The 71,101-nt window shown below is 50.6% G+C and overlaps 2 protein-coding genes across 2 annotated transcripts in view; one reads left to right on the forward strand and one right to left on the reverse strand.

The window, feature by feature from the left end:
• The first annotated feature begins 617 nt into the window (after positions 1-617).
• Positions 618-37,914, forward strand: CNPY1 (canopy FGF signaling regulator 1). The gene is given in 5 exon segments (XM_059932555.1): positions 618-716; positions 31,800-31,937; positions 31,939-32,004; positions 33,777-33,873; positions 37,877-37,914. Coding segments are annotated over 5 exon segments (438 nt in total).
• Positions 37,915-69,203: 31,289 nt separating this feature from the next.
• The window catches only part of EN2 (engrailed homeobox 2), a 6,578-nt gene continuing 4,680 nt past the window's right edge, over positions 69,204-71,101 (reverse strand). Inside the window, exon 2 of the mRNA XM_059932556.1 lies at positions 69,204-71,101. This exon is cut by the window's right edge and continues 321 nt beyond it. The gene's annotated coding sequence lies outside the window, so the exon portion shown is untranslated.

The following is a 71,101-nucleotide window of genomic DNA, read 5'->3' on the forward strand; positions in this document are numbered from 1 at the left end:
CTCGGTCACCGTTGGGGCAAAGACAGCATGTTCAAAACCAGTTTTCTGTTGAGTAAATGAGGCTGACGTTAGAGGCACCACTTCATTTACTTTTTCTTGGTGAGAATTCTCAGCTGGGCATTCCTGCCTGAGAAGAAGGGGCAGAATCAGCTGTGTAGCCCATTAGAGGTAAGTTGCAGAGGCTCCCTGAGGTTTTAAATCCAGCCAAAATGTGTCTTTGGGAGCAGGGCCCAGTTTTGGACAAACCTTTTCCATTTGCAAAGGTTCCTTGGGTGTAATTAATGCGACCCAGTGGGGCTTGAGGTCTCTGATGGTCTCAGAGCATGGGTCTCCTTAATCTTTAAAAAAGCATGTTTTAAATGGAAAAAGTAAAATGTATGTGGTTTATAAAAACACGAGTACAAAAGGGCATGCAAAGAAAACTAGTCTCAGTTTGGCTGTCTTTGAAAACTCTGCACATTCCTGCCTTCGAAGAAGTAGCCAAAGGACAAGAGCCCGTCCCAGCCCCCAGGGACCGTGGGTTTGCTGACTCTCCAGCTGGAGAACAGCTCACAGGAGCCTCACTCCCCTTCCAGAGGTAACACATGCTTTGTGCTTGTTTAGCGTGCAGGGCCCTGATGGACGAGGTAGAGTACGACATCACCAAGGCTCGGCAGAAGAAGACCAAGGTGGGCGCCTTCTGAATAAATCCTGACGGGTCGCAGGAGAGGAGAAAGGTAGCGGAAAAGAAATTATGTGCCAGTGTATAATTGCGGATATGGGCAATTACCAGCCATTTATCCAAACAGCAGTTGGTCTTAATCTTCTAACCTTTCTCTTGTTCAGGGTATCAGCTCTAAATTGCTTCTGAGTCCTGGGGGACCCAAAGTAATCTTTAAGCTTGAAATTGAAGTCTCTCTCCCAGCACCTAAATTTTGTGTCTTGTCAAGTCGGAAGACATTTCTGCACTATTGCTCATCAGGATAAAAATAGCGCTTCCATGGTTCTTGGGCAAGGCCAGCAGGGGACCCAGAACAGCTGCAGGGGCTGCCCAGAGACCTCGAAGGCTGGGCACCCTCCCCCAGGCTCCCCACTCCCGCCTCCGAGATCCACAGAAGTTTCTAGTGTGGGTAAGGATGCAAGACCCATCTCCGGGACAGACTCAGGCACCTGTCTGAGCGGAAAGATGGATGTTCTTCCACCACGGAGACCATGCGGAGAGGGGGCCCAGCCCTCGGCATCTGATGGCAGGGGTCTGAGAAGTCAGGAGGGACGGGGCCACGGCGAACTCAGGCTCCCGTGACCTCTCCCAACCCAGCACTCAGAACAATAAGCCAATTTCATTGTCATCCTAAGTGAACCATAACAGGAAAAGGTGTTCCATAACTTCATCCGACTCACTCGGAGCTGAACAGAAGTTGGTTTTGGATTTCCTGTTGGTTTGGCCGAGGACACGGCACCCTGTTTTAGAGCAAATGACTGAGGTGGGCCGTCTGCTTTTTCCACCTCTTTCTGGAATTGTGTGCCCATCCAAGAGCCTGGGAGTAGGGCGGGACAAGACCCACCAGGGGACTCTGTAGGGTACTGAACGCGTCTTTAAGGGAGGCCTAAGTGTGTGTTGAGCTCTAAGAAGGGCAGGACAATCTTCCCCACAAAAGCCCGTCTCCCATAATTTCACCAGGTAATTCACCAGAATTGCCAGATAATTCTGATAACTCAGGTGCTTTCCCGGGAAGGAATGTGATACCTCGCATCACTGCTCATCCACAGGCCTCGTTCCCTGCGACCAGGTGGCCCCATTGGTCCCAGCGACCTGCAGGGAAGGAGCAGCCCTGGTCCCTGACACCGGCTGCAGAGGATTCTCACGGTCAGGCAGCGCCAGGAAAGGCGTGTGTGCCCGGGGGCATGGCAGCTTCGAAAATAAATGGAGGGTCACTATTGTAAGAGGTTAAAATGTGGGTTACCTGACCCACTGTTGGTGCACCTGGACCAGGAGAGAGGAAGGAGTCTTTCTCTAAAAGGTAAAAGGGCAAAAGAGGGAGACCCTGGAGGGTCAGGGAAGGAGCGGGGGCAAGGGTAGGGACGCGGGGTCCGTGAGGGAGGCCTGGGGAAGCTGGCGGTTCTTTATCGAGGACCTGCCATGACAGCCTTTAAGTGATTCCTAGTCCTGACAGCAACCTGCAAAATAGGTATGTTTTCTGTTGAGAACACGCAGAGCAGGTTAGCGGTGTCCCGGGGCCCCTCGGTGACTGGCATTGCACACATGGGCCCTCCATCCTCCGAGCTCTCCTGCTGTGTCCTTGGGGATCTTTCCCGGGGTCCGTGCTGAGGGGCCCTGAGCCCCCCCTGACATGGACTCACTTTTACCGGAAACAGGCCTGCTCTCCCTTCCCTGTTGTCTTCTGCTTTGAGACAATCGAGTCGAAATCACGTTTTCAGTGTTGCTACAAACACTCCATCTGCTGAGCCATTTGAAAGCCAACGTTCCGCCGCGTTCATCAGTCAGAACAGAGTGACCTCAAAGTCCCGGCGACGGTGAGCAGGGCTGTCCTGGACCACGTCCTGCTCGGAACTGCTGCCTGGCGGTCGTGGGGCGAGCAGCCCCCGGGAGCTTCTCCCCAGCCGTCGGCATTGGAGCCGGACTCTGCTGGCAGACACGTGGAGGGTACGCGGTGCCCGGAGAGGCTGGTCTCTAAGGCCCCGTGTTTCGGAGCCGGGTGGCTTTGGGGTTGAGGGGTGGAGGTCAGGTTTCCTGCCTGCGGTCAACGTGAAGCTAGTGATCACAGCAGTTCTGCTTTACAGAACCCAGCAGTCCTCCCTCCCTCTCCGAAAACTCTCCTCTGCTTCAAAGCCCCGCGGTTGTCTCCTCGGCCAGCGGGCTGCTTGGCCACACTTGAAACGCAGCGGCCTCTCGGCGTGAAGTCGGGGCCTCGCCCGCCGCGGCCTCTCGGCGTGAAGTCGGGGCCTCGCCCGCCGCGGCCTCTCGGCGTGAAGTCGGGGCCTCGCCCGCCGCGGCCTCTCGGCGTGAAGTCGGGGCCTCGCCCGCCGCGGCCTCTCGGCGTGAAGTCGGGGCCTCGCCCGCCGCGGCCTCTCGGCGTGAAGTCGGGGCCTCGCCCGCCGCGGCCTCTCGGCGTGAAGTCGGGGCCTCGCCCGCCGCCGGGAATGCAGGCCGGCTGTTCTTGCCGGGGCGCTGATGTGGAGGCATCTCTGTCCTGCTGCTGGGGGCGTGCAGCCTGTGTGTGCTCAGCTTAGCGTTCAAGAAACACACAAAAAGCACAAAAGAAGCGCCTGGCAGGAGCGGGCCGGCGCCCTGGCTGGGAGAGGTCTCAGATTCAGGGCGCTTCCTGGGTCCCTGACATGCCGGCCGAGGGCGACGCGACCCATCTCCTGCCCCGTCCTGTCTTTTCTTTTCCTTTTTCGTCCTGTTTCTCCAAGGATGGAGGAAACGCTGACCCTTGGGCCGCGTCCTCCAAGCTGAGGGTCCGGGAGAGCCCGGCCCTCCTCAGAGGGAGGCGGGGAGCACCCCGAGGGCCCCCCGAGGGGCAGGGGCCCGAGCTGGCCTTTCAAGTGCAGTGTGGACAGCGAACGCACAGACCGTCTGGCGTCGATGCCGGCTGGTCGCTCGTGCGCGGCCTGGTGCTGGGGCGGCCCTGGGGAGGGCGGCGTGGGGGAGGGCCGTGCACAGCTGCTCTGGGGCGGGTCGCGCTGGGCGAGAGGTGCCAGGTGGCTACTGTGGCACATTCTGCCCCCGGACGACAGCCGGGGAGGGAGCTGGCCCGTGTGACCGCTGCGGACCGCCACTGCCCCGTCGCGCTCTGTCCCCGTGGACGTGGGCGCGGAGGACACAGTGAGGGCGGGGCAGGCGCCCAAGGGGCCACGTGTCCTCCAAACAGCAGGTTCTGCTGCCCCGTTGCTGAAGCAGCCCCGAGGACCTGGGGCCCTCGCACCGCCGCCACCCGCCCAGGAGCGCCCGCCGCGCTCTTGCTGCCTGGCCTGGCGACGTTCTCTGTCCGGCCTTTTCTCCAGCCTCCACTCTGCATTGCTGCCCTGTGGCCTGCACAGAAATCAGCCCGCCCTCTTCTGTCCCAGGACTCCTTCCACGTGCATCCCAGCTGTGAAGTCCCAGCCGCTGGTCCAGAAGCCAGGGTGGCCCGGCCGGGGTGCTCGGGGACCCTGGGAAGCGCTGGCCTCGGGCCGTGCTCAGACGGCGGGAGTCAGGCCCAGGCCACGGTCAGTGAGGCCCCCTGGCCCCTGCCCACCTGCGTGCCCCACTTTGCTCTGGCTCGGCCACGTGGTCGCGTGTCCCCCTGGGTCCTGAGCCAGCCTTGCCTTGAGCCCTATTCCCCTCTTCCCTCCCTCAGCTCCGTACACACATGAGCAGGGCTGCCTGCCCCTGAGGCCACTTGCGGGACCACAGACTCCCAGACGTGGCCCCCGACATGGCCACCTGCGGGATGCTGGCCCTCGGAGGACGGGGTGGGACTTGGGCGGGGTGGGGTCAGGGTTGGGGTCAGGGTTGGGTGAGGGGTGGGGTCGAGGTTGGATGGGGTGGGGTCAGGGTTGGGGTCAGGGTTGGGTGAGGGGTGGGGTCGAGGTTGGATGGGGTGGGGTCAGGGTTAGGTGGGGTCAGGTTTGAGGTCAGGACTGGGGTCAGGGTTGGGGTCAAGGCTGGGGTCAGTGTTGGGTGAGGGGTGGGGTCGAGGTTGGATGGGGTGGGGTCAGGGTTAGGTGGGGTCAGGTTTGAGGTCAGGATCGGGGTCAGGATCGGGGTCAGGGTTGGGGTCGGGGGAGCTGTGGCAGATGCAGCGGCTCCGTTTCTCCCACTGACTCTGGGAGACGTGTTCTCCATCTGACAGGTTTCTCCGGTGAGCAGGAAGCGGGTGGATTGGGGTTGGAGCAGCGCAGGGAAAGGGGTCTGATACTCCTCGGTGGGGGGACCTCTAAAGTGTCCTCTACTTGGCTCTGGAACGTCCCCAGTGGAATGGGGCCCCTGCCACCCCCCGGGGATACACTTTACTGTCTGCCCCTCTTCCGCCAGCACCGCCCCCTCCCCTCCCATGTTTGGAGAACTTCCCAAGGAAATCCCAGCCGAGATAGTCGCTGTAAAGCCCCCCCACGCAAACTGCCCGTCTGGCACCCCTCCTCCCCTGGAGGGACACGGGAACCACCACCAGCTCCCCACCTGGCAGCGGTGGGCAGGGAGACCCTTAGGGAGAAGCGCTGTTTTCTTGGAGTTGTCACCCAGCAAGGCCTACGACAGGTGCTCCACAACCTCAGTGGACGGCAGGGCTTAGGGCCTCAAAGCCAGGCTCGGGCTGCTGACCTGGGTGGGCTAGAGGGAGGGACATGCGGTGCGGGGGTGTGAGAAAGTAAGTCTTGTTTGCTTGAATTGACCCCATCCTCGAGGCATCGTGGAGGTCTGCTATGAACGTCAAGTTCAAATAGAGAAAGTATCGTCAATAATAGTGACGATGAGACCAACATCTCCTTACACTAGACTCTAATGCTGTTTTTGTTAAATTCTTTCAACAACTTTGGGAGGTAAATGAGGCCACTTTAATTAGTTTCGTGTTACAAATACAGAAGATGAGGCTCAGGGAGTTTCAGCAACTCAATTTTGACAAATTGGTATCAACTTAATCTGCTGATAAGTCAATTTAGCTCTTGATAGAGCTGCCCCATCCTGTTGCATACTGGACAACATCAGGTTGCTGTGGTGTCCTGGGGCCGTGCAGTACACAACCTGCACAACTGTACATGGGACCCTGTTTGCTAACAAGATGAGAGAGGTGGGCTATTGTAACAGGACAGCTAAGAGGCAGAGGGGAATTCAGTCCATCAGCAACCTTCAGACTGCAGGCTGCCACCCACTAGTGGGCCATAAATCAGTATAGTGGGGTGAAACTGGCATAGAAAAATATACGTAAAATATCAGAGTGCATCTTATAGAAAAGGAAACTATCATCTCATGACGCTTTATGTAATGAGTTGCAATGTAAAAAGTGGGTCATGTCCAAAAAATTGAAAGCCACCATAGCAGATGGCTGGTCTCAGCATGGGATAGTAGCCTAAAGACACTTCATTTGGGAAGATTATTCATACCCAAACGATGCCACAGTAATGCCTGATTCCCCATGCGGAAACAATCAGAACTTCTCCTCTGAGACCAGGTATTACGGCAGAAATAGCATTGGGTTTGGTGGTCTATACAGTCTGTAGACCAGGGAACCAGGGCGCCACGAGCACCACTGATGTCTTCCCAGCCCAGGGGTGGCCCCAGCGGCCTGGCTACCGGCTCCCGGCTGCTGAAGCTCAGAAGTCGTGCTCTGGCACCTTGACTGCCCTGAGTCAACACACCACATATGCGTTCAGCCCACGCTGAGTATGGTGTGGAGAAGGAATTCGCACCCCGAAGGAAGTAGCTCTCTGACCCAGAGGTCTCAGAAGGAACCACTGTGAGCCCCGCGTGCGGCAACAATGAGGAATGGATTTGGTCTTTGTCCCAGTTCCCGGCACTAGAGCTTTATAACGTGACCACTACTCGTTTCAAAAATGTTGCCGTGGGAAGCTCTCAGTTTCAAAGAACAGACCAACCAGCTAAAAGCAGTTTGGCCATAAGAGCATTTCCTACCCTACACAATAAAAAGTCTGAGTACAGGTGGTTTTGGGGTGGCGGAGGTGAGTTCAGTGGCCCAAGGACACCACGAGTGACCTCATTCCTTTCTGTCTTTCTTTCCTGCCGCTCTTGGCAATAAGAGAGAGCTCGGCCTCATAGGCTGGTTCTCTTCATGGCCCCCAAACGGCTGCCCATCTCCAGGTGTCACATGTAGACAACGTTCAGAGCAGAAGAGGGAAAAGTTTTGCATTCTGTTCTTTTTTAACAAGTGGGGAATTTGTCCAAAAAACCCCCGACATCCCCTCCCCATGAGCCTCCTGCTTGTATCTCACGGTCAGGAGATCACTGGGCAAGGGAATGCACCCACCTTGAGGGTCCCCATCAGTTGAGGCCCAACCCCGGGGCTGAGGGGCACCTGCCTGAGCAGAGGAGGGGCGACATAAGAGGGTCTGTCAGCCTGAGGGTAGGGGGGTGGGTTTGCGGCAGGTGGCCGCCAGGCCGCCCACACTTCAGCCACGTGCTGTGAGCGTGAGGGCCCAGGAGACAGCAGGACCAGTGGCTGGAGACCCCAGTGTGGTGATGGGTCTGAAATGGGGTCGGGGGACTGTCCTGAGTTCTTTCTTGCATTTTCCCGTAAGCAAAAGAAAGAGCTGGTGTGTGCGTGGGTTGCAGGGCTGGAAGCTACACCTAGCAAACAGGAATTGGGGGACCACCCCTATGTTGTTTTATGGACATTGTCAGCCCATGGTTAACACCTTAATAAATATATTACTTGGAGAACAATTGTGAATAAAATTACGTTCACAGGAAACTGTGAGGCAGCGTGTAAAGAAAATCAGAAAGGTGTTTTCCAGTTTGTAAGCCCAAAAAAGAGGTAACTAATCAGTGTATACAGACGACCCTCGTGTGTGAGTATCTCTTCTTGGGGTGAAGGGGCACAGAATACACACCGCGGTGGTGACGGGGTCATCTCTGGCCTTACCTGAGCTGCTTTCCTTTTTGCTCATCTTTCAAATGTTTTTCCATAATGAACAGATTATTACTGGGACATTAAAAAATAGTTTGGGTTATTTTTTTGAGAAATCAAAAGAATTCCATGTCATTTCAGGAGTTCCAGTTCTCAAAAGTAGCCTTGTTCTTAGTGAGATGGAAACCACACACAGATACGTGATACCCTCATACAAAACACTTAGCAGGAAGCGGCGAGACGGCCGCCCCCAGGTTTGTGCAGCCTCCATTCCTGGTTCCTGGTGGTCCTGGTTCTGTTCTGTCCTTTGAGGTTTGGACAGTCTCGGGAAGGTGGGGCTCGTGAAGGGTGGTTGTCACTTTGTCTCTGGTTGACTCTTCTTCCCGTGACCAGAGGGGGCCCAGGACCCAGGGTCTGAGATAACTTGATCTCATGTTTCTCAGTCGTCTACAAGGAAACGAGCAGAATTAGTGTGTTCAGTAATCGACAGCCTGACTGCTTTCCTTCCACTCTCCATTTTCCTTTCCTCTTAAAGAAGAATGAGTGACTTTTCTAGTCCTCAAGACAATATACTTGGGTTCTTTGCACCTTTATCATTAATTTTTTTTTGGTGGCTTTTATTGTGTATCATCTTCTCTTTTACTTCTTTTCTTTCTTTCATTTTTTAAAAAGAGAAATACTCCTGCTCTAGCGTTGATTTATGATGCTGCGTGCATCTTTACCGCTCATGAAGAGAGGAGAGGCCTCGCACGATGAGAGCTGGCCTCCTGCCCACGCTGGGTCCAGTGCGGGTTGGAAGGGGAGGCCACTCCACTTGGTCACTCAGGGACCCAGGCTCCTCGTATCCAGTCCTCAGTGTTCTCTGCATTCCTGGGAGGATGGGGCAGACGGGGCAGAGGGTTCCTCGGGAAGGTTTCATGGGCAGACCTAGAAGTGGGGTGTCTCACTTCTGCCCACATGCAACGGCTGGGACTCTGTCACTCGTGCTCACCTGGTTGCAAGAGAGCTGTGTCCAGGAGGAGAAAGAAATGGGATGGTGGGACTTCCCTTGTGGCGCAGTGGTTAGGAATCCTCCTGCCAATGCAGGGGACGTGGGTTCGAGCCCTGGTCCGGGAAGATCCCACATGCCGCGGAGCAACTAAGCCTGTGTGCCACAACTACTGAGCCTGCGCTCTAGAGCCCGCGAGCCACAACTACTGAAGCCACCGCAATGAGAAGCCCGTGCACTGCAACAAAGAGTAGCCCCTGCTCGCTGCAACTAGAGAAAGCCCGCGTGCAGCAACAAAGACCCAATGCAGCCAAGAATAAATAATTTTTTTTTAATTAAAAAAAAGAAACGGGACGGTGACCATTCAGCAGTTCCTGCCCTGTGGCCGCTGGGGAGAAGCTACAACCCGGGGGCTCTGGGGTGCGCAGTGTGGGCACCTCAAGTTACCAGGCATCTACTGTGCCACCCGAGTGACGTTGCCTCAAACCTATGACTTGGAGCCCCAGCGCAGAGCAGCCCAAAGCCTGTTAATCTCCCGATGTAGCGCAGCCAACAGCCCACCTCGGGCTCGTCGAAGCCTGGCCTTGTTCCACAGACGCTTCGTCCCAGGGGGTCACAGACAGCCGCTCACGTCGCTATTTTGCCACTGCAGGCCTGAGATTAGCGGGGTCCCGCTTTAAATGGAACCCGATCTCAGTGCATCTACCCGGGTAAGGACAGCGGCCGCAGATCCCCGACCCCGAGGGCTCGTGGCCTGCAGATGATTCTTGTACCAGACCGCATCTCAGGGAGGGCTCTGCTGAGTGCGAGAATCCCTGCAGCGATTGTAAACAGGAAGAGATTGAATGCAGGGTTTAGATGCTCCCACAAAGCCACCTGGGAGCTGCTTCCTCTGCTGCCGTCAGGAGGCCGTGGCCAGGCGGCCACGGGGTTCAGGAAGATTCGGGCTCAGCAAGGGCACCTGTGGCCGCTCTGGCCTCGGAGCTGGGACACTCCTGCTGCTTTTGTGCCACAGAAAGGAGACAGTGGCCTCCCCCCGCCCTCCACCGCTGCCTTTTCGAACCACAGACACCCTCGTCCTTCGCGGGACCCGCGATGGGGTGTGGGGAGCTGCTCCAGAACCCCCAGGCCAGCAGAAGCAGCACAAAGGTGGGCTCCCCTCACGCCACCCTCTGGGTCACAGATGAACACAGTGGATCAGCCAGACCTACGTCCCATAAAGAACCCCAGTCGTAAGTGATCCTGGAATTGGGGGTTCACTGGCTGGCCTCTGCAGTCCGCGGCGGCAGGCGGGGCGGGGAGCCGAGCGCCCACCTGCACACCCCCGTCGTCCAGGAGCCTGGGGGCCGCTCGTGACGATGAAGAGGAGACCCTGGGGGCCGCGGCCTGGGCTCTGTGGGTTCAAGCCTTTTACGTCCCTCTGACGGGTCTTCCTTCTTATTCCTGTGGGTGCCGTAACTTTCTCCCCTTTCTTCTTACACCTGGTGTGTTTTTGTCATTTGTAACTGAGTGTGACCTAAAGGTGTTGGCTTCTCCCCACCTCTGAGAAACTGTCCCTCCGAGGTCAGGTGCTCCTGGTCTCCCCTCCCGATGGGCTCAAACTCTGGCAGAGAGAAGGGTCTGCCTGAAAACCTCCCCCGATGCAGGGGCGGAGGGGCCTGAGACCCCCAGGGGGCCACGAAGCCGTAACCACAGGGAAGAAAACACACGTTAGTATCAACTACCATGTCGTGTCCCGGATGCAGGGTCTGTCCCAGAAGCGTCTGCAGGTGCTTGGAGCACAACAGCAGGAACACATGGTGGTGGAAGGTGGTGAGGGAATCGGGACGGGGCTCTGCGCCTGCTTGCAGGCTCGTCTCTGAGCCGCAGGAGTCCTCTCCTGCCCTCCGCGCGGGACCACACGTCCACCGCCTCTCCTGCGTCCACACAGCCCAGACCTCTCCCTCAGGAGCCGGGTCCCCAGCTGCCTTTGCCTCCCTTCCCAGAGAACGTTCCTGACCCAGAGGGTATCAGCCGCCTCGGCCTCTCAACTCCATCCCCCAGGAAGAGGCGACATGCCCCAGCTTCCCCAGCCCGCTGGACACGTGGACAGGGCCGAAGGTTGGACTCCTTAGCCCCATGTGCGAGCGCAAGGGGCTGCCCCGCACTTGCCCACTCAGCGCCCGGCCAGCCTGCCGCTCCCCACCAGAGGGATGGGGCGTCTGGGACCTGCAGGACTGTTGATCTCTTCTTCACCTGAGGCTGGAGTCCCATCTACTTTCCAGACTCCATGCCAGCCCCTTGCTGCTGCTGGAGGGGGGCGAGCTCTCTGAATTGCCCAGGACCTGCCCAGGGCGGCGGTGCCACTGGCCATCGCCCCAGGCTGGAACTGCCCGCAGCCCCCAAATCCTCTTCTTAGCCTGAGCCGCCTCCAGAGAGGCCAGGGTGGAAATGCAAACCCGGAGGACGGGAGCAAGAGTGTGCGTGTGTGTGCGAGCACACGTGTGTGCACACGCGAGCACACGTGGGAGAGTGCGTGTGTGTGCGCATGCCTGTGTGAGCACCGCATGTGGGTGTGGGTGTGAGCATGCTTGTGCACACGGCACAAACCCATTCGCTTGCAGTCGCCCATCACAGAGCAGAGAGTGGAGACTTGGTCAGCCGAGGGTGGTATAGGGAAGGAGGGATCTGCCAGCCTGGGCAGGCCTGGTCGGGACCCACCGAGATGGGGGACTGCTGGTGGCCCCGGGGGCGGGGAGAGGCACATTACCGCGGCCCGGCCATCTGGTGGCCTTCATTCGGTGTGGTCGCTCGGTGCTCTTCCCGGCGAGGCCAGCAGAGGGACCTTTTCCCCAGGGCTTCCTGTCCTGGCTGGCGCCTCAACAAGGGTTAACCAGCCCTCCCCCCAAACCACAGGGATTAAAAATTCACGCTGTCCCCAGGGCATGTGGGGCGGAGGGGTGACGTAAAATTAAAAGGGAAAGAGAAGATTATTTTTAATCCTCTTGGTGGGTGTTGAAACAATGAAGGGAGAGCAAAGCCGCTAAAAGTTGGTCCCATTAGATTGAGGCACCAAGGACAGACTTTGCCACCAGGAGCAGGTAATTACAAACTGCATATTTTCCTCTTCTAAATAAGAAAATCGCTTTAATCCCATAGAGATTGTTTCTCCGGTCAAAGGTGCTCAGATTTTCACTGTGCTTGATGTTGTGGGCGAGTGAAATTCAGACTTGATGTCAACTTCTGCCTCTCGAGGGGTTTCAAGTCAGATGAGGGGAATTGTGGAAAGCGAGCCTCCCGTGCGTCCTAAAGAACATCCTGACACGGTGTGGGTCAGCCGGGTCTTCTCTGGGGTCTCATTCCGGGGACCCTCTCTACCCTATTACCTGGGTGATCTGCAGCCTCTGCCACCCCCCAACTTGGGCACGTACTTAAAAATAAAAGGAACAAACTTTAACTTTGCTTTGAGAATCTTTTTGGAAATGGCACAAACTTTCCTGTTTTCCCTCTCTCTCTGACTAATGGGCATGTTCCAGGATTGAATATAGAGCAGTTCCTTTTTTTAAAATTTTATTGATGTAGAGTTGATTTACAATGTTGTGTTAATTTATGCTATACAGCAAAGTGATTCAGTCATACATACATATACATTTTTTTCATATTCTTTTCCATTACGGTTTGTCACAGGATATTGAATACAGTTCCCTGTGCTCTACAGTAGGACCTTGTTGTCTATCCATCCTATATATAATAGTTCACATCTGCTAATCCCAAACTCCCAATCCATCCCTCCCCCACTCCCCTCCCCCTTGGCAACCACAGTCTGTTTTCTATGTCTGTGGGTCTAGAGCAGTTCCATTTGTTTGCCAACTGAAAACATGTCAAGGTTCTGAACTGCCCAGCTCTGGCTTATTCCTTTCTCCTGCCTTCCCTGCTGTGGACGGGGCGGGAGGCTGAGGAAGAGAGGCAGAGACACCTGCTGTCCCGGGTTTAGCGCGTTTGGGGATGATTGTGGTGGGGCAAAGCCCTTGGAAACGCGGTTCTGCAGTTGTCTGTGCGTGGTTATGCTGATTCCCAAGTCACCACACATGCATTATCTCTGTATGGTTTATTCTTAGCTCCTCTAAGGCATAGGCGATCCCCCAGAGATGTCTCACTATCTTTGATCTGTATGTCAGCAAGAGTGAATGGATAGCCATTGAAGATTTTTTGGTTTTATTGAATGATAAAGGAGAAATTAGTGTATTTTGTTTTCTGACTATAGACTGAGGAGGAGATGGCTGGTAACGTAAAATAAAGCCATGGCATAAAAAGGTGTCCTGGTCCCCAAATGGTCAAAGAATCGTTTAAAAAGACAATGACCCAATGAAAGAAACAGCCCTCAGGGCTGCGCATGGATTGGCAAGCAGAGAAGACGGAACTGTCTTTGTTATAAATCAGCCATTAAAGAAAATCAGGCTGAACTTTCAGAACCAATTTTTTTCCCTCTCTAAATTTCAGTCTCATTTTCGCTTATGGAGTGTCCTACCAGACGCTGATCTAAGTAAACTCCTATTTACGATTTTGAACAGATGTTGACACACATTCTGTTTTACCTGCTCAAGCTGTTATCTGAGATCCAAGCTGACTTGGCTCTCACACTTTCACCAAAAATTTGGGTGATTTGCTGTGAGGGGGACTCGTTCTCCCAGGTCTGTCTGATGCATCCTAGGACACCAGGGGCTCAAGGCTCAGCTCTCCAGGGAACCGAGGAGGCAACGTCCCCCTTTCCCCCACGGACGAGGCATTTCCCTGGATCTCTGTCCCTTTAGCCATCACCCACTCGTGCCCACATTTTGCCTGGATGTCCGATTGCCGTCTGCCCGCTGGATTGTGAGGTGCTGAAAGCAGCCAGAGTTCCTGAAGTCTCAGCCAAGGAGCTCTTAGGAAACAGACAACTCAGGAACGATCCCATGTCCGAACGCAGCTGTGCATCACCAACACACCGCCCCTGACAAGGAAGAGCTCGTATCCCGACCCGCAGAGGGAGAGCAGGAGAAAGGCGGGATAGAGCAGCCTGATGAAATCAGGGTCAGCCAGCCGAAGGCGGACAGCACACCAACATCCGGCCGTGCACTCAGCAAGTCCTCGGTACTGAGGCTTGAGGACCTCTCCTCCTGTCCAAACACGTTTTTAACCTTCTAAATGTTATCTAAACCTCCCAAGTTCAAATGTCACGACTACTCTAATGACCTACACGCAAGTTCACACAATTCTGAGGGAGAGAAAATCTTTAATTTAGCTTAGCGTTAAGCGACAGAGGCCAGTGCCAAATATGGACACTATTCCTTAAATTTCAATTTTAAAAAAAAAAGTGAATGTAGAAGGCAGAGAAGATTGATTGTCAAGAATTTTGGCCTAGTATGACCCAGTTTTTTTTCTTTTTAAGGGTCTATGTACGAGGAGAAGCCTATTCCCAAATAAAGTGTACACGGTCACCCATTTTGCAGCACCCGCTCTCAGAGGCCTGGAGGCCGGCGTGCTCACCTGCGGGGCGAGGCAAGGGGGGTCGGGCTGGACTTGTTCGGCCCAGGATGCTATGATGTGCTGCACAGGGGTCAGCCCCCGACACAGCTGCGAGGACGACCGGGGCGGCCAGACAGCCAGGTGGGCGGCAGAGCCATTTTTCCCACCAGAATGCTTCAGCAGAGGTTTACACCTGGGAAACGGGTTGGGCAGCAGTGGTTCTCCACTGGGGGTGACACTGGGCAACGTCTGGAGTGCTTGGTTTTCACAACCGGGGGGAGGGGGCGCTACTGGCATCTGCGGGTGGAGGCCAGGGGCCCTGTAAGCCCAGGACAGCCTCCATGACAAAGGATTATCTGGTCTTAAATGTCAACAGCACCGAATTCGAGAAGCCCTGTTCTGCGGAAATCAGGAATTTTCTTTCCTTAGAGCCGGAATTCTGGTGTTTGGAGACAGTTGTGGCTATAACTTTATAAAGAACAGCCCCCCCTGGAGTTGCGTTGCCATCCTATGATTGAAACCCTTGGCTGCTGGTGTTGGACCTCGGCTGTGGTCAGATCCAGTTCGGAGAGAGTGACACACCAGCAGGACATAAAGGAGGGAAGGGGCATGAAAAAAACCACATGCAACTCTGGTGAGGCGGTACGCTGGATGGAGTAGCGCTCTACCCGGCCGCCCGCCCCCGGCAGTGCACGTCCACCCAAAGCCTCAGATTGTGACCTTATTTGAAAATAGGACCTTTGCATATGTTTGTAGTTAAGATGAGGCCATCTTGGATAAAGATGGGCCCTGATCCAGTGACTGGAGTCCTTGCAGGGAGGCCAGCAGACACGGAGGTGCTCAGAGGGAGATGCAGGCAGGACACCCAGGGCGGCCAAGGGCACCCGAGGTTGGAGCGAGGCTGGGAGAGCACGGCCTGCCGAGCCAGCCGCAGACTGCAGCCCCCTGGCAGGTTCTCCCTCCTGTGGTCTCCCAGGCTCCACAGCCCAGTGTTCACTGCTGGGGGGCAGTCGTTTCCCTGGCAGGTGCAGAGTCTTTGTCTGTAACCAGGTCTCTAACAAAGGAGAGACCCTTAAAAGACAGAGATGACAGTGCGCGGAGGGAGGGGGCCGCGTGTTGCTCTGCAGGGGCGTGAAGACCACCTGCTCTCCCGCAGGGCTCGGCTCTGGATGGGGAAGCTGCCTCAGCCTACACGGTCTGCCCGGGGGGCTCCGACGCGTGGTTTTCAAGGGCTGGACTTGAGTGTCCCTTCTCTCCGGCTCCAAGTGAACTCCATGATGGGGTCAGCCCCCGAGTCCCCCTGCCGAGCTTCATGTGGGACAGAGAAGGAAAAGTCGGGGGCCCTGCTCGCGATAAGATGAATTGAGAGGACGAACAGAAGTGTTGGAGTGGACAAAGGTTCAACTGAGAGGCTTTAACATTTATATTAAGAGAAGTCTTATTCCCCTGCCCACCGTTTAAGTCAAGTGAAAAAATAATTAGGCTCTTTGGGCTGTTCTCATGCCCTTCCTCCTGAACTTTCTGGAAACATCAGAGAGAAGGAGGCCTCTCCAGCCACTTGAATGGTCTGAGTTTGGTCTGTCTGGAGAGCTCTATGTAAAAATGTGGGATGTAGAGTAGCCTTTAATATTTCAGAGGCTGCCGGGTCCACTAATAAGATCACCTGTTTAGCCAGACAGCTCTGTGGGCGGCTGTCCCGGTGTTTCAGGGAAGGAGCCGAGTTCTTGGGGGAGGGTCAGGCCATGCCGCCCAGAGGTTCGGTTTCCAGGGGGCTTCTGGGGGTCCCTAGACAGCGGGGAGCAGTGGGCTGGGAGCCCCTGATGGGTTTTTGAGCAGTTTTCAGGTGGTACCTAAATCGAACTAGAGGACATGCCTGTCTGGTGACTCTACTTTGGGTTTTCAAATTTTTCTTCATTAAAAAACTTACATTGCAGAAGTAACACGGTAATTTTAACTAGAGATACACAGAAAAAAAAGTTTGTGACAGACCCTTCCCCCCACCCCCCAGTGGCTTCCCACCCGTTCAGATAATCCAGGGTGAGAGCCCTTCCTTCCTAGCGTCCTTCACACCCACTCAGACCTGCACAAACACGCCCATTTGATATGTTTTAGTTTTTGTCTTTTAGTCATTTAAAAATAATAGTGGGACTTCCCTGGTCGTCTAGTGGTTAAGACTCTGTGCTCCCAATGCAGGGAGCCCGGGTTCGATCCCTGGTCAGGCAAGTAAGATCCAACATGCCGTGTGGCACGGCCAAAAAATAAAATAAAATGGTAAAATCATGCTACATATATTCCTCTGAAGACTGTGGAAATGTTCAATGAATTTTTTTTATAATTTTTTTTTTTTTTGGCTGCTCCGTGCAGCATGTGGGATCTTGGTTCCCCAACCAGGGATCGAACCCACATCCCCTGCAGTGGAAACGCAGAGCCTTAACCACTAGACCACCAGGGAAGTCCTCAATGAATTTGAATGTTAGGCTTGAATGCTCTCCTTACACTATAGACTGGATTGTTGCTCTCCCGATTCACATGCTGAAGCCCTAACCCGCTCCCACACCACGTGACCGTGTTGGATGGAGATGGGGTCTTTGAGGAGGCAATTCGGGTTAAATGAGGTCATAGGGTGGGGTCTCAATCTGACGGGACTGGTGTCCTTATAAGAAGAGAAAGAGACGCCAAAGCTCTCTCTCCCTGCCATGTGAGGTCACAGAGGGAAGGTGGCCACGGGCAAACCAGGGAGCGGGTCCTCACCAGACACCAAATCAGCCGGGACCTTGATCTTGGACGTCCAGCCTCCCAAACTGTGGTAAAAATTTTCTACTGGTCAATCCACCAAATTTGTGGTGTTTTGTTATGGTGGCCCAAGCTAAGACGCTCACTTAATGAAAATACGTCATGGACCCCCTCCAGGTCAGTGGATGGAGATCTAGCCTGGACAATGAGACGGTTCTCCTGTAGGTGGACACGCAGGTTGTTTCCGGTTTGTTGCTACTTCAGCAGCATAGGCAACAAGCCTCCTTGATTACACGTCCCCGTGTCTGGTGCGTGTGATTTCTGCAGGACAGACTCTCCAGAGGGCAGGGGTCAAAGAGTAGGTACATCTTCACTGGAATCCATGTCGCCAGGTTACTTTCCCCAAAGGTTGCCACATTTTATGTCCCTACTGGCCATGCATGAGACCTTTCTTGCATTTTTGCACCAGATAACATAATTGTTTAATTTCTGGTAATCTAAGACATGAAAGATGGCATTTCATTTTCGTCTTAATTTCCCTTTCAGTGGCTCCTAGGTTGTTAAGCAGGTTTCCTGTGTTTCGAGTTGCTTATTTGTATCCTTTACCCATTTTCTGTTGGGTTGTTTGTCTTTTACGTTGTTTCCCAAGTCACCATGTAAGGACAGGCAGCTCCATGCTGCCCACGCGTGTTCTTGGTTGGGATTTGTCTGTGGCTTTGCACCCTTTGCCCCACAGACAGTCTCTTTCCATGACGCCTTTGGGTGTCTCATCTTGTTCAAGAATACCTACCACCCGATTTGTCATACTAATAGTTTTCTGAATTTTCTTCCAATAGTTTGTGCTTTTATGTTTCAACATTGAGTCTGTACAGAACGCAGTTTTTGGATATGGTATGAGGTATGATCCAGGTTTCTTTTCTTCCAGCTGAAAGCAAGTCATATATGTTAGCACCGTGGATTGAACGAACCGTACTCCCCTCCCTGTTGCATTAGAAGGACACTTCGTTAGCTTTTCTCAAGGATAAATTTGTCAGAAACTGAAATACAGACGTTCCCTCACACGTTCTGGACATTCAAGTATTTTTGTAGCTCTTTTAGAGCATTTGTTAAATTCTGCATTTTATCCTAGTTATTTGTGTGCTGTCCTACATCTCTACCCTGAAGAACACATTTTATCTTGTATCTCCCCACTCCCTACACCACATAACACAATACTTTGCTCATAATGTGTTCTCAATTTCTGTGAAATAAGAGAATAGATGTTTGCTTGATAGGTGTGTCACTTCTTCTCCTTTGGTTCTGTGAGGTGTCTGGGGACTATTTCCACTATTTTGTGAAGCCCCTGGGAAAATGATAGAATGTCAAGGAAAAAAGAGGATTCATCACCTGTAACCTCCTGGGTATTTAATTAGATGATGTTATAAGTGTCTATGGTATCAGGCTTGTGCTGATCAAGCCCAGGATGACATAAAAGGAGCCTATGATACCAGAGTTGGAGTTTCTAGACTTGGCAGGGCGGCCCTGTGTCCTCAGCCCTGTTCACCCAGAGCAGGCTCGCACACAGCCAGCGCCCGCCCTGGGTCTCTAGCACCTTCCTCCTCGGTTCCCACACACTCTGATGTTACTGGTGCTAGTGGACAGTATACAAGTCACGGACAGAGGCAACGTGGCCTGACTAAGCAAATGTTCTGGCTAAGCAAGAAAACATTGACGTTAGCATTTGGGCATGTAGACAGATTAAGTGCCATGCTATCCTCAGGGAGAGGAAATAAAACAGATGATTCAATACCCCTGAACCGATAAAAATAATAATTATCAGAGGGCATAAAGTGATGGGAGAGAATTAAAGATTACAGTGGCTTAGCACAGAATTAAGGTTAATTAACCAAACCCTGACCATGCATGCGTTTCAATGGATCAATACAAACAAAAGCCACGATAGAATGCACCAGGAGCTGATGGTGCCAGCTAGCGGCCTGCTGGCTGCTCCCTCCCTGAACTGAATCCTCCCAGGGACCCTGAAGAGGATGGAAACGCCCCCTTTCCCACTCAGATCCCGGAGGGAAATGAATCTACTCCCCAGCGTGGGAGTGTGGTTTCCCCAGCTTCTCCGTCTACAGCTCCACCTCCTGCCCCCGGGTGTCTGGGCCACTGGACTCATTTGTTAGTTCTTCATTTCTAAACCCAGACTTGTGCCACAAAGTATCACAAGCCAGGTGCTTGAACAGAGATGGATTGTCTCACAGTTCAGGAGCCAGAAGTCCAAAACCAAGGTGTTGGCAGTTGGTTCTTTCTTGGGGACCCAGGGAAAATGGGTTCCCTGCCTCTCTTAGCTTCTGGTGGGGGCTGGCACTCCTTGGCGTTCCTTGGCGCTCCTTGGCGCTCCTTGGCTTGGAGATGTGACCTCCACAGTCTCTGCATCTGTCAGCACGTGGCCCTCCTCTCTCTGGGTGTCCGTGCCTCTTCTTCCATTCCTATGAGGACATCAGTCACATTGGATTAGAACCCATCCTCACTGAATATGACCTCATCTTATCTACCTACACCTGCAAAGACCCTACTGCGTTCACAGGCACCGGGTGTGTGGACGTGAGCTTATCTTTTAGGGGGACACGATTCGATCCATGCAGGCTTTCGAGTTGGCGACCGCGGGGCCTCCCAGTTCTGTCTTGCTGATTCCATAAGGCTCAGTGGGTTTGTGTTCCCACCTTGCCCTCCTGCTGGGCGTTCTCAGCTGATGGGGGTGCTGGAGGGTGGGTAAGGAGCTCTCTGCAGCCCCTCTTCCTGTTCACTGGCTGCTAAGGCTGAGGGCCGCCCGGTTGGGGCTGGCACGTCCCGCCCCACGTAGCATGCTGGCCGGCAGCGGCCTCTCCCTCCAGATCAACAATAAACATGTTAGGGAGACAAACCCTAACATTGACCTCCACGGCCCTCATGAAATGCAGCCCCCCGCCTGGCCTCCATCTGGGCGTGCAGCTGAGTGCCCTGTATCCTTTGTCTCTGATCTTCGCCTTCGTTTCCGGTACCTGAGACTGCTCTCATCCAGGCTGGTTCAGACCATTTGGCAAGAATAATTTCACGAGCCTGGTATTAGACGCTGCACAAAAGTCTAAATACATAATGCATTTTGTAATTCTGTCACACTCAAAACAAGCTGTCAAAACTGTCTGGCATGACTTATCCTTAATAAATCCCTCGTCCCGTTAATTGCTCCTTAGTCCACAGAATCAGAATTGTTTGAATCCACAAATCGGGAGGAACGGAGGGGTAAAGGGGGTGCATTTAGAGGACTGCACTGTTTCCCCAGCACAGAAGGAGCCAGGCCTGGCGGTGGGCGCCACGCAGCCCTCGGTGAGGGAGCTGGGTTGAACGCACCGCAGCTTGGCATCTGGTGGTTTCGAACGATTCTTTCCTTGGAAACTTTGGAGGGAAAGCAACGCACTGATTGTCTTTGAGCAAGATGACTGAGGTGAGAGACTGAGTTCCGTGACACTGATTGTTCTAGAAACAGTAGCTTTGGGGCGCCTCCTCGGTGCCAGAGGTGACAGGTGTCTGTCCAGGGCTGTGCGTGGCAGTGCACACGCCATGAAGGCAGGGGAAGGGTCACCCCCTCTGGCCCCCCACACTCAGAGAAGGGCTTTGGCATCACATGGACCCGATTAGCTTCCGGCTTAGCATATACACGAGTTCTGTGACCTGGAGCAAGAGACCTGCATCTTGGGGGCTGCATCTGGTGAAGTGGGATGGACAGGACAGGAACGGGGCCCCTGCAGCAGGCCTCGTGGATGGAGAGAAGGGGGCTTCACTGAGAGAGGCCCCGGGCAGCAGGCTTGGAGTACAGACAGGAGGCCACGGAGGCCACAGACATTTGCCGTGTCCACTGTGGGGCTGGCTATGTGGTGCCAGGAAGAGATGCAGGCCTGGGGCATCTGTCCCATCCCAGGCCTCCCTGAAATCACTATGTGAATTTCTCGAGGCCTCAGTTTCCTGGCCTGCAGCATGAGATAACAATTCCCACCCCATCGGGGGGTGGGGTCCTGGACCAAGGCATGTGTGCGAAGCTTCACTATTGTAGTGACTGTGGTGTCACCGCGTACAGGTAGGTAAAGGCAGGGCCTGGGTAGAAGCATCTCTACGCCCCACTGGGGACGATGTGGCTCACTCAGTGTCTGCGCATGCATGTGTGTCTACGTGTGTGCATGCGTGTGTATGTAGACAAATCTGGAAGAACTACTGTTGGGTCCTCCAGGAGAGAGGAGCTACTGGCATCCAGAGAAGGGAAGACACTGGGGAGGCGGGAGCCGTGGAGACGGGACTGCGTCACTCGGCAGGCGGGGCTGAGGGAGGATGGAACAGCTGCCAGGAGCCCACCTGGGCAAAGGAGCTTGGCTCGCCAGAGTGGGGCTGGGCGAGAGTCTTCTGGAAAGACCTAGACAACTTTATTGTGGACACTGAAATTTGAATTTCATATCATTTTCCTGTGTCACAAGATATTCTTCTTTTAATTGTGTCAGCCATTTGTAAATGTAAAAACCAGTCATGGCTCACGACACAAAAAAGATGGTGGCCTGGGGGACCCCGAGGCCAACATGGCCCCTGTGTGATTTCAGGTAGGGGCCCAGACCACAGGTTCTGGGAGGACAGGGACCACCATAATTTTGTTCCCTGCTGTCTCCTCACATCTAACCCAACACCTGGCACCTAGCAGGTGCTCAATAAACATCGGTCAAGTGATTGATTTCACCGCTTAGGTCTGTGACTCGTGCCACACTCTCTTGGCTGTGGGTGTCTCCTTGTGCACCGTTCTCGGGGCTCCCACACCGGGAGGGACCTTGCCCTGCCCATCGGAACAGCCCACTCATTCTCACTTCCCAGCACCGCTCTCGGTGAGTGGAGTTTAGCGGATGCCCATGGCCTCTGCGATCGCGGAGCCCTGAGGCAAAGTCCCTGAAAGCCTCACTCCACCCACAGCCCAGGCTCCCGGGACCTGGCAGAACAATGGGCAGGGATTCTTTCCCTTTGGGAGCATTAGGGAGAGTGTTTCTTACTCCCGATTTAGAAGTGTAACCTTTTTCCAAGATCTGGGTGTTAACGAGCAGAAAGATAGTATCCAAATGCACAGAGAATCAGGAAGGAAGAGATTTCATGTTACCTCTTGGGATTGTTAATTTTTAAATAGTGATAAAGAAAACTCAGCTCAAATGGAACAAAATGATCTCAGGTCCATCTCCTTTTGGAAACATTAGCAGGGGGCAAAGTGGTAACACGTGAAGGAATGAAGAGGGACGGGTGGGCGTTGCCCAGCGCTGAGAGATGCCTCCAGTCTGCGTGATAAACCCAAACTGTTCCTCCTTCCATGATCCGCTCTCTACCTGGAGCAGGTTTCTGAGGAATCTGCAGCACACGGGGCCTCGAGGGAGCCGTTAACCGCTGAGGAACTTCACCGTGACTTGGTTCATAGTTTATTTCCATAGATGTCTCTCTATTAGCCGGATTGGGTTTCATACCCCGACCAGAAGTATCAGCAGATAAAACCAAACACGACTTAGTTACCCCACGTTTAGGAACACGGCCTGAGGAAATAATCCAACAGGAGAAAGGAAAAGCACTTCATCTACAGAAGTGCTCAGAGAGGAGTTATTCATCATGTTTTTAATGTGGGCAACCCCCTGCATGTCCCAAAGCGAAGGAGCTTTGAGACTGGCCGTAGATTCTCAGAGGCGCTGCCACCCGGATGATCACAGGGCCGGGTGCCCCCGGAAAGGCCTGCAACGGGGCCGGGGGCGGTGGGGCTGCACAGGTGTGCACGGTCCCACGTGGACGAAGGCTGGGAGGGGCCAGGGCCTGGGTGTAGGGGTGCTGAGACGGCGGGTAGACCTCCCCCCTCGCGTCTGTGTCCCGTTGCCTGCGTGAAGCAGCATCTCATTGCACGCTTAGCTTGTCGGCGCCTTGACTTGGGAAGAGTCGCGGTCACTAGCGGCCCTGAACACTGAAAATGAAACCAAACAAACAAAAACGTTCTCTTGCATAAGAACAAAGCTGACTTGTTAACAGTCTCTCTGTCTTCCTTGGAGAGAGGTTGGGCGGGGTCTCAATCAGGGCCAAATGTTGTGCCCATTCTTTTGAGGTTTTAAGAGATGCGACAGAACTGGAATCCAAGAATGAGCAGCACAGCAAAGACGCCGACAGCCCTCCCCTCTGGCCTGAGGTGTGGCAGCCCCCCAATACTTCAAGAGTTTACCAGTGACCTGCCCCCTGAGGTGTGGCAGCCCCCCAATACTTCAAGAGTTTACCAGTGACCTGCCCCCTGAGGTGTGGCAGCCCCCCAATACTTCAAGAGTTTACCAGTGACCTGCCCCCTGAGGTGTGGCAGCCCCCCAATACTTCAAGAGTTTACCAGTGACCTGCCCCCTTTGCACCTGAAGCTATGGCATGTCTGGTCACCACCCTAGGACTGACTGGCTCTTTTTTCTTTTCTTTTTTTTTTTTTTTTTTTGGTGTGGAATATTTTTTAAAAGTCTTTACTGAATTTGTTACAATATTGCTTTTGTTTTATGTTTTGGTTTTTTGGCCATGAGGCATGTGGGATCTCAGCTCCCCGACCAGGGATCGAACCCACAGCCACTGCATCGGAAGGCGAAGTCTTAAGCACTGGACCGTCAGGGAAGTCCCAAAACTGGGTGTTCCTGAGACAAAGGGACTTCCCAGCCAGGTGCATGTGCAGGATCTTCAATGTGGTGTTAAAGCCATTTCCAAGCTGCTGGCCTTGGGTGACCTGAGTTTGGTGCATCAGAGAAACCACTATCCCTTCTCTTCTTACCGCTTCTTACTAGAAGGGCTGTGGCCCGCGGGGCCTAGTGCAGAAGGGGTGGGTCCTTACACGGGCACCCAGCCCAGAGAGCTCCTCCTGGCACTAGGACGTCCTAGCAAAGTCACACTTGGGACAGCACCCCTGCCTGGCATGGGTCTGGAGAAGAGAGGGAAGGTCAGAAATGCATGAGAGAAAAACAATGCCATGAGAATGAGCTAAATATTTTTTGGAAAATGTTCAGCCCTGTAACATAACAGCTCTGACTCTCGAGATGGGTGCCTGGGAACGGCTGTGACGTCCCTCACCGTCCGCTCGGCCCCTCTCAGTTTTCTCTGCGTGTCGATGAAAGACCTCTGTCCTGGCACTGCGTCTGCTCACTCGCGATCCGCCGTCTCGCCCAGTTTAGCGCTCAGCATGGTAACAGGAGCGTGAGGTCCTCCCAGAGGTGCTACCTGAGTGCTGTTGGGTCTGAGGACGGAGGCCTCTTTCCAGGTCATCCCACACGTGTTTCTAAGGACAAGCCTTTCACTTGGTCTCTCTACACGAAATGGTCCTCCTCCAGTTTCTGCTCTTTCTGGGCGGAGCACAGAAGCAGAAAGTAGAAAAGTCAGCGCAGGCACCACCCGCTCGCCATTGCCACCCTGACCGCCAGCAGCGAAATTCTAAGCAGCGCTGCTCTGTCCTGGGCACGCAGCTGCCTGAGGGTCTCGGGAACAGGCAGTCCGAGGCAGCAGGTGGTGGTGACCACACTTGGAGTGCCATGGGTCCGGATGCCCACGCTGACAGCTCTCGGATTCTGAGAGGATGGGAAGGGGAGAAAATGACAAGAGGTCCTCAGGCTAACTTTTCAAGGCACTGCCTCGGAGTCACCGGACCATCCTACTAGCCCACCGGTAAGGAGAGTGCAAAAATCAGTCTATGCTCAAGTCGGCATCACTTTTAAGGCATTTACAAACTAAAACAGTCAGCATCCATCAGAGGGAAAGTAATCATAACCCTTTACGTTTACTTGTCGCGTCAAACTCTCGAAAGATTTTCCTACCAGTTGCTTGACCTGATCAGATACATTAGAACAGGTGTTGTTTCCGTCCCAGGTTTACCGGCAAGGACTCTGGGGGAGCAAGGAGGCCAGCGTCTGGTCCAGCCCTCAGCAGCTTGTAGGTGGTGCCAGACCAGGATGGAGGCGCTTGGGGGCCTGTGCCGAGTCCTGACGCCGGCTCAGACGGGATCACAGCACCCGTGCACCGAGGCAGACCAGCATGCGTCTCGTGTTGCTCCGTGTCCCCCCGTCATGGCAGGCTCTCGAGCAGCCCCCAGTCACCTCTTGGGCTTGGGCTGCACTAGCAAGACTTCAGGTGGGGGCTCCATGGTCTGGGACTGTATTAGGAGCTCGGGCGGCTTAAACAGCAGAAACGTGTTGTCTCCCAGCCCTGGAGGCTGGAAGTCCCAGATCCAGGTGAGGGCAGGTCCAGTTCCTCCTGAGGCCTCTCTCCTTGGCGTGTAGACACTGTCTTCTCCCCGTGTCCTCACGTGGCCGTCCCTCTGTGTGTGTCTGTGTCCTGATCTCCTCTTCTTATAAGGACCAGTCAAATGATATCAGGGCCCACCCATACAACCACATTTTACCTTCATCACCTCTTTAAAGGCCCAATTGCTAAATAAGGTCACATCCTGAGGTCCTGGGGGTTAGGGCGTCACCTAGGAATTTGGGGAGTGGCCGCACCGGGTCGCTTGGTGGAGGGCAGCAGCGTGTACCGACTAGAGCAGCTGGCTTCCAGCCCTGGCTCTGCCAGGCGGTGCTCAGGTAAGTCGCTCCTGCCTGAGCCTCAGTCTCCCCACCTGAAAAGTGGGGGGTTTACTGTGGGATCTCCAAGGTTTTCCCAGCCGCTGTGTCTGCGTTGTTGTGTCCTCAGGCGCAGGACCTGGAGGGCGTGGAGAGCAATGACCTTGAAGCATCACCGTCGGTCGGGGAAGGAAGTCCCTGGGGCCTGGGGCTCCTCACCCAGGAAAGGGGGTTAAAAACGCTGGCCCCGTCCTTCTCAAAACCATTGTTTCAGGAGAGAATAAGCTAAGCTATGTCCCCAAACAGATTTTTAACAAATATTCCAGAGAGATTCTGCCATAGCTCACGTGGGCGGGAGCTCCCCTTTTGAACCTGCCCTTGGGATGTAGAGCATCTTTGAATCTAAATGGGTTTAAGTTCTGATGCCCCCATAGTAAGTGTGCCTTCATCCAGTGGCCATCAGGAGACAGTCCTCAGCCTCCCGGACGTGACTGAACTCTCTTATCCCCCAGTGAGAAAGACAGGGGGTGTGCTGTGCTCGGATCTCGTAAAAAGAGGAGGAGGGACGCTCACAAGTGCACACATGGACACACTCACACATGGACACATATGCACATGGACACACACACGGACACACATGCATACACACCTACATGCACACATAGATACACACGGACACACACAGGCACACGTGCATACAGACACACATGCAAACACGGACACACACATACATGCACACACACATTCATTACACACTCATAGAGGTGCACTTAGAATGTTTCTGGGGGAAGGAGAGCTGGGCTTTAGGGTCTGGGGGAGCATCAGCCTTACTTTTTATTCTATTCTTTTGTTCCTTCTGGATTAAAAAAAATCAAGTGAATGTGTGACTTTTTCTATTTAAAAATGTTTTTAAAGAAAGAGGGACTTCCCTGGCAGTGGTTAAAAGACTCTTGGCTTCCACTGCAGGGGGCGTGGGTTCAATCCTGGTCAGGGAACTAAGATCCTGAATGCCCATGGCGTGGCCAAAAAAAAAAAAAGAGAGAGTGCTTTCTTTGCAGCCAGTGGGAACTGGTGTGTGCACGCGTGTTTCCACAACTGTGGAGATGGAACACCCGGAGCTTCTTAACTTATCCCATTCTTTCGTCCTTTTCCTCTGAGACCTCTAAGGTTTTCCAGGGAAATCTCACCATTTGCCCACAAGTACACAGATGATGAAACTGGGAAATGCCACAACAGGTTCCCCAAACGTGACTTTTCGCCTCTTCTATTCTGAGAAAGTGTTTTGCAGAGGTGGTTAGAAAGGGATAACTGTTGTGTTTTCAGTAGCAAGATGGTGAAAGACACGCAGATGGGGGGGACAGAAATTGTCAAATAAGGACACAGATATTGTATTGATGTGATCTTTATATTATCATCAACTAGGATTTATTGACTCTCTTCCAGGCAGTCTTTTTCGAGTATTTCTTTTCATTTTTATTCAGAATCACGGAAGAGTCCCCTTTAAAAAGTCCGAATTAGAGAGGTATGTTTGTCTGACACGGAGGTGGAGTTGAATAAATATTGTTGAGCGAATGAACAAATTCACATCACCTCTGTTACTGTTGCAGTCTTACGGCCTTTGCCCTTTTAAGCACTGTCACTTTCTTCTATTACTTTCTTTTTTAATCTGCAAAATCCTTCCGGGGTAAGCCAGCAGAGGTCAAAGCTCAGAAACAGCATGAAAAGGTCGTTCTAAATCCTCGCTTAGAGTGATTTTTAACAAAGGTTGAAAAATTGTAACATTTTTCACGTGGATAGCTGTATTCAGTTCACCTAAAATGTTTGAAAATTAGTTTTTTTAAAGACTAATAGAATAGTTTTTAAGATGAGAAATCAAATGGCAGTGCCAATTTTGTATTTAATAATGAAAAGAGAGTATGTTTTTTTAACTTTAGGAAAAAGTCAAATTGACTCAGATGACCCCCATTTGGAGTTCACTAATGGTGACCCATCATGCGATTTTTCTATACTTTCAAGTTTTCTATACTTTCAAGTTTTCTGTACTGTTAAGTTGAAAACAGGCTCCAGAATGAGAAAATGTGATTGAAACTTTAATAGTTTTGAATTCTGGGGAAAATTTCCCCCCAAATCACATTGTTCTTATTTTATTATTTCTATTTTTCTCACAACCTGAGAGTATACTTTATGTAGACATAATATCTCCACGAATAAGAATAGGAAACACTTGCAAAATACTTTATTTCAAATAATAAGAATGCCTTTTTTCCAGTATTCAGATTAAAGGGGGCAGAATTTTGATGTTACTTTCATAAATTTACTGTGTCATTTGCGGTCAATTGTGCTGCAATCTTTGTATTTTTGCCCCCAAGGTTTTATTGATTGCACAAATTCACCTGTTTTAACATCGAATTTATGGAAAAACTAATATTAATTCTGTTGTTTGGCTCTCTGAACAAAGGCTACTTAAAACCTCTCTTATTGATGAAGTCCAGATGGGATTCATTTTTTCTGATATACAGAACACTGGAAAATGTATCAACCTTTATTATTCCTCATTGAAATGAGCTTCTTTAGGTTTCTAATTATATTGTTTAATAAAACTAAACAGTCAATGCTATTTGCATATTATATGAAGAAGTGTCACACAACAAACTCATAGCAGTCAATTTACATAAAAGCTAATTATAGATCTCATCAACTTAGAAGAGTTTCTGAATTCTTGCTTTCCCTGCTGTAGCCTAGAGCAAAGAAGGTTTGCATTTTCACTTCTAAATATTGACTTTTAACTAATATCAGAAGTGATTTCAGTATTTTTATGGATGAAAAGTTAGTGATTAAACTAGATGTAATATTTGCTGTAACGCAATTAAAATTTTTACATTAACTAAACCTCTAGAAAGAAAATCTTTGCAACAATGTGAAACTAACTATCAGTCACTAAGCAGGTTAAATACTGGTTTCCTATCTGAGGGACACTCCAAAATTGTCAGACTGTTATGAAAAAGACAGTGTACCACAAGGACAGTTTCCACATCAGACTGTGCACTGTAACATAATTGTGATAGCTATCAAGCAAGAAATTTGCTACAAGATGAACAGAGACACAGTAAGGAACGAACATGGGAGGCACCCTGTAATTGACTGTTACTAAAGTGTTGTCAGAGTGCTCTGGAAGAGATCCCTAACTCCAGTTTTCTCAAGAAACCAAAGCCAAAACTTTCAACTACCTTTTTCCGTTTTCAAGTTGGGATCTGAGTACGTCCTCCCACTCCCATGTCATTGCTCACACAATAAGCACATGGTCAGAAGAGGCCTAAAGGAAAAATAAATAAATAAACACGATATATACTAAGTATGATTTAGAGTTGTAGCTAGATTCCAAAATGGCAAAAGTTAGGATTTACTTTGATGAGGGTGTGCTAAGGTAGCAATGAAATTGTAACAGATCGTTTTTGTATTTATAACGTATACCAAATGAGTCTGTGTGTAAAAGTAATGGCTGATAAGAAAACCGTGCCAGTGAATCGGTTTTCTCCTGATACAATGATGGCGGCCTTTTTCATTCATATTTTAATGAGGTTAGTATCTCTGAGACCCTCCTTCCAGGGTGGAGGAAATGCTCCCCTAAGATTACAATAGGAGTTGCTTTATTGACAAGTACTATTCAGAATCTTCATAGTATAGGAAGAAAGACTTAGTTTTATTCCACTTGTCTCAATACTTATTGCACTCTTATAATCAAAACACTTTGAGGGGAGAAAAAGGCTCAATTATTCCCTGAACAGTCTTTAAGTTTAGTGAATGTAGTTCAGCTAAGTGGAATCATTTTAAACCCGAATCATGCGCATTTTAATAAGTGTATAAATAGCTGCCATGCATAAGCACCTTTTTCTTTAAAATTTTCTCACAAAATCGGATGCTTTGATTGGCACTTTAGGTCAGTTTTTAAAAAATATTTCTGTAAAACGAACACTGCTAGTCTCATGTTGGGTGTTTTCCTTTCTTGCTTTCAGTGAAGATTGTAACGTGGCATTTTCTGAGCTCTCTGCCTGTAACATTTCCTACTCTTTCTACTAAAGAACATTTACTCAAAAGAGCCAGCAATTACATCAAAAAGCCAGTTAGCCTTCAAAGATGTATGAAATCAGCAAGATTCACGTGTTGATCCCTAGGTATAACATATTTGCGTTAAAATAGGCACAATACTACTATATTCAAATATGTAAAATTCCACTTTCAAAATAAGGAAAACAATCCCGTTTGGTGGAAAGTTATCATGTGGCGACTGTTTTTTAAAAAGCGTCAACGCAGGAAATAAATACTACAGCTCTCAAAAGTAAGTTGTGGAAGGTCTCGCATATTGACATCCTGATTTGCTCAAATCTTATACACTCAGGATTTTTGCACGCAGCTCAGAACGTCAGGTCAGTTTAAAAAAAAAAAAAAGTTTCGAGAGTGGTCTCATCTCAACGGGAAATACTGTGGTGTGTAAGGACGGCATCCAGGGTTCCAAAAGCGCCCTCCCAACGCTCAGACCCTCTCCATTCAGTGACAGCCTCGCCCCTCGGTGTTTACACTTTGATTGGGGAAGGAGAGGGTTAGGGAGGGGGAGAGAGAGAATGGATTCTTGATTACAGTTAGATTTTTTTTAATGAAAGAGCCAACTCTTCACTTTGAGGTTAAAATGTTGCTTTGTGGACCTGCAGAAAGTGCTACGAGCCAATTCATATGGACCAGACAAGGAAATATACTAAAGCACACGCAGGGCAGGAAAAAAGCCATAATCATTCTGTTAATGATCTGCTTGGTAAATTGTAATTTAAGAATTTACCTCCGTTTTCTAGCTTTTAAGTCCCAATACATATTTAATCTTTCGTTTCTGAAACCGATTTTCAATTTGTTTGTTAACCTATGTTTTTGGTTTTATTTACAGCTTACGATGCTTAAGTGGCCCCATTAAAGGTGTAAATAAAAACGTAACTTGTGTTTTGACTGTGCGCTTTGAGCTACTTTCTTTAGGGTCTTTTGACCGTAGACATTTAAAAAAATTAAAACACTCAGGTTTTTAACTTGATATTTTAGCGAATAAAGAATGCTGCGGTACACTCCAGTTTAATAAACGACTTAATTGCAGAGTTGACTGCGTGGGCCTTGAAAGCAGTTCGTAATCAATCTCAAGTGGAGTTTTGCGGGCAGAAGGAGGGATATTTTATCACGGCGCACGTGGTGGTGGTAATGGAAAGTTCATTAGTGCCGTTTTTCTTTGGCTCTTTCCTTTTCTACGGAGTTCGTTCCTTGCCGAGCCTGGGGGGAGACGGGAGTGATGCTGGAGTGGTTTTGGCTGGAAGCAGGGTTAAGCGCAGAGGCGCGCCGCACGGCCCGCCCCGAGCCCCGCGGCCAGATGGCAGGGAGGGGCGCGCGGAGCCTTTGTGCGCCCGGAGCGCGCATGTGAATGCCGCGCGGTCGCCGGCACCGGAAGGGTTCACACTGCGTCTGAAAGGGGACAATGGAGGCTGGATATATCAACATCGGCGAAATCGAGTTCATTTGTGATTCAGCCCCTTTCACCATGGTTGTCATGCAAACTTCCTACTTTGATCAGCAGAGGGTGGAGAGGGAGAAAGCCCGCGGAGGCCGGGGCGGCGGCGCGTCCGCGGCGCCCTTGGCGGGTCCCCGCCCCCTTCCGGAAGGAGCCGGGGGGACGCAGTATCCTGCACCTTGACCTGTCTAGACGGCCCCCGAGTTTTTGTCCCGGTTACCAAGGCCGAGGGGTGCTCTTTGACCCCCGCGCGGGGCGGAGGTGGTGGCGAAAGGGTCCTCCGAATCCTCGCTGGATTCCGGAGGGAGAGGGGCGCGCGGAGACGGGCACCAGCTGTTCCAAAGACAGCGCAGCCGCGCCTGCGAGAGGGGCGATTGGGTCAGCCCGGCTTTGCCCTGCCCCGCGGCCACCGCCCCTGCCCCCGGGCCCGAGCGGCCGCCGAGGGGCCAAGGCGCGCAGGGCAGCGGCTGCGGAGCGCGAGGCCCGGCCTTCGCCCAGCTCGGGATGCGCTGGAGGAGAGACCCGAGCGCTCTCTCTGGCTCTGTCTGTCTGTCTGTCTGTCTCTTGCAAGTAGATAGATAATAACAGCCATTACCTGTGCTTAATGCCTTATTCTGCATGTTCCATGACTTTCCAAAATTATCACCTGTAGAAGTATAGTTTCCAGCTTGAATAGAAGTTTTTTCTTCTGTCCGCTTTCGAACAAAGGCACTTTTTAAAAACCAGAATTTAGGCTAACCCCTTAAATTATGTAAATAATAGAACTGTGCACATGTTGTATCAGGACAGGAATGCTGTTTGGGGGATGGGGTGTGCTACCACGTGCATTCTGGGGAAGGTCTTTTAAATCATATCAACGTTAAGACGAGTTTCCTCCCTTTTTTGGCTTTTCTCCACAGGTTCCCTTAGCCCAGTCGGAGGCATTCCTCACGGACCTCTTGGATAAAGTGTGCGAGCGAATGAATGACTACAAGCTCGAAGAAGACCCCGTGACTAAGGAGAAGACTTTCAAGAGATTTGCTCCAAGGAAAGGAGACAAAAATATACAAAGAATTTTTAAAATTCTATTTTTATTCTGATGCTTACAGACATTTGAAATTCGCGGTAAGCTATCTTCTTCGCAGAGGAATTCCGTACTCCATGCACAGGTTTTGGTACCTTTTTTTTTTTCTTTTTTTTTTTTTTTGCTGTTTGTTTGGGTTTTGGTTGAGTTTCAAGACATGCCCATTAAAATGTTATCTATTAGCTTTGTTGTCCTGCTGCTTTCTCAGTGTTAACCGCGCACTTAGTGACTTGCCTTTTGAGACACCTAGGGGCTGTGTTATTTCATCTCCGTGGAGACAGTTAAGTGATATTTTCCAGAAAGTGCGTTACAAATCCCAGTGACTTGGAGGCACAGTTTGCACGTTGCTTTGCTCCTGGGGACGGTTGGGAAGAGGACTCAGTCCGTCCCCGTGCCCGGGCAGGTCTCTTACAAGTTCCCACGTCAGGAATCAGGGACTGTGGTTCCGAGGTTAAAATCCAAATTAAAATGAATGTCGTTTTCAAATATTTATAGCCACATGATGGAGGGAGAGTGACACACGTCACTTTTTTTTTTCCCAAGGCTTCACAGAAAAGAGAGAATTTTTTTTTTCCTGAGTTCATTCAAGTATTTTAGCACAAACTCAGTTAAACAAAGGCTTAGAATGATAGTTGGCCTTATGCCGCATTTCCTCCCATCATAATGTTTATTTCACGTGAATGCTGGCCTCTGGCTCTCTAGAATGTGCCTGGCAAAATATATAGCGAGAGATTTCACTTTACTTAATGCTATTGAGTCAGACCAAGTGATGGGAAAGCCTGTTTGAGAAATATCTTTGGTTCACACGTTGGCCAAAATGTCAGACATGCTGAACCCCTGGTATAAGGGCTGCAGCTGACTTTTGAAGATTTCATTTTAATTAAAAAGTCAAGGCAATAATTCAGGGCTAAAAGTACTGTAGAATGGGAATCGCAGTGAGGAAGTGTATTTGTATCTCACAGGTCTTCCATAAACATGTAATAGTGGAATTTAAATATTTCAAAATGCCATTTAAAAAATTTTAGCTTCTCCCTTAATGAACTCGGGAAATGAGTTACTGGTCTCCAGTGAACACTCTTTACAATCACAGTTCCTAAGCTTGTGCTTCTCCAACGCAGACACACGCTCCAGTCAGAATTTAAGATTTTGGGGTGCGTGGGTACATTTGAGCTCCCTCTTCTCTGGAAAGTCAGATTTGGGGTGAGGGGAAGCAAAGTGAAATTATGGATGGATCTCTTAAGTGGTATGAAGAGAAACTTTCCTGAGTAACTGAAAAGCCCCGTTATCCTGAGTGCAATTGAAGATGCACTTGTGTTTTGATTGCTGAGAAAGCTTAATTATTTTCACACTTCAGACCCTGTTTTAAAACCACAAAATGGATTATTATGTTAAATCTAAAGGAAACTGGTTTAACCATTTCAAGGAGCCGTGTTCTCTAAAGTTTCAAAACAAACAAACAAACAAACAAAAATGAAGACTTTCAGCTCCATAAATAGGAGCTCCATCCCTCCTGTTCCTTTCCATTCCAGTGTGAGGAAGAGGAACAAATACAAAGAACCATTTTCCTGCCTCACCCTCGTCTTTCAACACGACTAATCAGTTAGCCAAGTCTCAGGAAAATGATGCAATTAGCATTCTGGGAAGAGGGTTAATCCAATGCAGTGATGTCTTAAACCAAAAGGGCTAATAAAAATGGACCACCTTGGTAACATGATTTTATATTTTTAGCTAATAAAACTGTGACAAGTCCTTCCTAACAAGATGTCCTGTGAGTGCATATCTATCCACATATGTTGTTATTCTGTTTCTACAGTGTGAAACTAGAATGGAAGAGTACGAAGATGAAATATTCTCACTTATCGCCCAGGAGGCACACTAGCTCACTGACAAGCTGTGCAGTGAAAAATCAGGTACTGTGTCTGATGTAGCATGCGCCCTCTCCCTGGCCCACCCCTCTCTCGAGCCCAGCACTGCAGCATCTTTTTTTTTTTTTCAAACCAAGCCTCGCTGTCTCCCTGCCACTGACGGGGTCTCCACTGAATCAGAAACGACGCCATGTGAGAGAAAGCAAACAAACAAACCTCAGGGCTATGAGGCCTTGCTGGCTGCACTTCTTCTCCTCGACATTTTAAATGAATTTAAAAATGCTTGGTTTCCAATTGGGATTGCAAGAATCCGAAGCGTTTCTCTTTTTAAACTTTTAGAGCTGGGTTCTCCATCCTGGACCAGGGAAGGAGAATCCCTTTATGACTTGTGTACTTACCTCCACCAACAGAAAGTGGGATCTTTCTTTAGGAAGAAATTTCAAACGTTTTTCTGTTTGTTTATTTGGTGCTGGATTTTTTTTCAAGTTCCTTTCCCAGCATACCTACTTCTTAAAAAATTTTTTCTGGTAAAGGGTGGAAAATAATACTTGATTCGTATTCTTAAACACACACATGCATACGTACAATAAGAAGCTAGAAAACACTGCCAGAAGTTTCTTTTCTATATACAGAGTTGAAACACAGGACCACCCTGACCCGACCCTCCATTTGGTTGAACACACACCTTTTAGTCTGTATCACGTTGATCCTTTTAAAATACATTTACAAGAATGTAGTACAAGTCGTACATTCTTTTCAGATATCTTTGAAAAAATGAATGTGATATATGGAGACACTGATTGAAAGCTGGGGGAAATACTTTGATGCAATTATGGAAGCTTGAGATGTTTAGCATTCGGCAATTGTTTATAATAAAGTATAATATACCTGCAGCCATAGGATCAAATTTAGTGCTGAAGTCCTTAAAATAACAGTTACTGTGATTAGAAGGTAAATATTTGTCATCCAAAGTTACTGAACAAGAAAGTAACAAATTTCCATGAACATGATGACGTTGTCTTACTCTGAGTAGATAATGGGGTTGTTCTGTTTAAAATCCAGTTTAGTTGGGAATCTGAAGAAGAGTACGGTGAAATGATGTAGTCAGGATATAGCCAGGAATTCAAGAGCTTTTTCCATTGATTTTGATATGTACTGTTGTAACTTGTGAAATTCATATAAATAAGTGCATAGTCACAATTTCCCAAAGAAATTATTTTGGAAGGTTTTCAAGCTATTCAGAGGTGAATGTGTGCATTAAGATGTAAGCAAAAATGTAACGATGTTGAGAATATATGTTTTCCTATTTTTTTCTCATAAAGGATTTGGGCTTGTCATAATCATCTATGGTAAATGCAAATCATTTGCTGTATGAACACCTGCTCAAATATTACAAAAGTCTTGAGAAAGTTTCACCAACTCTTTATGACAGTAGTTGCCTCAGATAATAAGGTTCTGAGGAAAGACTCTGTTCCCAAGTGCTGCAATTTGGCTTAATTTGGATAATATTAACTATCTCTTTTCATTCCTTCTGCATATTTATAATTAGAAATAAAAATTAATATTATCCTAAAGAAAATACAAGCATAAAGCATAAACTTAGGATATGTGCAATATTACTAGTGTAAAATAAAACATGATCAAATAATTCTTAATAGCATCGATTTTTAAAAAACTGATTAAGTGCTTACACTGTAAACATAAGTATCAGTGCCCCAGAACTATTGAGAACACAAGGTAACCACTCCAAAGAGTAAACCACCACGTGGCTGCTACGTAGTAAAGTGGAGTGAGTTTTTTCAGGTTGTTTCTCTGTGAAACATACTTATGGATGTTCTAAACCACTTATAAATTAAAAACTAGGAATACAGTAATCCTAAAAAGAGCTAAGAATCCCTGCCCTCCTAAACCCCCACTATTATTGAAGTAAGTAAACCTCATGACAAGATAAAGAGTTTCTCAAACTTAAAAATTATTGCCAGGGAAAAACTAAAGTGACACAGCAATGAGAATAATTCCAATTAATGACTGCAGCAACGAAGATGTAATACGTTTTAACATATTGGGATGCTTTCGGAAATTTGTGTAAAAGGTGAGACTCTCGTATTGTAGAAAAAGTCCAGAAGCTTTTAAACATAGTCTAATACAAGTACAGTAGGTTTCCTACGATAGCATGACATTCACCCTCTGTTTTGTAAAGGCGATGCTTTATTTTGTGCTGTTGTACCACAGTTTTGCTATGATCCCTCTGCACGATTTAAACGATGTTTTAAAAATATGACTCTGTGTGTGTGTGTGTGTCTGTGTGTGTGTGTGTTTATTGGAGGCTATGAAAACTACATTAACCAGTAACTCTGTACCTAGCATAGACTATGAGCAGACACTGTACTGAGAGCTCGTAAAATGTCCACATTGCTTTTAGGGAGATTAAGAATCTTTTCAAAGATAGATATTTCTAGGACTAGAGGTTTGAATGGAAGTTTAGTCCCTTTATATGCTTTATATGCACCTTATATGTGTGTGTGTGAATTTTGCTTTTTTCTATTTCATGTAGACCTTTTCACTTTATTTCTAACAATTACATGGGAGCAGATGAGGGCACATTGACAGACTTTAACATTTCAGCTGTAGAGGTATAATTGACCTAGAAAATTGTAAGGTATTTAAAGTGTACATCATGGTGATTTGATATGTGTGTACATTGTGAAAGGATTCCCCCCATCTAGTTAATTAACACATGTATGATTCTTTAAAATATTAATATTCTAAGGCTCACCCCCTACACAAAATAAATGGGGAATAATGGAGGAAACATATCTTATGTTAAACTTAAAATGACTCTGTTTGGCTTTAAAAATAACAATTTCGTGAGATTTTCATAAACATGTGTCATCCTTTCAACGAATGAAAAACGTCTCAGTGAAAGGCTATGGGTCTGCAGATACCACTATAGCTTTATTCGCTGGATAGAAGAAAAGTTATCAAATACACCCTGTTTGGGGGGCATGAGACAGTAATAGTGGTAGCAGGTTATTTCTTACGTATCTCCTTTTCTTTCCCAGGCGTGAAATAAAAGTGAGTTCATTAGATTTTCCTGGTTCAATGTTTTGTGGCACATGACTCAGGCTTTTCCAGATTGTCGTTTTAATGTCTTGAAGTAAAAATGGTATTTTAAAATCTTAATAATATATAAGGTCATGATTAAAAAGATAGCTATACTCCACTCAAGGTAGAACATGTCACTCTAGATTATGGATAAATGGATACTCTGGTCTTTGGAGGTTTTCATTAGGTAGGGTGAGGGTATAAACACAAATACATAAATATGTTTTGTATACATATCACTTCTGCTTTGATATCAAATCTTAACATTTAAAAACATCAGACCAATGAGAATTTGTGACACGATCATTTTGAATGCCACAGATGGAATAAGGTCTCAGATATCCAGAAACGTTTAGCCTACATTTAAAGTAAAAGCATTTTGACCTTTTTGTATAGATTTCCAAGCACTAATGGGGGTGTTAAATTCTAATATTCAAAATAATTACTTTCAAGGCTAATAAATAATACAAAATAATACGAAGGCTGGCCTATTTCCTATTTTAAATAAATTACGTAGCTTAAATAAACCGTAGCCCAGTCTAAAGAGAGCTGGCATTAATTGCTGCCAGTTGGAAATGTACTGTGTATCCAAGCGTCATTGCCTCTCTGCTGCTTGGATTAAATGCCCAGCGCGCTGATTCCCTGTCTCGAGTATTCCTTAAATACTCCCATGACCACGGGCAGGATGATACAACCCCTGGGCTTTGTTTCAGAATACTCCAGGAAAAAATACTGGAGATGGGACAGGAATAGCAGTGGCTGACCGAGCTGCAGGGGGGTAGATTACATTCTTCTTTCTACTCTTGTGTGTATTTGAAAATGTCCATAAGAAAGTTTAAAAAAAAATGTGCTTCCACAAGAATGTGCTTTTGCAGAAAGTAAATTATGACTTATGGGCTGGTGTTAAATGTGATAGTGATGCCATCTAACTTTTTTTTCCCAGGTCTGTGTGAAACTTCTACTAATCACACTGAACTCTAGGAATGACGGTGCTGCGAGTTAGAGGAGAGACAAGTCACAGCCCCCAAGGTCAATGTCTGCATTTCTGTCTTCATGTTTCCTCATGAGAAGAAACGTTACGTCTCTTGTTCGTACTGCATTGTCTCATGTTTGATATTTTATTGAAAATCTCTTGTTTGGCATCATGACGAGCCCCAATTCTTTCTATAGGTGAAGCTGAGGGGTGCATGAAACGAATTACCTTTGTAGATTTTGATATAAACAGGCTTGGCAGGAAAGCATTTAACTCAGTAATAGGAAAAAAGTGAAGACATTTCATAAATGAAATAAGGATTTAATAACGTGTACTGTATATTTCATGCACATATACAAGTATAGTGTTCTGTTTGATAAAAACTTGATTTGATTTCATAAATACTTGATTAGTCATGAAATTAAGAAAACATATTGCTGCAAATTCCAGGTTAATTTTTCTGGGCTGTATGGCTGTCACTGAAAGAAGCGAACTCACTTTATATCAGGAATGAAATTTAAATTTCTAGAAACCTTAAGTTTAAAAACTTTTTAATTTCTAAAATTTAATTAAATGCATAAAAAACAGTGAGTACTTTTACAAGGAACAATAACTATATTGGCCTTTCTGATGCATACATCCTGAATTCAAATGATTTAGAAAGTTGATTTATTATTCATGTATTTATTATCATGTAGTCTTAAAGGATGATACCAGTGGCCATGTTTTCTTTTGCTGCAAACTCTCCTGTCGTTCCTTTGTTTATTAAAGAATTTCACCTAACATTTAGCGTGTAGATTTTACTACTAACCAACCTATCATTCTTTCTATGGATGTTTTTGTAGGTGTGGAGATGGAAGGAGAGGTGGGAACTTATGGAAAATTGCCTTTTGACCACGTTAATAACAGAGTGTAGTAATAATCTCACTCTTGGAGATTTCATTGTCTCTGTTAAGTTTACATTCATTGGAATATAACTTTAATCATTTAAAAGGTCAGGACCTATTTTACACTTGTTTTAAAGAAGAAGTTCTCATTGTTGTCTCTGAGAGTTTACTAGGTAGGATGCTTATACTTTGTTATGTGGATTACTATTTGCTGAGAATAAGCCAAGACCAATGAATCCATTTCACTGAGGAGTGGAGAGTGGAATAGAGCAACGTCCCCAAAACAAAAACTATTTGCCATATGTTACCTGATGACCTAGAAAGCACATTACTTAAGCCACTCAGCTGACTCGTCAGGAGGAAACAATTCTTACATTTAGAAAAATTTGCCAAAATGAAGAGAAAGAGGTTTCCATTCTTCTCCTTTTCCCACCTCAACTCTTATTAAAAGTTAGATTTTTAAAGTGAACTTCATTTATTTGGGAAAACTGAGAAGGTTTGTGAGTTTTTGATACGTCTGTAGCTGGCTAAGTAGTATATATCCTACATATTGTAACCCAGTGAGGCTGCACTGCATACAACTGACAAAAAATGGAAATAGGATTTAAGAATAATTAGCATCATTTTTCAGTAGGGTAGTAAAATTGTGACTTAAAACATAGTCCCTATAACTTTAGTAAACTTAGCTATTTAAGTTTAATTTAGCATTTCAAAAAATGAGTCATAAACATTTTCCTAACTTAGGCTTCCTTGGTAAATGCACTAAACTGTTTCTTCACGGGAACATGTAGAGACACTGGCACAAAGTTCCCTCGAAAACCATAACATTTGTGATTGTAGAAGTGTTGGCTGCGGTCCTTCCATACCCTCAATGGTAAATCTGACAAATTCTCACATCTAGACAGTACTAATGCTAATCGTAGAATTTAAGAGATTTTGGGCTTTTGTTTCCCACCTAAAGGACCGTGGGGAGGTATGCCTTCCCTCCACTGATGGCTGTTTCTCATGGATATTGAGGCTTCTGCTTTGACTGGAGAGAACCAAACATCTTGCCTCTGATGGGGAATATCTTAAGGTTTTGCTAAATAGGGCTTTTCCGTTTTTTCTTACTTCCCAGTAAAAATAATCTTGTCTCTTGCAAGATTTTCAATATCTCACGACTTAGATAATTGTTTTCTTTCCAGATGGAACTTGTTAAACGCATGTACATGTTTGTAGTTACTGATTAACACTACATTTGAGTGAGCCACTGCATTTCTTATGGCTGCGATGACTTAAGTTTCCCTCTGGGTGTGGTGAGGCTGTGCTGCTTTTAAATGAACAATAATGAGAGAGTAGCTGACTGCTGGCTTTGCCGGGCCTCCAAACACATTCCTGCCTTTTAATGACTTTTATTGACCAAAAACAAAGCAAAAGCAAAAAGCCAGGAAAAAAAAAAAAAAAGGAAGAAAAAGAAACAAAACAACACCTAGGGTGTGACAGAAAAGTTTCTTAGAGCCCATGGAAAGCACCTAATTCTGGGTCAGAAGAGAATCTTGGAGAAAAGGTAGGGAGAGATTTATAATGCTTATTAAAATAATGTGGAGAGAAGACGTGTTTCAGGTGGATGATTTCAAATCGTACTTTTATGAGATGGTTTTTTTGGGTCTCCATGGAAGACTTCTGTGAGCCTCTTCTCATAAAGAAAAGACCAAATTGACTGAGATGAACAGCTTATATTTTGTTATGTGGATTATGATTTGCTAAGAATAAGCCAAGACCAATGAATCCATTTCACTGAGGAGTGGAGAGTGGAATAGAGCAAAGTCCCAAATGGGAGAGATCAATACTTGATTTACTAAAGCAAGCCCTAAAAAAAAAAGTCAATAACTGGTTATATTTTTTTATACCTATTTCTCTGCTTGGCTGATATTTATTCATATATGTAATAGCATTATCTAAATAAATATTTTAAACTATATATCAATCTTAAAATTCACATTGTAATGGAATATGAGAAAAAGCCAGTCTTTGATGTGATCGTGTAGCCTGTTTTAAAATCTCATACAAATCTATGAGCTAATCTTAAATCTTGAAACCCATTCAATGGCATATTTCATAGTTTTATACCAAAATGCAATTAACAACGATATTATACTGTTACAATAAAATGTATACCCATTAGATATGTGTGTTTTTATTATGATTTTTAACCTATAATTTAATTTCCCTTTATAAGTTTCTTAAACTCCTCAGGTTATTTGCTTTTAGAGCAAGGAACTAAATAAATAAAAGGTCAAATGCAATGAATGAAATTGAAATACGAAAGTCATTGCCCTTATATTACCTAGGGAAAGAGGCAGGAAATGGCATGGTTCTCTCTGGGAGTCACACTTGCTGCCCCTTGCCCTAAACATGTATTTGCTGAGGAAGCAGGATCCACTCTTTTTGTCCGTTTTCAGGACCTGCCCTGCTCAAAGGAGATGGTGATTAAATTTAATATAATATTGGCTCATTTGTCTGTAGGGCCATCACCTGAAACATCAAGCTTTGCTTCCTAAGGACAGTTTGTGGAAGTGGAGTCTAAAACGTCAGATACAGCTCTGTGCCCTTCCCGATTCTCGGGGGACTCTGGAGATGGATGGGTAGATAGAAACATAGGTACATAGATGCAGCCTACAAACCTACATACATAGATATGAATAAAGTCAGGACACAGACAGGTCCACTAAAGCTTTGACTGCTCCAGGGTGATCCCAGAAAAAAAGTGTCTAGAAATTTCTTTAATTCCTTAAAGGAAAAAATTATTCCTATATTCCCATCTTGATTTTCAAGATTTTCGAGAAAGAAAAAATATACCCTACATCATAACACACATAGAAACACAACAGCAAAATATTTATGAAACATATTCATTAAGAAGTTACTGGAAAACAAAAAATGCTCCGAGGTTACATGGGAAATGTATTAGAATGTTATTCTAATATGGCTTATTATTGTGGAGGCTCAGATTTCAAGGAACTGTGGGTCAAAATTGTATCCCCCCCCACCAAACATAATAGCGCAAAGTAGCCCAATACATAATAGCCCAATACAATGATGTAAGCAATTAAATATGTAGAATAGAGTTGTATTCCATTGAACCACAGTGTCGGACAAAGTTCCTGAACTGCCGACTTGGTTGATCTATGATGCAAGTCAGAGGCATACATGCCTTGCTTTAGAGCAGACAAAGATTCTAGTAACTTCTTTCTCCTTTCGGGACTGTTAATAAACCAACATCTAAGGAATGTAAGTTACATAATGGAACGTTGGAAGCCCAATGTCAGCTAATTAAGTGTGGCTACGACTCGGAAAGATCCTGTAAGTGATAAGTTAAAATATTAATACCAATTTCAAACTTCTTGAATAGAGAGGTTGGCACCTGAAGAGTTAGAATGTATCCTGACATTTTATATTAAAGGTTTGCCTCAAAGCTGCTTTCTGAACAAGTGGGGATTTCTCTGCTGCATGTCCTCTGATATCAGCCCATGAAAGGTGACGATAATCCTGGGGGTGACACCATTGTCCACAGAGAGAAGATTTCAATCAGGTGATCTTCATTGTCTGATAGAAATGATCTTTATGGCTTTGTTGTTCTTCATCAAAGGGCCCCGATTAAGCATCTTCATGCCCTGTGGTTTGTAGAAGAAAGCAGAGAACCAAAAAATAGACTATTTGGTCCCCATTAAAAATGGACCCTATTTAAAGCACCATGGTATTAAAACAGAGCAAAATCTAATACAAATGCAGCTTCAATAAGTGTTATTAAATTATTAGACCTTTAGGTGAAAACATACCCTCGAACTGCCTTTATATGCAATCAAAGCCGCGATTAAATATTAATGCCCTAAGATTAAAGGGTCACTTGAGTGGGTTTTTTTAAGCAATACCCCCAAATGGTGAACAGCAGATGTTGCAAATTAGCTCCATTTTGTACACTTTGTGGGCACTAAAACCTGGACCAGTTTTGAGAGTGAAAACCCCAAGGGTCTGGCGCAGCCGTAGGTAGCTGCCCTGTGTGCCTGCAGGTGTGCTGTGATTCCTTCGCGTCAGCCCTTCTTGCATCCTCTTCCTGGTGCTATGCAAGGTCCTTCCACAGAAAGAGAAGCACCTGGAGCCGCGTTTGTGCTAAAACAAAGCCGAGGACAAGCTGCTGATCGTCCATTCGGATTAAGGGTATGATACATTCAACCTTGAGAAAGGAATACTTTTTTCTTGTTTAGAAATCCTTTTCCTTCTTCTGAGTGTCTGAGGCTCAGATCCAGCAGAGCCTTAGTTTCTGTCGTTGCTGTGACTCATTCCCAGCAGTGGTAGCTCCGTCTCCGGCACTAACCCGGCCCTGATGACCTGCAGCCACCCCAGGACTCAGGCCCAAGCAGGGGGACCAGAGGCCCTGCTCCTCTCTGGTGAGGCTGTCACGTGGCCCTTGGGGAGCCCCAGAGCACTGGCACTGAGGGGGCGCCCCGGGCAGGTGAGGGGAGCGGGGCCCGGGGCGGGGCAGCCCCTTGGTCGTCCGTGGTGTCCTGCATCCCTGCTCTGAGCAGCCCCACGCCCTTGAACCCGACTGTCCTTGTCCTGGGTCCCATGGGAGCAGAGCTCTCCGCTGGCCAGCCTGTTGGGCTCACACAAAGCCTCGTGAACAGAGGGGGGCGCGGGAGCTGACTTTCTCCCATTTGTTTTCATTGATCTGAACCCCGGGAGGCAGCCCAGCTGGCGGCCCTTCTCTTAGTCTGGCAGCAGAAATGGAGCTTCAGAGTCAGATCTGAGTTAGCAATGTACCCAAACCCACCCGCTCCCCGAAGCCCCTCGTCCACCCGCAGACTTGGGGCAGGCGGGCCCGTGACCTGACTCCGCCCCGCGAGCCAGGTGGCCACGTCGGCCGGCACCACTGCCGGACGCCTGGCACCTGCCCTGTGTTGGGCTCATTTCACAGCAACTGTCCCCATCATGACTCCCCCCGGTCAAGCCCCCCAGAGCTGAGACGCCCCTGCTCTCTGCACACCTGGCTGTGCCCAGTGGGCCCCTGCACATGACAAGGCCCCGTGGTGGGTGCTGAGAGGGACACAAGGAAAGGTGGCCATGCCCGTGAGCAGGGCACCCTCCATGCCCCGTGGAACGGGACCCCGCCGTGGGAACGGGGAGGTGAGGAGGGCGACCTCGGCAGGGCCTTTGGCATGAGAGCTGGTGCCTCCTTGGGTGGACCAGGGCCGGTCTCCTGTCTTCCTCCTGCAAGGGTCACCTCTTCCGGGGTGACCAGCCCCTTTGAGATCAGCAGTGGTTGCAGAGACGGAAAGGGCCCTGCTGGAGACAGTGAGGAAATGCTGACACTAGGCCCTGCCGACGACAGCATGTGGATTTGGAGACTGTACGCTCCTGTCAGTGGCCTTTGGTGGGAGTGAGAGAGGAATCTGATAAGGCGAGGAGATCGTGAAGCCTGCCCGGTGCCGGGCGCCGAGGACAGAGGTGTCTTCGCCCCGAGCCCCTCAGGGACACGTCAGTGGAGGAGCCTCTCCGCAGGTGGACGTATCCTCAGCCGAGGGGCAGGGAACGGCCTGATCTCAGTCTGTTCTTGGTTTTGCAGGGGGACTGGCAGGAGGGCTGAGGGGGCCCCATCCGGCCCCCGGGGCCTCCACTGTGCACCCAGGGGCCCCACCATCTGGGCTTTCGTAGAACTGCAATCATCTGGGGGCTTGGGACATGGGCATTACTTGAGAGTCAAGCTACACGCAAGCTCAGATTGGAAAATTATTTCATCTAGTTTTGGTAAATTTCAGTACAGTAGGATGCACTTAATTTTTTAAAGTATTTTTCTTTTTTAAAAATAATATTTATTTATTTGGCTGCATCGGGTCTTAGTTGCAGCACTCGGGATCTTTCGTTGTGGCGCGCGGGCTTAGTGGCCCCGCGACACGTGGGATCTTAGTTTCCCAACCAGGGGTCGAACCTGCATCCCCTGCATTGGAAGGCGGATTCTCAACCACTGGACCTCCGGGGAAGTCCCCAAAGCACGACTTTTTATTGGGTGCTTTAGGTTCTTACAGAGCTGAGGGTGCATGAGAGGGGGTGGACGCTCTGTGATCCCTTTAGAGCTTTTATGTTTGTGTCTGATGGTGCACCTGTGACCAGCCTGTATCCTGGCAGCCTGGCAGGGGGAGCTGAGGGGCCCTGCCCAGCGGACCTTCTTTTATCTACGGGTCACCGCGCGGACCTCCAGCCTTGCTCTGCTGCTTTACCTGCCGGCTCGACCTCTGCGGTCGCGAGCCCCCTGAGTGGACATTGCTGGTCTGTCTCCCCATCCTCCTCGGGAGACCACATCCAGGACCACCTAAGTGCCTGCTGCCCTCTGCTCTCTCTTTCTGGGGCCCACCGGGGCCACGCCGTGGGAACCCTCGGCCCTCTGAACGTTCAGGAGGTGCCATTCAGACCAGAGCAGATGGGGCCAGGACAGGTGGGTGACCGCGGCCACCTCAGTCTGCCCCGACTAAGAAAACTGCAGAGAAGGGCATTTCCGCCTCTTTAGCATACCTTTCCTTCTTTAAAACCAGACAAAACAAAATGAAAACCACAAAACCCCCTACATTCTTTCTTATAAGTAAAAAGAAATACACGTATTTAGAAAACATAGATTTTTTTTAAAAAAGAGAAGAAAACTTTTCTCAACTTCATCACCCAGCTGATTGTTTACCTCATGTATGTATGCCTGTGCACATATGTGTGTGGGTACATGGATGTGAATTAGACGTCTTTCCTCCTGCCCTGTGACTGGCCTTTTCACTCAGCGTGTTGTGAGATCCTTTCCATGTCGTTCCATCTTCTCCTACACCATGAACTCTGGGGGCTGCCAAGTGTTTACCTCCTGTATCACACACGTCACATGTATTTAATCTCCTATGTTAGGTCATTTAGATTACTTTCGATATTTTTATTATGGTGAACAAGGCAGAGGAGAATTCCGGTGGCTGAGTCTTTAGCAAATTCAAGGGAATTCCCTGTGGATGAATCTCCAGAAGCGGGAGTGCTGGCATAAGGGCATGTGAATGGCCCTGGGTCCCCACGCGGCCCTCGTGAGGCCAGTTCCTCACGGTCCAGGGAGGCCTAGGTCCCTATTACCCACGACGCCCTCGGTGTCTAGGACACCGCCCGTCCTCCTGGGGAGATTTGGCATCCAGGAGAGCTCTGCCCTGTTTGGCAAATTCCTTTATCTTCAGTCCAAGGACAACAGAACCTGGACCAACCCACACCCGCCTGGAGCGGTTCCCGGGCTTTGGGCCGGGGGGCTGGTCACCCAGAGTCGGGCTGGGCCACGCCACATCCCTCCCCATCTGCCCTGTGAGTGCTCCATTGCTCTGATAACTGCCATCGACTTTGGGTCAACGACACAGGCGGGCGCTGGTGGCTGATGCAGTGCCCATGTGTGCCAGCACAGTCAGCCCCGGGAGGAGTGGCCCAGGCGCCATCCTGCAGGAACTGGCTGCTCTGAACACGGACAGGTCAGGAAGTCACCCCAGAGCCCTTTAGCCCCCCAGAGCCATTTCACTGAGCTCATCATTGCAATACCAACACTGCTCTCTGAACTTGCCTTTCCCCCTTTTTGCCCTGAAGAGCCGCTGGTCCTTTAGCAAATGTTCAACCCCCTCAATACCCCTCTAAGCAGAGCTTCTTGACCTTTTTTTAAACGCCATGGCAGCCCCCGGAACCCTCCTTAGACAAAGATGTTTAAATGCGTAAAATGAAATACACAAGACCTCGAGGAAACCAATTAGATTAAAATAGTTATAAAATATATTTTAATTGTGATGTGTGCTTCTTTACTGATACGTTAACTAACAAGGTCCAGCAGCAGGTCTAATCACTGATTCTGAAGCAGCAGACACAGAGCAGAAACGATATTATTATCTGCAACAATTGTAACATGATACAAAAATATCGTGGTTTAAATTGGCAACTATGTCACAGGCAATACAATCCTGCTGTAGCATCATTATGTCTATTTCATAATGAAAAGAACTGGTAAATTTCAGTTAGAGAGAGATGAGGAGAGCAAGGATGAATTTTTCCCACCCAAATTCACAGAACCCAGGTGAAGAACTCCTGCCCTAAAGCAAATAGAAATAAGCAGTCTTGTTTAGAGGACAAATGAGGCACAGAGAGGCTAACGGTTTGGTCCGAGGCCACACAGCAAGTTAGAGCCCCACTCTGGTACTCCTGTCAGAGGTGCTGACCAGTTGGTCTGGCTCAGCTTCTCCCCTCCTTAGCCTCCAGTCTTAAAACGAATACTAATCCATGATTTCATCCTGAAATGCTTCCAAAAAGATCAATCGACTACATTTGCTACTATTAGTGAAGCTACAAAACGTTCTCAAAAGCACTTTAGGAAATGGAAAAAGCTTTATGGATAATACAAAACACAAATCCAAACCCCATAAACAGACTTGCTCTACCAGGAGGAATTAGAAGATTCATTTCAACTGAGAAAAACCCCTAAGAATCCAACTACTGGTGCCCTTTTCTGGGGGGAGCGCTGTAAAATTAGTAACAAGGCTGCTTGAAGAAATCCTTCAGACCAACGTTCAGATTTAAAAGAAATATTTACAAATAAGTCCACTGTAAGCTCCACTTACTATGTTTTGGTGGCAAAGGGAGATGTGACCATTGGGTCTTCGGGACCTGCGTTGCCAGAATTCCTTACAAAATTAAGCACTCTGAGGGAAGTATACCCCCCAAATAGACTAATTTCATACTTTTCCAGTAATATATAGCCAAAAGAATGGGACAGCACATGATTATTTCTTCATCTAACTAATAATCTAAATGAAAAGGGGGGCAGTTGGACTCTTTCTCCCTTTTCATAAATTAAAAGTAGATCTTCCCCTGAATTTTCTCTTCCTGTCGCTTTTTCCTACATCCCAGGGCAGGAGGGTTACTGACTGATGGACAGTCATCCCTCCTTTACGCAAGATGCTCTGAGCGTCCCATTGAGCTCTCACTGAGGAAGCTGACACCCACTCCCTCTGCCACTTCCTTGGGGCTGTCTTCCTGTCCCACATCCCCCTGGCATTTGCATCTCTGCTGCATCACCTTTCACCATACTGCCCCCACCCCAAATCTACCACCTCCTCCCCAACTCCTGCTCTGGGTCTACCAGCCTTCATGGACGAAGATGGCTCCTAGCCTGGCTCCAGCTGCCCCAGTCCTCCCAGCATCTGCCCCCCATCCTCCCAGCATCTGCCCCCATCCTCCCAGCATCTGCCCCCCATCCTCCCAGCATCTGCCCCCCCATCCTCCCAGCATCTGTCCCCCCATCCTCCCAGCATCTGCCCCCCATCCTCCCAGCATCTGCCCCCCCATCCTCTCTGCATCTGTCCCCCCATCCTCCCAGCATCTGCCCCCCATCCTCCCAGCATCTGCCCCCCATCCTCTCTGCATCTGTCCCCCCATCCTCCCAGCATCTGCCCCCCATCCTCTCTGCATCTGTCCCCCCATCCTCTCTGCATCTGCCCCCATCCTCCCAGCATCTGCCCCCCATCCTCTCTGCATCTTCCCCCCATCCTCCCAGCATCTGCCCCCATCCTCCCAGCATCTGCCCCCCCATCCTCTCTGCATCTGCCCCCCCATCCTCCCAGCATCTGCCCCCATCCTCCCAGCATCTGCCCCCATCCTCCCAGCATCTGCCCCCCATCCTCCCAGCATCTTCCCCCCATCCTCCCAGCATCTGTCCCCCCATCCTCTCTGCATCTGTCCCCCCATCCTCCCAGCATCTGCCCCCCATCCTCTCTGCATCTGTCCCCCCATCCTCCCAGCATCTGCCCCCCATCCTCTCTGCATCTGTCCCCCCATCCTCCCAGCATCTGCCCCCCATCCTCCTTGCTCTCTGCCCACCTCAACCTTCTCTCACAGCCCGAGTTCTGCCCCTTCTTGCTTCCTGTCCCATGTGTTTTCTCTCCAGTGTTGACCCTTCCCACTCTCAACATTATTCCTGCTCCTTCCAGGTTTCTTGATCCCAGTTTTCAAGTGTGACTGCGTATTTGAAAAGCAGGCTGAAAATATTGTGAAATGATCTCCACAGCAAGTCTAGTGCATCCATCACCTCACTCCGTTACCATGCTTTTTTCTTGTGATGCGGATTTTTAGATTTGCTCTCTAGCAGCTTTCCTGTAGGCAGTACGGTATTGTTAACTGTGGTCATCAAGCTGCACATCACGTCCTTTTGCAACATATACAAATACTGAATCATTACATTGTACACCTGAGACGAGTATAATGTTACATGCCAATTACATCTCAATAAAACTATGTAATAAACAAGAGGCAGGTGAGTGGTGCTGGGGAAAGAGCTTGCAACAGAGGGACCCGGGGAGACCTTGGCCTCAGCGGTCAGCTTCCGTCCTCCCTGGGCACGAAGGGCTTGGCTGGATGGTTGCTCGGGTCCTCTGACGACTGCGATTCTGTGAAATTCCGGATGCCACTGGCCATGATGATGCACGTAGGTATTTGCTCTCGTGGTTGTTTGCGGTCCCCAACCTGCCCTGTCCTGTCTGTTTCAGTCATGTTTCTGTCCCCACATCCCCACGTCGGGCTGCCTGCCCTCCCCCCAGTGCCCACACCCACGCCCTGGGAGCCCCCGAGGCCTCCCCGGCCTTCTCGGCCTGGTCCTCGCTCTCTGGCTCAGATGCTAATCGGCGGCCAGCTCTCCCCTCTCCACGCCTCCTCTCGTCCTATCAGCTCCCTTTGCTCTTCCAGCCTTTGTTGGATTGTCTCCTCTTTTTCCTTTTGTCTGTCGGTTCCCTAAACTGTTTGCACATTAAAAAAAATGTTCTGTCTTCCACGTCAGCCCATTCTCTCCTGCTGTATCGCAGCCCACAGCCATGTTTCCTGCAGCCTGCCATGGATGCCTGAGGCCAACCATGGCAACCGTCGGAAGGGACGGGCAGTGATGCCTCGGGTCAGCCCTTTCCAAGCCTCAGCTTCGCCTCCTTCTTGGAGGAGGGGCTAGAAGCAGCAGCCCAGGACTCCGGGGATAAAGGAAGAAGGTTCTAGATACCCAGCCCCGAGTCCAGGTGTTTAGGCAGCTCCCCCTCGGGGGCTGCTTGGCTCTGGGGCCTGCCGGGTGGAGGGGAGTTTCGGTGGAGAAACAGCTCTTTGCTCTATAGTGCTGCTAAAAATTAGCGGGCAACTGCAAGCAAACGAAAATAACTCCTTAACGCCGTGGAGCAATCCCAGTGCCAGGAAGAGTTTCAGGCTCGGCCCAGGGGCCCCTCTGTCCTTCACGTTAACACTTTCTGACAGGTTTCCTTCCTGGGAAAGCTCAGCCCCCTGAAGTCTGAGTCTTCCTGACTTCCCGCCAGGGCTGCCCTGATGTTCTGTGGCCTCACGGTCCCCACCGAGCCCTGCGGGCAGGGGCAGGACGCATCCTGGTTCTGGGTCCTGATTAGAAATTTGAAAGAGTGGCTCTGGTGAGAGCAGCTGCCCCATCACTCCCTGGGCTGCGCACCCTTTTCTCCCTGGGCTGAGCGCTTCCCACCTGGAAAGACTGCGTGCACAGAGCAGGCAGCCGAGCGTGCAGGCCGGGCGGCCGCTGGGGCGTGGCCCCTTCACCCTTTGCCTTCTGGTGGCTTCTGAGCCATGAAGTCCTGGTCAGTGGTGCTCAGGACAATCCCCGGAGCAGGGGGGGCCGGGCCAGGGGCCGGGACCCTGGGAAGCGGGGTTCCCCAGCCAGCGCTTCCTGTTCTGAAGGATCCCTCCTTCCCGGTTTCCTGGTGGCCGGCCCGGGCTTGTGACAGAAGAGCCGGCTGAGAACAGCCAGCGGCGCTCGCAGCAGAGCGCAGTCCTTGGCTTGTGGCGGTGCCGCCCCCGAGCCTTGGTCACCCCCGCCTGTGCCGGGTGGGAGGCGGGGGAGGGCTGCTGCACGGGGCCCCTCTCCCCGCTGCTGAGGAGGACCGTCTGGGCCCAGGAGGGAGAGATGAAGGCCTGAGCCGGAGGAGCAAAGCTGCCCTGCCCACCACCCAGCGCCGCTCTGCCCGCTGCTCCCCTGCCTCTGAGGCTTGTTCCTTGGGGTTCTACCTCCGATGCCCTAGTGCCCCGTGCTGGCCTCGCCCTTCTCTCCTGGCCTCTTAGAGGCCACGCCCCTCCAATCCGTCCTTCGTCTGCTGCCAGACACGCCTCCAGAGCGCGCCTCTCACCACAGCTCCTGGATGTCGTCCCCACAACTCGGGGACCCCTGCCACCTTCAGCGTCACCTTCTATGGCCGGCCTCTCGGTCCGGTGGGCAGTTCTGGCTTTCCCCGGGCGCGCCTGCCTCCCTCATCCCGGGCACGTGTGCTCCCACTGCCATGTGCGCGAGTTCTCATGCAGCCTCCCTCCCCGGGATCCCCGCGGTGGGGCGCTTGCCAGGAGTGGGACAGAAATCCAGACAGAGGGACAGGGGACGCCGCTCCAGGGAGTGCTGGCCGGGCTGGATGTCCGGGTTCCAGGCAGCGTCCCACGCAGGAACGCGCGCCGTGCGTCTCGTCCTCGGGAACCTGCGCTGGGGACCACAGGAGCCGTGCGTCTCGTCCTCGGGAACCTGCGCTGGGGACCACAGGAGCCGTGCGTCTGTCCAGCGGCCCTTCCCACCCCGCCCAGGGCGCTGAGCATCAGGACAGGGTGGGGACGGAGGCTGCGCTGCTCCTGAGTTTCCTCATTGGGGGAGGGGGGCCCTTAGTCCCTCTCAGGGGAGATGAAAGGCGACCGGAATCACCAAAGTCCTCCGGCGGTGAAAGGCCCAGCAGACAGGAGCATCTCGCTGCTGTTCCGAGTCCGGGCTGGGAATGCAGGGGCCAGTGCCCGGAGCAGCCGGACCCCAAGGCGCAGGGAGCCCAGGCGAAGGGGTTGGAGAGAGGCCAGTGATGGGAAGGCAGGGACCCCCGCCTGGCACAGAGCTCGGGTTGGCTACGTCGTGTGGACGAGGAAGGACTTGAGCTGCGGGCTGAGCCAGGTTGGTGATCCCACCCTCTGGGCACAGACCCCTGGGGGATGCACGGACCGCAAGGGACCTACAAACCCAATACTTCACCGGTTAGCGCTACAGACAAAATACGGAATACAGAGCAGGTGTCTGTAGCACAGCTGAGACCAGCAGCTGTCCCCCAGGATTCCTCCTCCCGCTCGGAGCACCGTCTCCTCCCCCGGGCTGTGGCTGCCCGGTCAGGCCTTGGCCCGGGCTCTCTGCATCGAGCAGTGGCCTCGACACGAACCCCTATGCGGGTGTGTGAGCCTGCCCCCTCCTCGCTGTCCCTCCACCTCCAGCGGCGCCGGGTCTACACTGGCAGGCAACTCGGAGCCTGGACCAGGCAGGTGCGGGGGAGGCCCCAGCGGCAGCACAGCTGTGCTGCCCAGCGTGGTAGCCAAGAGTCCTGGGGGCAGTGAACTTAAGTTAGTTAAAATTAAATAAAATTAAAACTCAGGTCCTCAGTGGCACTGGTCACGTTTCAAATGTCCAACAGCCATGTGGGTGAGTGGCTACCATATTGGATGGCGCGGAAAGCTCTGCTGGGCAGCGCTGGGAAGGAGCCTGGCTTTCCAAATGATCCCTGGGGACAGAGCTGCCCCGTGACCTAGCCCTTGTCCCTGCAGAAGTGTCACCAGCGAAGCATTAACTTCTGTGTTCCATGCAGAATATACTGTATTTGGGGACCTCTTCGTTGTAACACTCTAGCTCTATATAGATATACTTGTGACTGTGTATATATATATATATATATATATATATATATATATATAATGTACGTATTTGTGAGCGGATCCAGATGTACACATATATAAATTATACCTCAAATACATGAGGGCGCTGATGTGATTGATAAAATGTCATTTACGGGGAAGGGGAAGGGTAAGCTGGGACGAAGTGAGAGAGTGGCATGGACATATATGCACTACCAAATGTATAATAGCTAGCTAGTGGGAAGCAGCCTCATAGCACAGGGAGATCAGCTCGGTGCTTTGTGACCACCTAGAGGGGTGGGATAGGGAGGGCGGGAGGGAGACGCAAGAGGGAGGAGATATGCGGATATATGTATACGTATAGCTGATTCACTTTGTTATACAGCAGAAGCTAACGCACCATTGTAAAGCAATTATACTCCAATAAAGATGTTAAAAAAAAGCCCAGTGGAACTGAAAGTTGTTTTTTGTCTCTGTTTTTTCAGAAAGTACTAAAACTATAACTACCATCGGGTTGTCTGAAGTCTTTGGATATTAAAAAGAGGTCCTTTCACCTGCAAAGGCTGGGAATGGCTGACCCAGCCAAGAAGGACGAGTAGGGCTGGGGCGGAGGAAGCGGGGTGTGGGTTCCCGCTAGGGGGCGTGAGGAGCTCTGTGGGCGCAGCTGGGCTCTGGCCACTGGTCCTCAGCCTCAGGCCCAGACCGGCTTTCAGGGCGGATGGGTCCAGGCAGACGAGGCAAACGGGGGCGTCCAGCTGTCTGGCCTGGGCGTGCAGTCAGCCGTCCAAAAACAGAATGAAGAAAGCCCCAGCGAGGGGGAAACCGAGGCAGAGACGGACAACCCCAGTCTCCCACGGCTGGGCGGTGGCAGAGTCGAGATTCAAGCTCAGAGGCTGCCCTTGGCCTCCCCAGAGTACTGGGCACCTAACAGAAGAACCTCCCAGTTACCCCGGGTCCCCTGCTCCTCCTCTGCTCAGGCTGTCAAACTTCAGGCAATCGCGCTCCTGTTCTCTCTGATGTGTGAACACACCCCCTGGGAATTCACAGCGACAGCCAAGAAATTAATTGTGCAGAGGTCACCCAGCACCCTTTGCCGAGTGGCGATAACTGCCGGTCCTCCCCGTGCCTCAGTGATGGGGGCGCACAGAGCAGCACATCCCCTCCTGCAGGCCTGGAACCCCAGCAGCGAGGGTCTTTGGGTCACAGGACCCCGTGTGTGACCGATAGCCTCAGAAGACCCCGCTCCTCGATCCCCTGTTTGGGGCTCCCCGCAACTTCACCCGAGCAGTGAGCGGCCTGGGAAGGCCTCTCGGGGATGTGGGAGGTGAGTCCCTGGTAGGCCTGGGGGCCAACGAATCAAGTCAGAGTTCTGGAGGGTCTCTCAAGTTCTCAGAGTAATTGTGACCTTAGAAGACAGACAACCCCAGTAGGGGCTTGGGCTGTGAGCCAGTGAGGCGGGGAGGGGCCTTCCGTAGAGGCTGGACCAGCCTGCAGGGAAAGCATCAGAGCCAGGGTGGGAGGGGATTTCTGAAGAACACCAGATGTGCTGCTTGAAAGGGACAGCCGGCCACAGGGGACAGTTAAGGAACTGCTGGCTTCCTAAAGCCAAGGAGAGCCCGGTGGGTCACCAGGGGAGGAGCTCTGGTCAGGTGACCCTCACAGGTCAGCTAGCTTCCATCACACCTGTGCCCAAATGCAGGTGGTAGCCATGGTGACCTGGAGCCCAGATGCAAACAGACTTTGCTCTCCTGCGATGAAAATGGGGCCCCAGGGAACCAGCGACAAGGGAAGTGATGCCGTGGGTCACAGCTCAAGAAGGAGCTGGTGGCCGGAGCAAAGGACACAGGAGACCCTGAAAGTCGCTGTGGGGCCAGCGCAGTGCCGAGGCGAGTGGTGCCCCAGTGCACACCTCAGCGTGTCTCGTAGCAGGACGCATCATGCTTTGTGGTGAAAACGGGTGTCCTGACCCCGCATGGGGCTCTCGATGGACACGGTGGGGTGAGTGGAGACCAGAAACCCTGGAGGGATTATCTGGACACTAGCATGTCCCGAGAAGAATAGCCGACAAGTTCTAATTCAGCACTAAGCCAGCAGGTCTGGGCCAGGGTTGGGTGGAGAGAGGGGAGGGGGACAAAGGGACCTGGAAAGGCTAGGACTGTGGCCGTCTACAGACCCTGCCTGGGACCCCCTCCTCTGAAGGGCCCCTCCTGCGTCCACCCCTGGAAGGGGTTGACCCACCCCCAGGTCCGGGGAGGGCCCTGATTGAGCAAGTCAGTCACCGCATCACCTGGTCCTTGGCTCAGGAAAAGCACATGACCCAATTTGAGCCAGTGAGGCATCAAGAAGTGTCCACTGGGAGCCTCTAGGAAGGACCCTCCCTCTCTCCAAGGATGGGACCCAGGGGTGGGAGTTCCTTTTCTTCTGGGTTTGAACCAGGAAGCTTGAGACCCCCATTTGGGCCAGAAGCCAACTTGTATCCATACAGGGAGGAAGTCTTAGGATGAAGCCAACACCTTGGAAGGCAAAGGGAGAGACTGAGGAAACCAGCCCTAGTGACATTGGTGAGCCTTGGTCAAGCCTTACCTGAAACCATCCTACTGCTGGATTTTGGGGCTTGTCTAAGCCAGGTCAACTTGTTTTTTTCTGTTCCTTGTGACTGAAAGCATCCTGACACAGCTGTAAATCCATTCTATGTTAAGCAATGCCGACAACTGGATAAATGAAAAGTCTCATGTTTATAACAATATCTGAGATGCTGTTATGATCAGTGCATTTAAAGGCATTACTTAATTCATCATCATGTTTTCCCCTTGTGGACTTTCTCAGTGAACAGATAGTAAAGGACAGTGGCCATCATGTTGTGTCCCTCACATTTGGATGTTTAAAAAATGCCTCCTGCTGGTGGTGCGAATCAACCAGACCAAGAAAGACAATTTGAATTTGTATAGGAAGGGGGGAAAAAGTGATCCTCTTCTATTTTTCAGGATCATGTCCTGATTTGATTTCTTCTCTCTTTCCCCAGAGTTGGAGGCCCTGTGGGCTCAGCTGGGAGCAGGACAGCTGATCCAACTGCAGGACCTGGGTCCTCTTCCCAGCCCGCGAGAGGGGCACCAGCCCCGCAAGTGCGTCCTGGGTGTTCCCAAGATACGATCCTGCCTCGGATGGCTGGCTGCTGTTATCCGTCCCGACACCGCCAGCCACAGCCCTGCTGGCTGAAGATCATCCAGCCCTGGTTTTGGTCCTAGAAACAGGGAGCTCCCCACACCCTGCTGACAGCGGGGATCTAACCTCAAACGCTCTGAGCAGATGCCCCATCAGCCCCCAAAAAGCCAGTGGGAAAAAACTCTGTCCTCCAGTTTACTCCATCATGGCTTGATTTCAGATCCACACAGCAATTAGCATTTGGCATCAAACACAGTGACAGAAGCTGCCCCCCACGTGCACCCGACTCACCTAACACACACGTGTGCACATGCATGTATACTTGTGAGTGTGCACACTCAGCCACCTGCGTCCACATGTGGGCGTGCACACACAGGCTCTCATGCACACACACAATCACATGGGCTGCACACAAGCGTGCACACTCACAAGGCTCACACACAGGCTGCACACTCACACATGGGCGTGCGCACACATCACATGCGTGTGCATCTCACACACAAGCACACACACTCACAAGAACAGACTGGCGCACATACACATGCAGGTGTGCACAGCTATGCGCGAGCACAGGTGGGCTGTATACATGGGCCAGACGCCCAGCAGAGGTCTGCACGTGAGGAACTGACGCTTCTCCGCTTACCCCTTGGGTTGCTTTCGGCCACCCTCTCCCACCGCCACCCATTTCCCACTGCGGGCAGACGGCTATCAGGTCCTCTCATGAAAACTCCAGTATTTCCTCTACCTCTCTAGGGTATTTTTAAGTTTTCCGAGAGACAGTGTTCTTGTATTGGAGAGAGGCTTGAATTAGGAATCGGAAAACCCGAACTGTCCTGGAAAGCTGTCACGGGTGGGGGTCCTCAGGCAGTGGCGCTGAGCAGGGTGGGCTAGGTCCGGCTCCCAGGTTGACGTGGCACGCGGTCGGGGAGAAGCTGGGCTGCGATGCAGGCACAACGGTGGCCCCAGACGACTCCCTGGGGGCTCTGGAGCCCGGCTGGCCCTTCGGAGGTGCCCACGTTGCAGAGGGGAAGGGACGTGCAGATACTCTAACGCAGGTGCACAACTTTGGGGAATCTTCTGCTCGTGTCTTAGGTAACAAATTAGCAAAGCTCAGTGTGAGGCTGGGACAGATAACAAGGGTCAAATCAAGGTCTCATCGCCCCAAACACAAAAGGGCTTTATAGAGTGGGTTCTCCCCGGGGCTCAGCCTTAGCACATGGGAGTCACTGCCGTGTTCGGCCTCAGTCACATCTTGACAGATGTTCTGAGAGATCACATCTGCTTTAGCCACCCCGCAGGGAACATGCTAAACAGCATGGATGAATTTTGTAGTGGGCAACGGAGATGGTAAGATGCACAGGCGGTTCTGAGTGATAGTGTCAACATCACCGAGGGCCAAGAATTTAAATAGAGATCAGGCATAAGCCTTGCATGGAATTTAAAATAAACACTGGGACAGAGTGATCAACGAATACCCTCCGTAAATCAGTCCCCAAATCTCAGATGTGGGCAAGGAAGGAATTTGAAAGAGGCCATTTTCGTCGGCTGCAGAGCCCTGCAGGACAGAGCCCTGCAGGACGCAGCGGCTCACAGGAGGGAGAGTGCATTCTTCTGCTCCTGGACTCCCGGGTCAGCGGCAGTTCAGCTGCCCAGGGATGGGCTCAGCTGGGCGGCTGTGCTGTGGTCCAGGTCTGCATCACATGGGTTCGTCTGGAGCCCAGGCCACCGGGAGAGCCCAAGCTCTGAAGTAAGCCAGCACTCTGCAAACACTTCATGTCCAAAGCTCATCGTCGAAGCAGCTCAACTCCATGCAAAGCAGATGGGGAGGAAGAGTGAATATTTGCTGAAAAATAGCCCTAACTATCAACAGACCTAGGCAGTGTTTTCTGTTGTTATGACTTTTATTTCTGAGTTTATGTCTTGTTTATGTTGAAATAAACATGAGGTGCTGGCACTCATGTCTTGACACTGCAGAGATTGCCTCTCCTATACCTCCTCTTTCTCTGAGGTCTCCTAGCCTTTTCTACCAGGGCTGCCACTGATGTCTTTGTGCAAATTAGAGAAAGGCTCCCCCTCTGAGCAGTCATAGATTCATGAGTACAAACCTTGATGAATGGGTGGCACCTTCCTGCAATTTAGAAAAATGTACCCCTTCCTCGAGGTGGATGCAGCTCTATGCCAGGAAAGAGAACTTGGCAAACAGAATACAAGCTGGGTTTTAACTCAACCACCTCAGCGGGCTGTCCTTGTGCCGTGAGCAACCTGCTCAACTGTACATGGCAGCCTTTTCTCCACCACTCTTCTAGCTCTGCACTAGCAAATAACATGAAATTACAAATGTAGGTCAATGGATGCTCTCTGAAAAGCAAGAAGGAAAAGACCTTCGCTGCTTTCGGTCTTCAGTAGTGTGTAAACACTTTATATTCTGGGCTGGAGGGGTCACACAAGTCCACTCAAACATATAGTTTTCTCTTACTAAGTTAGTAGAGATGAAAATGTAAATTTATTTGAGTTGGACAAGCATCACCCCGAAAAGAGGGATGGGTGTAAGAATAGTGAACACATGAGCCTTGAATATTTATTATACTGAGGAAATTACAAGAATGGTGCTAATATCAGCATATCCAAATTGTGCTACATCAGAACCTCAGGTGGTAGGGCGTGTGGCATGGCTCATTGGCTTTGAACGTAGATAAGCATCTGTACCAGAGACACATCACAAGTTCCTTAACCTCATTCTTAGCTTTGCCTTCTCAGCCCTCCAGCTAAATGCCCACATGGGCCCTCTTGCCCTTTCAGAATTAAACCATAAGTAGTTATAACAATGGACATGCATCCTGTATCATCCCAGGGGCTGTGTGGGCACAGTGTTTGCACTTCAATCTTCTTCCTCATTCTGGGTCGAGGCTCCTAGAGGGAGAAGCGGGAAAGGATGAGGATGCAGAACAAGAGGTGAAAGTTCAAGGGCAGGGAGACTGTCTCTCTTCTCAGGACCGGGCTTGCACCAGAGTCAGGAGAGGCAGGCCGCCATCACTGGTGTCATGCACAGGGTTCCTGTTAGGTCGCTGGCCTGTGCCACTCTGAAATATTAACTGCATGTCTCACTGTCTTGTCAGCCTAACTCTCGGGTCCAGGCAGATGGGGGCTCACTGCCCCGTGAGGTCACTCTCTAACCCAAGACATCCAGAGCTGCAGAGGTGGGAAAGGAATGGGGGAGCTCACATCTCACCAGCCTTGGACCTGCGGTCCAAGTGGGTCGCTTTGCCCCAAGACCATTGGTCAATGCTACTCTGCTTGGGAATTCCCTGCCAGTCCAGTGGTTAGGACTTTGCACTCTCAGTGCTGAGGTGCTGAGGCCCTGGGTTCGATCCCTGGTTGGGGAATTAAGATCCCACAAGCCTCGCGGTGAAGCAAAAAAAAAAAAGAAGTGCTACTCCGCTGTCCCCGACCTGCCTACCAGGGAGGCTGGGAAATGCGTGAGCGACGCAGAATGTTTCGGGAGCGCCGTGTCACCCCGCAGCCCTCCTACCCAGCGCTTGTCCTGTGCACCGGTGCCAGGTGTCCATCCCCGGAGGTCACTCCTCGGGGGCAGCTGTGCCCCCACCTGCCCGGTGACCCGCTTTAAAATGCAATTACTGCTAGACCGTACATCTCAGGCCTGCCATGGCCAACGCAGTGGCTTTGGGATGTCACCTATGCCCTCCGTGCCTCACTGGTGGCTTCCCAGTAATAGGACTCCGCTCTCGGGACTGCTGTGCCCTAATCGTGGCTGGTGCTCGGGAAAGCTGCCGGCTGCTGCCGTGGGTGGTCGGGCTCAGGGCTCTGCAGGCCTGAAGTGGCCAGAGGATGGAAGCCGGGCAGGCCGGGACCGGGGAGGCCCCCGCACCTGCCTTCACGGCTGATGGGCGGCCAATCCTCCGAGAGAGTGCAGGACGAGAGGCCTCCATCTAACACTTTTCCCCAAGTGTTTCACTCAAACAAGCTTCTGTTCTTCTCCACCTATAACAGAATCTAGAACACACGGCGCTCAGTTTGTCGCAGGACGGCCCTGTGTTCCCCTCTTTCCCGTCTTCTGGGCTGCTCTCTTGCAGTCTCACCAAGCGCACCCACGTTTCCGGTTTGAGAGGCTCAGTCCTGACTCGACTGCTCCGCTGCACGTGAACTAGACTCACTCCCACAGGGTCAGCAAGACAGTAAAAGCATCAGCCGCAACACAGCTCTGCGTTAACAGGGGTGCCAAGCACCCAGAGAGGCTCGGCTCCCGCTGGGCGCCCAGGGGGGACCCCAGCACTGCAGGGCCTCCTGCAGGGACACCAGCGCTGCCTCCATCAGGACCCCAGTGACGACGCATCCAGCATCTCCTCTGTGCCAGGCGTGATTCTGTATCCCTCATGGTGCCAGCTCGTGGGGATCTCCCCAGAGTCTGCAGGGTGGCTTCTCTCCTTCCTTCTCGCCAGGTCTCAGATGAGGAAACCAAGGCCGCGAGGGGAAAGGAATACTTGCAACAGAATAACCGTGCTCTGTGCAGCCCCCATGGGGGACGAAGCGCCTTTCTGCAAATTATTCTACGGGAGGGACAGTGTCTCTCTGGGTCGCGTGGATGCTAAAGTCGAAGGCCGTGTCACGGATGCCACAGACCAGCAGAGGAAGCTGAGGGCAGGTGACTCACGCTGGCCACCAGGGGGGCTCCACGGCTCAGTCTCCCGACCCTTCCGTGGTGGGAATAGCAGAGTCCACTGCGGGGGCTTTACTGGGAGATGGCTTAAGAGAATCCGCATTACATGCGGAGTACTGGCTGTACTGGGCTGAAGAACGTCCCCCCAAAGTCATGTCCATTCATGAACCGGTGAATGTGACCTTATTTGGAAGTAGCATCTTTGCAGATGGGAGTGAAGATGAGGTCATACTGAACTTGGGTGGGCCCTAAATCCAATATAACTGGTGTCCTTATAAAAGGGGGAATTTGGACACAGACATGCATGCATGGAGAAGGCCATGTGAGCACAGAGACAGAGATTGGAGTGACGCGTCTACAAGCCAAAGAACACCAGGGGTTGACGGTCTGAAGCTGGAGGAGGTGATGGACAGATCCCCTCCTGGAGCCCCAGAAGGAAGCAAGCCTGCTGACACCTTGATTCCTGACTTCCAGTCTCCAGAACTGAGACAAAAATCCCTACTGGTTTAAGCCCCCCAGTTTGTAGTGCTTGCTTGGGGCAGCCTAGGAAGCTGGTGCCCTGGCCCTTTGTGGGAACTCAACAAACGCTAGATACTGTCATTACTTAAGACAGAAAGACACAATGGACCAAATATCTGGGAAACCTGACTGCTGGAATAAGAAACCCAAAGGAAGGGCTAGGATGTCTTCTAAGGAAACCACCAGCCAAAGTACACGCACTCAAGGAGCTGAGAGAGACAGGAGGAGGGGTCTCCCAGGAAGGGTCTCCTCGGGACACTCTGGCTACCAGCCACTGTGCTTCTTTCAGTCTCGCTTCCCTGGAATTCTGAAACTCATCATGTACCAGTTGTGGGTTTACAGTAACTGCAATGCATGCAACTTGCTTCCTAACTTCAAGGGGACTTGAGAGAATTGTGGCAGAAATGGACATTCCTAAGTCCTGGAAACCAGAGGCAGTTTTGGGGGCGGAGGCTGCTGCCAGCTGCCCCTCCCCCAGTCGGCCTGCCAGTCGCCTCCCCTGGGGGACAGTGGGCCGGCTGGGATCCAGAAGGGCAGAGGAGGGTCTTCGGAATGCAGGGGTGCAATGCATGCTTTAGTGTGAGTCAGGTTTTACGCCCGAGGCAGAGGGAATTCTAACACACACTAGAGCAGAAAGACAGAAATTGCCTTTTAGATGGCTGCCATCAGCAATATCTGGCCAGCAGGTTCTACAGGGAAGTTTAACCTTCTGTAACCTTACAGTAAGCTCTCCAGCGCCAGCTCTCTCTCTCTCTTTCTCTCTCTCTCTCTCACACACACAAACACACACACAGATATACAGATATACCTGCAATCATCTAAAATTTTTATCATAATGGTTTTATCTGGGGGGGGGTGCCCTACAGGCTGACGCCCTTCCTTCTTCTCTCTGCACCTAACATCTTACACATGCGTACCTACACAACTCACACATTCACATCTAACAGGAACTGAAACTTAGGCAGCCACGAACCTGCAAGCTTCTTGCTAATCAGGGCAATACCGGATGTACAGTTGGAGCTCGGCAAATAATTAATAGTAATGAAAATTGACATTGTAAAAATTAAAGTGAGAGGGCTGATAGAAAGGAATTGGTTTGGTTGTCAAACCTCAGGCCTAAAGGGAAACAGATTGCTTTGGAGAATCTTTTAATTAATTTCAGAGTTTCCCTGTTTCTTTGCCAAATGAGCTGAGTTCCTTTCTTGGCCATCAGGATCTTCTGCAGACAGAGGGAGGGATGGGGAGAGTTGAATGGTGTCAGGGATCATCCCATCCCGGGAGCCTCCGGAATTCCCTGCCCTCCCAGCAAAGAAAGCTCAGGATGGGGGTGATGCAGCCCAAAGAGGGGTTCGTTTTGTAAATTACTTTTACTACCTATGAATAAACCAGGAGGTCTACCTCATTCATAGCTAAAATAAAAATGGACCTCTACAGTCTGACCAAGTTCAGCCACTGAGCTGCAGCATTAACTTGTATTCTAACAAGATTAAAATATATTTGTCCTGGGGATTAGCATACTTAAGTCCCCTTTCCCCTTTTTAGCAGTGGCAGGGCACTTTGATCTGCCTTGCGTGGCAAGAGCACGGCTTGGGCCCAGCTATCCGACTGCCAAGTGTGAAATCGGCCTGATGTCATCCTCATCCTTCATCTTTTACATCTTTCACCAGTTTAATTATATTTCCGCCACAAAGCTCTGATGCCTCATTGCATATTCAAGTTTGACTAGGAAGCATTTAAAAAAAAAAAAAAGGTGTGAATGAAATACCCCTGTAGGGGGAAGGGAGGGGTCTGCAAATCTCATGGTGCAAAGGCAACGAGCCCCAGCCCTCGGGTTGCCCCAGGGACGTTCTCACCTGCATGGAAATGTGCATCCGTCCTGGCCCGCTCTGTGCTGGGCCCAGCGCCCTCATTTGGTGCCAGGCACAAAGGCCATTGTCACGCCCCTGCGTTGCGTTTGGGGCTGTTTGGCTTGTGACTCCGGCGGGTTTGTATTACATCCATCCTCTGCCGCGTTGGTTTTGTTTCCTTGGGGCTTGGAATCCACAAGGCGCACTCCTGCCGCTGCGTAAAAGCCGCCTTCCTCACGGCGGCGAGTGAGCTGATGTGTCACCCATGAATCGCCCACTTTGAGGCAGTGTGCAACCGCCAAAAAAAAACTGTAGGGCGCACTCAATGCCCAAAGGGGACGTGTCTGGCTGACCTTTGATCACCTCAGAGGAATCAGACAGTCTAACTCTCCATCCAGACGCGGTACTCTGGCCCTCCAGCCCTTCGCAAATTCCCCAGAACTGCTGGGAAAGCCAGGCTGCAGGCAGAATAGGCCTTGGTATCCCAGTGGGGCACCTCCTAATACCTCAACCCCAGGGCCACCAGAGCCTCCCGGGTGGCTTGGAAGGGGAGGGCGGGGGAGGGGATCCGTGGCCGGACCGAGGTCCTGCGGGCGCCCCTCCGAGGACGCTGGTGTTTGGGAGAGGAAACGAACCACCTGCAGGCGTGCCTGGGTTTTGACCTTCACCCCAGCCCACCCGGCTCTATTCACACCCTGCTAGAGTGTCTCAGAGAGCCGGCACTCTCCAAGGGTCGCCCGTCAGGGACGTTGGGTGTTACTTCCACATACAAGCCGGACAGAATAGAAATGCAGATCGGCTTTCTGAGCCTTTGAGAGCAGGTCAGCGCTGGGAAATGCTCTCCTCTCGGACAGCCCCCTTTGTCTGAGATTTCCCCGGGTCTCCCCCTTTCTCCGTGGGGTATTCACGTTCTCGATGTGGGGAAAACAAAGCGGCAACTCTACGTTTTTTAAAAGGTCCAGATTTAGGACCATTTTTATTTTAAATCATCAGACTTGTTAAAATGGGAGGTTAACAACACATTGCTTCTTCAGTTGAATGATATAATTATAAAATTATCTCCACATAATTACCTCAGGATTACGTTTCATTCTAGTTAGCATGTAATCAAAGCCTGTTATGCTTTTAGCTATAGGAACAGCAATTAATTTCAAAGCGGTACTTAGACCCTTCAGTATTTAGACAAAATAGCTCATCATGTCACGAGGAGGCCGGCTGGCTTTCGGAGGAAGAGCCGTGTGGGTGGGGTGGGTGTGATGCCGCCGGGGCCGCGGGCGGGACACGCTGCAGGTCGCAGCCTCGAGCCCAGCCCTCCATGTGCAGGTGGGTGCCCACCGCCTAGGCTCTGAGTCAGCTGTGTCTCGTGGCCGTGAGGCTCCCTGCTCAGTGCGGTAATTATCGATTGGAATGGAAAATGGAGTGGCAGGTAAAGCTATTGAGCTTCTACAGAAACCCAAAGCACAGCATCTTGCTCATTTTTTGGAAAAGCCTGGGGAAAAGATCCTGATATGAATATGGGTGTCTATGTTTTCGAGCCCTGTGCTTACAAAGTGCACGCGTAGCAGTGTTTCGAAAGAGAGGGGGGCTCATGATTCTAGAAAGTGCTAACTGCAGTCCTGCGTCTCTACTGGTGGGATTGTGTTCTGTTCTCCTTCAGCTCCCACCACTGTTGCACTTTTTATAACCATGTGAATATCGTCTCTCCTATTTCACGGTTTCCCCCCTTTCCCGTTTCCCCTAACAACTATATAGATGCTACACGGGATGGTAGTAGCCAGGAATGTGTAGGCACTTTACCAAAAACAGGCCCTGGGCTGGCCGGGACCCACGTGAGCTGAGCACAGTTTTCCCGTGCAGAGCGAGAGTTCCACCACCCAAGTAGCGAGCCCTGTTCTGTCCCAGGAGCTTTCTGTTCATTTCCTCACAAAAACCCCTCACAGGAAACCTATTAGGTAGGTGTTCTTTCTGCTTGAAACACGAATGATTGGACTCTGGGGCTGGTAAGTAACACAATCGAATACAGGGCTGCCTGGTCACAAAACTCTGCCCTTTCCTTGCCCTGCACTTCATTCAGTGCGAAGTGCTGTTATATAAATATCTGCATGAAAAAATGTGGAACTTGAGCCGTCTGCAAGCTGATGTGAGGGACCCTGAACCCTGGGGCATCTGAAAGCAAGCTCAGCCCAATGCTTTCTTAGCAGGCTTCAGTCTTGTCCCAAACAAATAGATGTTTGGAAGCCAGCATGTCCATCATTCATTCTCGAGATTGAAATCTGTCCAATTTTCACCCAGATGTTTTGGCACTGGAGGGCATAATCTGAGACTTGAAACGACAGCCTCTGAGTTACAATGGAAATGGTTTATCCGGGCACCTTACCCGCAGTAACAGAGTAATGGTATTAGCCTTGGCAGGAGTAAATTCTGCCAAAGGCTGGGTGACTCTGCTGTGTCCCCTACTGCCTGAATCTAAAGAAACGCCAGCTTTCCAGATTCATATTTTGTTGGTGGGAGTGTGAGAGTCAAAATCCTCAGGAGAAAGTTGTGGCCTGAAGGGAAAACTCAGACGCGCATGCCATGGCCACTCAATGACGCCAGAGGGCAGGGGCCGGGGTCCTGGCGAAGTTGGAGGGAAGCGGCCAGTCTGCTGCCGGGAGGGGCCGCAGACACAGGAACCCGGCAGCAACTCCTCGCGGCTCGCTAGGCAGCTGGAGCCTGTGATTACCCATCCAAAGAGGAGAGAAAAGCGGAGGAAGAAAGGGAAGTTAGCGGAGGGGGTAGAGGTTGGGGGAGGAGGAGGGCAAACCCCGGCGCAGAGCCTGACAGTCCTCTTCCAGACAAAGGACTTGGCGGGAGGAGAGAACCCCGAACGCGCCGGCTGAAAGGCGGTCGGAGGCCCCTTCCGCCGGCAGCGCGCTCGGGCCGCGCGGCCAAGTTTCACAGCTCGACAGATGGGGCTGAGCGGCGGCCCGCCCCGATCCTTCCAGACGGTCCGCGCACGCAGTGACCCCCCCCTCCCTCGGCCCACGGAGGACCCTGGGCGGTGTCAGGGTCCCTCCCACCCGCGTTCCCATCCCGAGCCCCTCCGCAGAGGAGAAAGCGCCGCAGGCCCGCCGCGCGCGCGGCCCACTGGGGCCCTCATCTCTTCTTCCCTCCCGGGTCTCCGGGGAGACTGGGGCGGGGGTGATGGGGCGGGAGGGGGAGGGCTTCTCTGGGACGCCTTCCAGGCTGAGGGGGTGAAAAGGCGGCCAGGGAGGCAGATCTCGGCCACTCTTTGTTCCGGGCAAAGCGCGGGGCTCAGCCCTGGAAGGAGGGGTGGGGCAGGACAGCCAATGGGGCGAGTCCGGGGCTCCGGCCCCAGGATTCTCCCTTCACGGAACACCGGTCCTGGCGTCCCCCGGGGACACGGAGGGCCTAGGGCTTTGGGGACACGCCACCTCCGCCCGGAGGTGTTGCCCAGGCCTGGCAAGGGCCTGGGGCTGGGCTCCGCGAAGGGCAGCAAGCCCGGGCCACACGTGTTCCCGAGACTCTGGTCGTTTCCCCCACCCCCATCTTGGGGGGCTCCCCACATCCCTCTGCGGGGATTGGGCCCAAGCCGGGGAGGTGGCCAGTCACCCTGGCGGCTGAGCAGGAGGCGAATAACAACAACGGCAATAATAATAACGCGGTCATCGTCAGTCTCACCAGCCAGGCCCTGCGCGAGGCCAACCACGCTTGATTAAATCTCGTAATTAGGAGTCACTTTAATGAACGTTATTACATTCCAGGAGACTTCAAGACTGGCCTTTTCTTTTCTGTGGGCGGGGATCATAAATAGAATGAAGTATACGAGATTATTAATAAAAACATGAAGGGTCTACGAGGGGCTCGCGCGGCCCGGCTCACGAAGTGCGCCCTGGAGCTCAGGGCGCCGGCACCACGCGCGCCCGGGTCTCCCCCGCGAAGGGGGCCCGCGGGGCCAGGGGACTCAGCGCTGCGTCCCGCCTGCGACCGCCCGTCTCCCGCCACCCCATCCCCCCCACCCGCCTCCTCTTCCTGGAGGCCCGGAGGAGGTCTCTCGCTCGGCCCTGGCAGGAAGGAGAAGCGCGGAAAGGAGGTCCCCACCCCGAGGCCCGGCTCGGGGCTGCAGTGCGGGCGTGTAGGCAGGGTCGGGGTGCGGGGCGGGGGGGTCGGTCTCCCCGAGGCCTTGGTCGCCAGCCGCTATTAACCTCCCAGAGCGCGGCGGCTCCTCCTGGCAAGCGGCCGTTTTCGGAGGAGCCGGGACCTTCCCGGGGGGCGCTTGGGGAGCTGCCCGGGCGGGCAGAGACCGGAGAGGTCGGATATTAAACCAGCGGGAGACAGAATGACTTTTAGCCGAGCCGGAGCGAGCAAACGCGGCCTCCCGGCCGGCCCCGCGCGGCCTGCGAGCGCACTTGCATACATAGTGCCTGGTGTTCGCTGTGCAAGCTGTTCGCCCGGGCACACCTGTACCGAGCGGTCCAGAAGTCCCATGGATTTGCCCTTTTCACTCAAGGGAAAACAGAAAAGATGGACCTCCTTGGAGATCAGACTGGGGGCTCCTCCCTTGTCTCCCCTAAAGAAAGCGCTTGGCCGTTCACTTTGGGCGACCTTCAGACCTGTGTTGACCCGCGGATTCTGACGCCAGCACGAGGGTTGGGCGCTACTCCTTCGACCCCTTTTGGCAGCCGGAGGAGGAAGGCTCTCTAAGCGCCAAGGAACCCTGCTCCTCCGCAGGCCTGGGGGTGGCCGCAACTGTCCTCCCCACCCCCGTCCCCGGGCTCCCAGGCCTCAGCCTAGTCTCTACCCGACTAAGGAGGACTGTGGACACAGCTCCGCCTGGGCCTGGTAGGGACACAGCCAGGCCTGGGGGCGGGGGCCGTTCAGCTCCAAGGAGCAAGGACTTCCTTTACAAAGGAACTTTCCTCTGAGGGACATTTAGGAAACCGGCCTCCTGCGGGGGCAATGACCTGGTGGGGACCCAGCCCGGTGCGTCACCGGTGCTGCAGCCCGGGTCCAAATCCGAGACACGCAGAACCGTCCGTGGTGGTCCAGGTGGAACCGAGTGGCAGCTGGACTTCGGAAAGCGTGGCCTTCCCTTTAGGCCTGACTCTGGTCTCCACTAGCTCCTAGTGAAAGTGGCTGGCAAGCACTGAAGTGGATCTCCATGAGTTATGAGCTTAGACTGTAGCTGTTGAATTTTAAAAATGTAATAAACACAGGAGCAAAACCAGAATCTCAGCGTTTGGAAGGTCTGAGAGCTCATTTAGTCCAATCCCCTACCAGAAGGGGGAAAAAAGGCAAAAGAAAAATCGTATGCCACTGTAGGCCTAGTGTCTGCTTGCATGCCTCTGAGGACGGGGAACTCATTACCTTGCAAAACCATACATAGCCCCTTAACAGTGCTATGATTTGCCAACAGATTAAAAAACAAAACCCAAAAATGATTGCTTAATGTTGCTATGTTGTCTTTTTATTAAAAAGAGAGAGAGAGGCCAATCGCGTAATAGAAGTTGTGCTAGTGGGGTTTTAATTTTGTCTTTAGGAACCCCCAGATCTGTGCAGGGGTGGGGTGGTGGCTAGGGAAGACGCTGGGGATGGCTGGCGTGATCCCGCCCCGTTAATGCTCCTGGGACCAGGCAGCTGGAGCTCTGGAGTCTCCACAGTGAGGAACGTGTCTTTGCAAAACCTGGGAGCGGCTCAGCTGCTGCCGGGAGGCCCAGCGTCCTTCCTCTTGGGAAGCCGGTGTGGAACTGAAATGCCTAAAAGGTCGCCTTTGGAACAGATGATCCTCTCTAGTCTCTGAGCTTCTTCTTCTGGGAGAATAAAACTTTTTTAAGCCAAGAAAGTTTGGAAATAGGGCAGTTGGATGCGCAGGGCGCACGTCGGCTGTCCTGCGTGGCCAAGTGGGTTGTGGGTCCCGAGATGGAAAATCCCAACCGCTTCCAGCAGAGGCATCCGGTCAGCTCCGGCAAAGCCGGTCCTTTCCCAGCATCCACCTTGGGATGTTGTCCATGTCCGTTGCTTTGGGGCTAAAGACAACAATCAAACGTAAAAGGGGAGAGCCTCTTTGCCTCAGGTCAACTAACAGTTCCTCTCCCCAGCGGTGAGCGCCTCTGTCCAGCTGAGGAGCAGCCAGGGGGACGGAGACCTGTTGAGTCCTGCAGGATTTTAAATATTTATTCAACAGAAAAGCACTGTACTTTGGAACACTTCTTTCTGGTAAAGAAATGTGTACTTAAATTACTTTGGTTGTTCTGTATTCACATGAGCTATCCAAAGTGTCTTCATTATTTAAAAAAAAAAAAATTACGCTTCTGGCTACGAAGGTAGGCATGTGCACACCTGCTGGCAGAGGCGAAGACCATGAACACCTGAGCACTGGGGAGGATGCCCAGGGTAGTTTGGCTGGACTCAGAAACACACTTAAAAAAAAAAACTAGTCATTACACCTTGGACATCCAATATTTTACAATAAAGCGTTTTGTTTTTTTTTAATTTAATGTAACTTTCAAGAATTTAAACACACAAAAATGCAGGGGGAATGTTCACAATTTTGATAACCACAGTTGTAAATAGAAACATTCACTTCTTATAAGATTATAAATATTTGCTACTGGAACTGTAAAACGCACATGTTTTATAAACTAAAAAATAAAAAATAAAAAAATAAAAAACCAAAAAACTTTGCTTCCTGCTAAAAAGGCATATCATTTCATTGAGTTTCCTAAGCAGCAGATGGTTATTCACAGAATTTTAAATTACAACTTTTGCTTTTATAGTTTTTGTTTTAAAAAGGTTTACATTAGTATGTACAAAGTGAAACTATTATCGCAGTGAAATAAAGAGGTTTAAGGCAAAGAGAGAAGTTCACCCTCAGTCCTCAGGGGCAGAGCCATGACTCCTGGCTCAGCCATGGGTACACCCCCTGGGCTGTCCCAGTGCAGATGGACATTTGGACACAATTCTTTTTCCATACACTAAACAGAAGACAGTGTGGAGTTATATATATAGATATAGATAATGTGTTTGTTTATATATATGTACTTGATGGGGATATATTGAATATATTTAATTTACACTGTACCACACCTTCAAAAAAATAAAATGTATATTTTAAAAACACAAGAAAAGACAAAAAGTGATAAGAAATGATTATTTACACATTTTCTTCCTTCCTCTAGATCCTGGAGAATTCTGAGTTCCTTTAAAGTCAAGGTAGCCACACGTTCCAGAATTGTGGACTCTTACACGTCTGCTTGTGTGTGTGTATATGAGCATGTATATATACGTACACACACACGTATTTACCTTGAAAGAGTGCTCTCTATAGCAGAAGCGGCCACTTTACAAAAAAAAGAAAAAAGAAAAGAAAAGAAAAAGAAAGAAAAGAAAGAGAAGAAAAAAGGAAGGGAGGAAATGCCAGCTCCCTCTCCAGGCCTCTGCCGGCCAGAGATGGAGGCAGTGGACCTCGGCCGCGTTTCTGGGGCCCAGGCGGCCCCTGGGCTGCTGATGGAGCCGCAGGGGAGTCTCTGGGCCCAGGCCTGGAGGGGTGGGGTGGCCTCACCGCCCGCGGGCCTCCGGCCACATACCCGGCCCCTCGGCCCTGAGCCCCGGAGCGGTGCCCGGAGGCGGGAGAGTTGGCGCTGGCGGCAGGCGGCTGGACTGGGGACAGCGACACAGACGCAGACGGAAGCACGCAGGGAGGCGCGGGCCAGGCCTCGGCGAGGAGGAGGACCGGAAGGGAAGGCAGGAGGCGGGGATGGGGGAGCCGGCCGTGGGCCCCTCGGCCCAGGCAGTCCGGCACGTCCAGGCTTGGGGGGTGCCGAGCCTCCAGCCGCCGCCCCGCCAGGGCCCCTTCGCCGCCGACTGCCGGGTGGCGAGGGCGAGGCCGGGGATGTGGCCCCTCCTGCTGCCCTCACCAAGCCCACACGAACAAAGTGGCAGAACTCATAGACCAAGTAGGAGCTATTTATTCGGTTCACAGTCGTGTGAAATGCAGCAATAAAAATCTTTGGACTTCAGCAAGTTGTTTTAATGTTTTTCTCCTTTTGAAATTAAAAAAAAGAAAAAAAGTGTCCGATGTCCCATAATGGAACTTAGGGGATTAAAAAAGATGAAACCCTACGCAGCCCCCTTCGCAAAAAAAAAAAAAAATCGTAAAATTAGCATAATCTCATAAACATAAGAAAACTCAAAAAATATTTTATAGTCAGATATTTTGGATTTTACATCTCCTGTAAATTATATATACACAGAATATTGCAGAACCATAGCTAATACACGGTATTTTCACTATTAATGCTGGTATAATCTTTATACACTGGCCCTTTATTTATGATTTTAAATTATTGCATTGTTTAGCTCGGACTGAGACTGGGCTTGGCGCCCG

This window comes from Balaenoptera ricei, chromosome 9 (genome assembly GCF_028023285.1).
Source record: "Balaenoptera ricei isolate mBalRic1 chromosome 9, mBalRic1.hap2, whole genome shotgun sequence".
Classification (NCBI taxonomy): Eukaryota; Metazoa; Chordata; class Mammalia; order Artiodactyla; family Balaenopteridae; genus Balaenoptera; species Balaenoptera ricei.